Genomic DNA, 72,089 nt, shown 5'->3' with positions numbered 1-72,089 from the left:
TGCATGTGTCTAGTTCCTTGTTGACAAGGGTGTGAAGAATCAGACACTGCCACCATTACCTGGAGGGTGTGTACATGAGTACCATCTCTTTGCAGGGCAAATTGGAAAAAAGATATATGAAAATGCATTGGTGTTTACCATATCCAGTTCTGGGACTTACCTCATGGAAAGAACTGGGCAGGTGCACAAATACATATTATGAGACATTTATTACAAAATTGTTATAAAAGGAGAAAAGGTCAATAGGGGAATGGCTAAATAAATTAAGAAACATTCTGTAGCTATTAAACAGAAGACAAATTATATAGAGATAGAGAGGTAAAATAGATTTACAAAATTACTGTAATATATTTTGAGTAATAAAATCAACTTCCATAAAAACTTTTAGATTTATACGTCCTGAGAATTCCAGGCTAAGTAGTTTACACGGATCATCTCATGCAATCCTCAGAGCCCTGATTGTCTAGTACATCAAAACATTTATTACAAATGTGTCTCTTCACTAAGAGCCACCTTCAATGCACAATACAGCAATGGCCAAGGCTGCTGTGGAAAAATTTTCTGACTTTTATGGTTCAGTCTTTAATGAATTTTTATTATTTTTGTTTTATTTTACTTTTATGGAATTTTCAAACATATTAAAAGTGGGGAGAAAAATAAAATGAGTCCTCATGTGTTGCCAGAGTAGCCTCAGTGAGCGCCAGCACCTGCCCGTCTTGTTCCAGCTCTACCCCACCTGTCCTGGAGAGCTCTGACCGAAATCATGGACGCCGTCACTGCACCACGGACATTCCGGTGAGCAGCTCCTAAGCCAAGCCACAGCCTCCCTTATGTACCACTTTGTTGTCAACGTGATAGCTATATTTCTTTTTGTTTGTTTGTTTGTGTTTGTTTTTTTATTTTCGCTCTTGTCACCCAGACTGGAGTGCAGTGGCGTGATCTCGGCTCACCGCAACCTCTGCCTCGCTCAAGCGATTCTCCTACCTCAGCCTCTGGAGTAGCTGGGATTACAGGCATGCACCACCATGCCCGGCTAATTTTGTATTTTTAGTAGAGATGGGGTTTCTCCATGTTGGCCAGGCTGGTCTCGAACCCCCGACCTCAGGTCATCCGCCCGCCTCAGCCTCCCAAAGTGCTGGGATGACAGGCGTGAGCCACCGCGCCCGGTCTCATAAGAGTGCTATTTATTTTTCTGCGCTTTCAAACTTATTCTGTGCATTTAACTGCATGTTAGTATTTTATAGTATGGACATAGCACAGATTTTTAAAATCATTTCTCTATTAATATGCATTTTAGCTGTCAATTTTTCACTGTAACAAGCTGTGCTGTAATAATCTTTCTACAATGCTTTTTCTTTCTCTTGTGGGGGTGGGGGTGGGAGTAGGGTGGCGTATGTTGAATATTTCAGATAGATGCCCAGAAATGAATTGGTTGGATATTTAACAGATAGAAAAATAAAATAAAATAAAATTTTTTATTTTTATTTCTTGATAAGGGTCTTGCTGTCTTGCCCAAGCTGGAGCGCAGTGGCGCGATCTCAACTCTCTACAACCTCCGCCTCCTGGGTTAAAGTGACTCCCACCTCAGCCTCCTGAGTGGCTGGGATTACAGGCGAGGACCACCACACTCAGCTAATTTTTGCATTTTTTTGCAGAGAAGGGGTTTCGCCATGTTGTCCAAGCTGGTCTGGAACTCCTGGGCTCAAATGATCTGCCTGCCTCAGCCTCCCAAAGTGCTGGGATTATGGGTGTGAGCCACTGCACCCTGCCCCAAATTTTTGTATGATATTTCTATGCTGTAAATCTGCCAGGGACTTTTCATCTCATTCAGACTAAAAGAGTCTTATAATGGCCTACAAGGGCTCCAAGGGTGATCTGGACCCTCATGTCCCACCTCCACCCCGACTAGGGCATTATCTCCCATCTCCCCTCCTCAGACTGAACTCTCTGCTGCAGTAACTCCAACTCTCCTGTTCTTCAAACACACAACACGCACTGCCAGTCGAGGCCCTGACACATGCTAGCCACTAGGCCTGGAATACCCTCCCAGAAACAGCCCCACGGCTCCTACCCATGCTGCTTCCATCTAATGCTCAATAACAATTTTAACAGGAATTTTTTAAACTAGAAATCTGATTCTGAAGAAGGTATGGAAAAATAAGTGAATAAGAATAACAGGCAAAAGTATAAATCTGAGAAATACTTTATGCAAGTAATTAGCCCTACAAGATAATAAAACAATAATAATTAGGCTGGGTCCAGAGGCTCACGCTTGTAATCCCAGCACTTTGGGAGGTCAGGAGTTCGAGACAAGCCTGGCTAATATGGTGAAACCCCATCTCTACTAAAAATACAAAAATTAGCTGGGCGTGGTGGCAGTTACCTGTAATCCCAGCTACTTGGGAGGCTGAGGCAGGAGAATCACTTAAACCTGGGAGGCAGAGTTTGCAGTGAGCAGAGATTGGGCCACTGCACTCCAGCCTGGGAGATAGAGCAAGACTCTGTCTCAAAATAAATAAATAAATAAGTAAATAAATAATAAATAAAATAATAATAATAACTGAAAACACAGTATTACTAGAATATGAAGATATAGACTCATCAGTGAAACAGAATGAAGTCCAGTAAAAGACTCAAAAACATATGGAAATCTAGTATTGATAAAGGTGATATTTCAAATCAATTGAGAAAGATGGATTATTCGACAAATAGTGTTGCAACAAGAGGAGCTATTTGAAGAAAAAAATTAGTTGTATCTCTACCTCACACTTTAAACCAAAATAAATCCCAATGTTCACATATTTACACTCCAAAACTGATATAAAAGTGCTAAAAGAAAACACAGTTGAATACTTTTATAAAATTGGAATATATTAGCCTCCTCAGTGTATTAAACTCAAAAACAACAAAAATCACAGGTTAATTTGACTTTTAAAATAATTAAGGCCGGGCGCAGTGGCTCACGCCTGTAATCCCAGCACTTTGGGAGGCCGAGACGGGCAGATCACCTGAGGTCAGGAGTTAGACACCAGCCTGACCAACATGGAGAAACCCTGTCTCTACTAAAACTACAAAATTAGCTGGGCGTGGTGGTGCATGCCTGTAGTCCCAGCTACTCGGGAGGCTGAGGCAGGAGAATCGCTTGAACCTGGGAGGCAGAGGTTGAGGTGAGCTGAGATCGTTCCATTGCACTCCAGCCTGGGCAACAAGAGCAAAACTCTGTCTCAAAAAAAAAAATTATAATAATAATAATAATTAAAATTTTTCACATAACTAAAAATTTAAAATAATAAAAATGAAATAAATGTTAAATTAGAAAGCAAATATATGTCTCATATCATAGACAAAAAACTAACTTAATCTATGAGATGCTTTTTCAAATGAATGAGGAAACAAACAGGAAAATAGGCAAAGAATGTAAGAAGTAGTTTACAGAAGAATGTAAATTGTTCTTAAGCTTATAAAAGATGTTCTTAATAAGGAAAATGCAAACTAAATCTACCGGAGATAACGTTTCTTACCCTTGAATTTGTCAGTAATTCAAAATGTTGACAACCTACTTTGGGCAAAGCTGCGGAAACAGAGGCCCGCTGGGACCACAGTCCGTGGGACCGTGAAGCTCTCTGGCTCCACCACGGTCCGTGGCACCGTGAAGCTCTCTGGCTCCACCACAGGGGCCTCTGTGTGTGTTCTCCCAGGCACTTCCACTTAGAGCTTCCTTTGTTAACGCCTAGTTAATGCTGATGCATTCGTCCGAGCCCAGTTCAGCATCATCTCCTCAAGGAACCCTTCCCTGACCTGGCTTCCATCCCCAATCCTCTCCTGCCCTGCATGCTCATAATACTTATTCATAGCACCTCTCAAAAAGGGTTATTTATTCATCTGGCACTTGCTTTTCTCACTCAAAGTCAAAATTTACAAGGTCAAAATCTTTAGCGATCCTTTCCTCCAATATTTGGCTCCTACTGGGTGTAGTTGCATGGCAATTAAAGAATAAACTTTTAGTTATCTGTGCCATTTCATTACGTTCTCTCAGCCTCTGTTGTCTCAAGAAAATATAAGCGTCCTTGGGAGATTGTGACTGTTAAATGAGATATAAAGTCCATAACATAATGCTTGACGCAGAGTAAACCCTCAAGACAGGGAAGCTATACTAATATTTAATTATAATTATCATTACCAAGGCAATGTGTGCCTGGTTGGGACAGATTAACATGTGCCAAGCTTCAGTTGTTGGTTTTCTTTTTGTTTTTTTGAGACGGAGTCTGGCTCTGTTGCCCAGGCTGGAGTGCAGCGGCGCGATCTCGGCTCACTGCAAGCTCTGCCTCCCGGGTTCACGCCATTCTCCTGCCGCAGCCTCGGTTGTGCTCACCTCTGCTCCACTACTGTTGCAGTGGCTATGTTCTGTCGAAACTCTTATTTACTGAATATTTTACTTTCAGTGACTAACTTCTTTAAATTAAATGTCTACTTTAACCTCACACAAAATTAATCTCTGCAAAAGTATTAGTTTTTTTATGTATTTTCTGCAATAAATCGTTATCTAATAAAAAGCGTTCCTGGTGATCACCAACATTATCATGAGAAGATGCTACTTGACTCAGTCCTTGGGAAATGCTGAGATAAATAATCACTTGATGTTTATCATTCCCCTTCTTTGCATGTCTCTAAATTGTACCTATTAGAATTATTTATCTCTGGGATGTCTAAGGGCAAGGACTGTGACTGTAAATTCTATTGCCGGTGATTACTAAGATACTTTCCCAGAACAGAGGCTCAATAAATATTTGCTAAATGAATTAAACAGTTTTTGAATGCCTACATTGATTAAGAAATATGCTAGACATGTTGGCAGGACTCAAAGAATAATCAGACAGAGGTTCTCAATCAAGAAGATAGCAAGTTATAAAAGAAATATGTTACTGGGGTAGATAGAGCTCCCTCTCCCCTCTCCCCTCTCCCCTCTCCCCTCCGCCCTCCCCCCTCCCCCCTCTCCCCTCCCCCCTCCCCCCTCTCCCCTCTCCCCTCTCCCCTCTCCCCTCTTTCCACGGTCTCCCTCTGATGCCCAGCAGAAGCTGGACGGTACTGCTGCCATCTCAGCTCACTGCAACCTCCCTGCCCGATTCTCCTGCCTCAGCCTGCCGAGTGCCTGCGATTGCAGGCTTGCGCCGCCACGCCTGACTGGTTTTCGTATTTTTTTGGTGGAGACGGGGTTTCGATGTGTCGGCTGGGCTGGTCTCCAGCTCCTAACCGTGAGTGATCCGCCAGCCTCGGCCTCCCGAGGTGCCGGGATTGCAGACGGAGTCTCGTTAACTCAGTGCTCAATGGCGCCCAGGCTGGAGTGCAGTGGCGTGATCTCAGCTCGCTACAACCACCTCCCAGCCGCCTGCCTTGGCCTCCCTAAGTGCCGAGATTGCAGCCTCTGCCTGGCAGCCACCCCGTCTGGGAAGTGAGGAGCGTCTCCGCCTGACCGCCCATCATCTGGGATGTGAGGAGCCCCTCTGCCTGGCTGCCCAGTCTGGAAAGTGAGGAGCGTCTCTGCCCAGCCGCCATCCCATCTAGGAAGTGAGGAGCGCCTCTTCCCGGCCGCCATCACATCTGGGAAGTGAGGAGCGTCTCTGCCCGGCCGCCCATCGTCTGAGATGTGGGGAGCACCTCTGCCCTGCCGCCCCGTCTGGGATGTGAGGAGTGTCTCTGCCCGGCCGCCCTGTCTGAGAAGTGAGGAGACCCTCTGCCTGGCAACCGCCCCGTCTGAGAAGTGAGGAGCCCCTCCGCCCGGCAGCCGCCCCGTCTGAGAAGTGAGGAGCCCCTCTGCCCAGCCAGCCGCCCCCTCTGGGAGGGAGGTGGGGGGGTCAGCCCCCCACCGGGCCAGCCGCCCCGTCGGGGAAGTGAGGGGCACCTCTGCCCGGCCGCCCCTACTGGGAAGTGAGGAGCCCCTCTGCCCGGCCAGCCGCCCTGTCCGGGAGGGAGGTGGGGGGTCAGCCCCCCGCCCGGCCAGCCGCCCCGTCCGGGAGGGAGGTGGGGGGGGTCAGCCCCCTGCCCGGCCAGCCGCCCCGTCCGGGAGGTGAGGGGCGCTTCTGCCCGGCCGCCCCTACTGGGAAGTGAGGAGCTCCTCTGCCCGGCCACCACCCCATCTGGGAGGTGTACTCAACAGCTCATTGAGAACGGGCCATGAAGACAATGGCGGTTTTGTGGAATAGAAAGGGGGGAAAGGTGGGGAAAAGATTGAGAAATCGGATGGTTGCTGTGTCTGTGTAGAAAGAGGTAGACATGGGAGACTTTTCATTTTGTTCTGTACTAAGAAAAATTCTTCTGCCTTGGAAAAAAAAAAAAAAGAAATATGTTTATTTTTCTATAAAAATGTATATGTTATACAACTTATAGGTATGTTATACATATGTAGTTACTTTCCATGAATGTTAAGAGTAAAGATAAACAACTTTTTAGCTAAAAATTACATTCAAGCTATACCTTGACAAATAAGGATGTGAATTGACAATGTGTGTGTGTGTTTGCCTGTGTTTGCTTGTATAGAGGTTACATGTAAGCTTCCTACAAAATGCAAAAGTACAAAAGGTGTTGCAGTGAAAAGTAAGTTTCCCTGAAATCTCTGACCCCGTGTACCAGTTCTTCCACCCAGGATCCCTTGTTGCAAGTTTCTCCCCTCCACTACCACCTGGAGCTATTCTGTGCATGTGGAATTAAGATTCCAATTGAAGATGGAGGGAGAGGCTGGAGAGAGGCAATTCCAAAACAGAGAACTACACATGCAAAGCCGTCGAGGTGAAGAAGTGGAGAAACGTGAGGGAAAAAGTGAGGAAATAATGAGTGAAATTATGACCAATAGAGTAGGAAACAGTGAAGTAGGGTACTGTGGCTCAGGCCTGTAATCCCAGAACTTTGGGAGGCCAAGACAGAAGGACGGCTTGAGCCCAGGAGTTTCAGACCAGCCTGGGCAACATAGGGAGACCCCAGACCCATACATTTTAAAAAATAAATTAGCTGGGTGTGGTGGTTTGTGCCTGTGGTCCCAGCTATTCAGGAGGCTGAGGTGGGAGGATCACTTGAGCCCAGGAGGTGGAGGCTGCGGTGAGCCGAGATTGCACCACTGCACTGCGGCCTGGGCAACGAGTGAGATCCTGTCTAAGAAAAAATAAAAAAGGAAGAAAGAAAGGAAAGAAAAACAAGAAAGGAAGAAAGGAGGGAAGGAAGGAAGGAAAAAAGAAAGGAAAATGAAGGAAGAAAATAATGGCAAAAATAAGTTGGTAAAATGTAAACAGTCCCTGGCAATTACAAAAATGTAATCATTAATGCCTTTAAAATGTGAGGATAATTAATAAATTTTACTTTAAAGAAAAGAACATTAAAGTAATAGTGTGATACCACTTTTCAACTATAAATTATAATGATCTCAAAATGTGATAGCAATGTGTTGGCCAGTGTGAAGGAAAATGGTGCTTTTATACATTGCTGATGGAAGTATAAACTGATATAATCCATGGAAGAAAATTTGCCAATATTCATTAAATTTTAAATGCATTGACTCTTTGATATAGCAGTTTTACTTCTAGGATATTGCTGTGGTTTTAATGTGTCACCTCCAAAATTCAGGTGTTAAGGGAGGGCCAGGAAATCTCCTTCCCTTGTGAATGGAATTAAGGCATGTGTATATATATGTGTATGTAAATTGTATATATAAGGCCTTTGTGTGTGTGTATACACCTTTAAAGCCATATATATATATATATATATATATATATATATATATGCTTTACCCAGGTTTTGGCTTCCTTGTCCTGCCTTCTGCCATGTGAGGACACAGCACGTCTATCCCTCCAGAGGGTACAGCATCAAGGTGCCATCTTGGAAGCAGAAGGCAGCCCTCACCAGACAACTGGCACCTTGACCTTGGACTTCCCGGCCTCCAAAATTGTGAGAAAATAAATTTCTGTTCTTAATAAATTATCTGGTCTCAAGTGTTTTGTTATAGCCGCACAAGGAAAAATTATTTTCCAAACACTCATATGTATGAGCAATGCTATCCATACAAGAACACGTAGTACAGCATTGTTTAAAAACCATAAAATTCGGCCGGGCACAGTGGCTCACGCCTGTAATCCCAGCACTTTGGGAGGCTGAGGCGGGTGGATCACCTGAGGTCAGGAGTTCAAGACCAGCCTGACCAACATGGAGAAACCCCATCTCTACTAAAAACACAAAATTAGCCAGGCATGGTGGCGCATGCCTGTAATCGCAGCTACTCGGAAGGCTGATTCAGGAGAATCACTTGAACCTGGGAGGCGGAGGTTGCGGTGAGCCGAGATCGCGCCACTGCGCTCCAGCCTGGGCAGCAAGAACAAACCTGTCTAAAGAAAAAAAAAAAAAAATCACAAAATTCTAGAAACTGAAATACCACCAATAAAAGATTGGTCAAATAAATTGAGGACACAGTTATACAAGGAATGCTATGTCACTTTTATAAAGAAGAGAGAGTTTTCCCAAAATTGATATAAAATTACACCCAAAATACAGTTGAGGCAAAAGGTAGAATACAGGAAATATGTACAAGATGTTCCCATTTGAAGGTAGAAAAAAGGATATCTATGGTGTGTACATACACACATATATGTCTATCTGTCTTTATATAGATATACACATGCTTAGGTGGGCTTATAATATCTCTAGAGAAAGACAAAATAAATAAAGTTGCGATTGCCTCTGGGGGTAGAAACCAGGTATCTATAGGGATAAAAGGAAAAGTTACTTTTCACTTTTTACCATTTTGTAGCCAATGAATTGTATAGTCATTAAGTCAGCAAATACTTGTAAGTACCTACTAAATATCAGGTACTTTTGTAGGTGTTGGAGATAAAGTTCCTACTCTCCTGAAGTTTATATTGTACATGTGCATGTTATTTAAAAAATTAAAGTTCATAAGACAAATATGATCTATGTACTGTAGCTAAAACAAATATTATTTACTTTTTAATTCTTCTCACTACATAAATTAAAAGTAATTATTTTAACACTTTTTCTTTTTTAAATCTAAAATTATATTCGTCTTTTTTTTTTTGAGACAGAGTCTTGCTCTGTCACCCAGGCTGAAGTGCAGTGGTGTGATCTTGGCACACTGCAACGTCTGCCTCCCCAGGTTCAAGGGATTCTCGTGCCTCAGCTTCCCAAGTAGCTGGAATTACAAGTGCACACCACACCATGCCCAGCTAATTTTAGTATTTTTAGTTCAGATGGGGTTTCACCATGTTGGCCAGGCTGGCCTCGAACTCCTGACCTCAAGTGATTGACCCACCTCGGCCTCCCAAAGTTCTGGGATTATAGGCGTGAGCCACCGCGCCCAGCCAGTCTTTAAGATAAAATACAAGCATTAAAAATTAATTACTTTTTTCATATCAGTTTTAAGTACAAGTAAAACTATGTATTCGAAATTATTTTTTATTGTAAACTTTTAAAAATTAGGAAGTCAAATCTCAAAGTTAAAAAGTTAGGGATCAGATAAAGGGTACTAAAGTTAGGATAATAGATTTAAAAGTTTAAAAATGAAAGTGTCAACTTTGGTTGACTAATTTAAAGATGATTACACTGGTTCTTTCAGCGGGTTTTATGAAGCTGAATGAACAAGGTGGCAGTGCAGGGAAAGCAGGAGGAAAAAAGACAGCCCCAGTGCAGTGATCCCAACTTGGGTTCAGAGGTTTTAAGGGCCTGAAAGTTTACACAACCCTGAAGATTTGAGACTGGTTGACTGAGGTAGACTGTGCCCGCATGAAAGGGAGAGGTAGACTGTGCCCACTTGGAAGGGAGAGGTAGACTGTGCCCGCATGGAAGGGAGAGGTAGACTGTGCCCACTTGGAAGGGAGAGGTAGACTGTGCCCACTTGGAAGGGAGAGGTAGACTGTGCCGGCATGGAAGGGAGAATGAAACCTGGAGCTCATTGTACAATCTGTTCAGTTCCAGATGATGTCAGGCCTCACTATTAGAAAGAGATGAGAATGAGGCTGGGCGCGGTGGCTCACACCTGTAATCCCAGCACTTTGGGAGGCCGAGGTGGGTGGATCACGAGGTCAGGAGATCAAGGCCATCCTGGTCAATACTGTGAAACCTCATCTCTAACAAAAATACAAAAATTAGCTGGGCTTGGTGGTGCGTGCCTGTAATCCCAGCTACTCGGGAGGCTGAGGCAGGAGAATCGCTTGAACCAGGGAGTCGGCCGTTGCAGTGAGCCATGATCGCACCATTGCACTCCAGCCTGGGCGACAGAGACTCCATCTCAAAAAAAATAAAAATAAAAAGAGAGATGAGAATGTGACTCAAGGACTAGAGCGAAGCAGACAGGTCTGGGTTTGAAATTTAATTTTTCGTGTTTTACTCACACACAAGGTGAGTGTGGTCATGCAGAAAAGACCCACAGAAAGAAGGCTTACCATTTGTGGCGAAGCCTAGAAGAGGAGCCATGGAGATCGAAGGGGCAATGAATGTACTATGGGGGACACAAGGAATCCAGAGGCAAGGAAACCTATGGCCTTTCTGAAGAGATGAGTTTCTTTTGTTTTGTTTTGTTTTTGAGACAGAGTTTTGCTCTTGTTGCCCAGGCTGGAGTGCAATGGTACGATCTTGGCTCACTGCAACCTCTGCCTCCTGGGTTCAGGCAATTCTCTTGCCTCAGCCTCCTGAGTAGCTAGGATTACAGGCATGCATCACCACGCCCGGCTAATTTTGTATTTTTACTAGAGACGGGGTTTCTCGACGTTGGTCAGGCTGGTCTCAAACTCCCGACCTCGGGTATCTGCCCACCTTGGCCTCCCAAAGTGCTGGGATCACAGGCGTGAGCCACTGCGCCCGGCCTATAATGAGTTTTGTAAGAAGAATAATGTAGGTAAAGGGTTCAAGTTGTGCAGGTGAAGGGGCTAGATAAAAGGAAAATCAGGAGCTAGTTGTGACAGCACTTTGGAAGTGTTCTGAGGCTGGAAGGCATTTTGTTAGAAGTTTTTTTTGTTTTTGTTTTTGTTTTTGTTTTTGTTTTTGAGAGAGTCTCGCTTTCGCCTAGGCTGGAGTGTAGTGGCGCAATCTCGGCTCACTGCAACCTCCACTTCCCGGGTTCAGCAATTCTCCTGCCTCAGCCTCCTGAGTAGCTGGGACTACAGGCACATGCCGCCACACCTGGCTAATTTTTTTCTGTATTTTAGTAGAGATAGGGTTTCACTGTGTTGCCCAGGCTAGTCTTGAACTTCTGAGCTCAGGCAATCTTTCTGCCTCATCCTCCCAAAGTGCTAGGATTACAGGCGTGAGCCACCGCACCCGGCCTAGAAGTTTAAGTAGTGAGCTACAAGAAAAGGCAGCAGGAAAGAAAAGTAGAAATATGGGTTATTATGAGGTCATGTAGGAATGACTGAGGGATGTTTTTTTTTTGCAGATCAGTTAACTAAGGCCATGAAACTTGAGTGTGTTTTGTGGTGTATCAAGAGATTTGGAAATGCACAAATATTCCACACATGATACACTAGTACCATATTGAATGTGATTGTTCTCCTTATTCAATTGATTGAATTAAATGTCTTTTTGTTTCATTGAGCTGCCTAATTGCTCCATTATAATTTCTATGTATTCCCCAAAAGACCATTTTCCTTAGGATAAGATACAATGGAATAGCCCACAGAGATAAGCAAAGTATAGGCATCTTCTCCTCCTTTTCGTTGAAGTAGAAATTTATTTGTTTTTGTGTTAAAATTGGATTCAGTGGGGAGGCAAACTCTATTAAATTAAACCATAAAGAAGTTGCATGAATATGGATGGATGGGGTGTTTGTCGAGTGACTTTCCAACTGTCTACAGAAATCTGAGCCGCAGAGAGGCAAAGTCAAACTTCCTTGGGGCAGTGCCGAGAGAGGGCCCGGGGCATGACAGTGTTTTAAACATTAGAGTTTTAGGAAAGCTGTAGGTCACTGGATGTCTATGCAATTGAGCTAGTGTAACACTGAAAAAGGGTCCAATTTTGTCTATTGCTAACTGTAAGAATTATATCCATGAATAAAGAAGATAGCTATGTGGGTGTATTTGTCCATTCTCATGCTGCAATGAAGAAATACCTGAGACTGGGTAACTATAAAAAAAGAGTTTTAATTGACTCACAGTTCCACATGGCTGGGGAAGCCTCAGGAAACTTACAGTCATGGCAGAAGGCACCTCTTCACAGGGCGGCAGGAGAGAGAATGAATGCAAGCAGAGGAAATGACAGACGCTTATAAAACCATCAGATCTCATGAGAACTCACTCACTATCATGAGAACAGCATGGGGGAAACTGCCCATGATTCAAATACCTCCCACCAGGTCCCACCCTCACCATGTGGGGATTATGGGGAGTAAAATTCGAGCTGAGGTTTGGGTGGGGACACAGAGCCAAACCATATCAGTGGGTCATATCTGAAGATAGCCAGAGATAACTTAGTAGTTGAGTTTGTTTAGGCTATGTAATCCCACCAGAGATCTTTGAATGTAGGGACAAGTTTGGCCAAATATCTCAAGTACATCTGTGGAAAAGGAAAAGCTATCCCCTATGTTCCTGACTTGAATAAATGTTAACTTCCTGTTTGAGAGACAGAGCCTTAATTTGGGGAAGATGACCAAAATCAAAAAGAAACACACAAATCTCAGTTTCTTTAATTAAAAGTGAAGTGAATCCAATGTGAAAACCAAAAAGCACCAGGCGCAGTGGAAATGACTTTGTCAGCAGGACCAGAGGCCCTTTCGTGTTCTCTTTCCACTTTCAGGAGCGTATGGCTCATTAAGTGCTTCCCAAAGGGAAAGGCATGATGCACGGCTGGGAGATGTAAGGAGGCAGCAGCTCCTGCAGGCAGGCGGAGCGTGTCACTCACCAGCACACACACATGGGGGAGACTGTTCTGAAACTAAACAGCTGTCCACTTAGGACTCATCTTAAGCTAAGAAGTCTCCAAAATAGAATTAACCTGCAAAAAGTATATGCGAGAGATGCTCGCTCCAGGTGCTTTTTGAAAAATAAGAACCTTCAGACAGTGGTGTGCTACTAATTTATGATTGTTATTTTGTGAATGATGGTGGTTATTTAACATAAATCATTCCTCTAAGGAAGTGCGGTTCATTTTGTTGTAAGGTTTGGCTTTCTTCTATTTGTTTTGTTGTTATTGTTGTGATTACTGTTTCTGTGGTATCCAAGTTTTGTGATCTATGCAGTTTTCTGATTTCTGCACTTCGGTATTTCTGTAACAAGATTGGGTATCTTTTTTATTTTTTTTTAATGAGACTCAGTCTCACTCTATTGCCCTGGTTGGAGTGCAGTGGTGCAATCTTGGCTCACTGCAACCTCCACCTCCTGGGTTCAAGCAATTCTCCTGCCTCAGCCTCCCAAGTAGCTGGGACTACAGGCGCGTGACACCACGTCCAGCTAATCTTTGTATTTTTGGTAGAGATGGGTTTTCACCATGTTGGCCAGGCTAGTCTTGAACTTCTGACTTCAGGTGATCCGCCCACCTTGGCCTCCCAAAGTGCTGGGATTACAGGCATGAGCCACCATGCCAGGCCAAAATTAGGTATCTTTGGTAATTGTCTTTCTTTTCTTTTTTTTTTTTTTTTTTTTTTGTTGTCGTTTGTTTGTTTTGACTGAGTTTTGCTCTGTTGCTCAGGCTGGAGTGCAATGGCACAATCTTGGCTTACTGCAACCTTCGTCTCCTGGGTTCAAGTGATCCTCCTGCCTCAGCCTCCCAAGTAGCTGGGATTACAGGCACCCACCACCACATTCGGCTAATTTTTGTATTTTTCCGTAGAGACAGGGTTTCACCATCTTGGCCAGACTGGTCTCAAATTCCTGACCTCAAGTGATCCACCTGCCTTGGCCTCTCAAAGTGCTGGCATTACAGACGTGAGCCACCTCGCCCAGCCTTTGGTAAGTCTTTAATTTAGAAGTCATATTTGTGGTTAGATAGATTGGCCTTTTTGCAAAACCCTTTTTCTTGAAATATTGAAGAATGTCAGACATACAGACATCATGCAATATATCTTGAAAAGTAATCCACATGAATGTAAGGGGTCCAAAGGAGGCCTTAACCTGAATGAATCTTTATTCAAAATGGGTGTTTTTTACAAAGAAAATCTTATCTAACTTTACCCAAGTTATTCTCTAACATTTTCTAATTTTTGTGTATGTTTCCACATGTTCTTCATTCATTCCTCCGTTCAGTTGTGCTCTTTTCAAACATACATGGAATTGCACTAGATACAGGGTTCTGCAACCTGCCTTCTTCACTAAATAATTTCTGCATAGTATTCTGTCTCCTTATACAGAGATCCTCGTCTTTAGTGACTGCATGATAGTTACATAACCAATGTTCCACATTAGGTTTATTAAGCCCCTTCTTGAAGAAACTGTTTCTGCATTTTTGTGCCTACAAATATTGCTCGAACAGACTCCTATAGTAAAATCATGAACTTCACAAGTGTCCGTAGAGTATCTCCAGATGTGGAATTGGTGGTCAAAGGAAAAATGCCAAAGTTTTAGAATTTAATACCAAGAATGGGTTGGTACTTCATTTTTACTGCAATTTTCTGATATTTAAGGATGTGTTCTCAAAAAACGATTAGATATATTTACTGAAATCACTAAAGTCTCACTTACAATCATTAGGCAATAATATCTCATTTGAATTAAAAACATGAGTTTTGTGAATGTGGTAACATTTTATTACACACACTGGTGATGAAATTACAGCTCAACTTAATAGTAGGGTAAGTATTAAATTTTTGCTTTTCTTTTTTTAATGTTGCTTTGTGTATTTTGTTCAATAATGGTAGGGTAAGTATTAAATTTAAGAGTAGGACAACTAAATATTACATCCTAATGTGATGCAATCATAAAGTATAGCACAACTTATAAAATATCTGGCCAAAACTACTTACCTGGCAGCTAATGAAACCTTTAGCTCTCACTTTCACATTATAAAAAATACACGTGATAAGCAAAGCTAAATGACATCATGAGGAAACACTTGGACAAATCTAGAAGGTAGAACATTATAGAAACCGGACCAATCTCTTCAATATGTCAATAAGATTTTGAAACAAAAAGGGGCTGCTCTTTTAGATTCAAAATAAGAGATAGAACAAAATGAAAAACTTGCTATTCATTGTTTATCGGCTTAAGCAAGGATGTGCTGAAAACCCATAAGGACATGTCACAGGCTATGCAAACCAGCTTAAAAGCACACCTGCTTGTAAATCTGGGAATATCTGATCATCCAAATAATGACAAGAATGTATTAGTAGGTTGATGCAAAAGGAATTGCGGTTTTTGTCATTAAAAATAATTGCGGCTGGGTGAGGTGGCTCATGCCTGTAATCTCAGCACTTTGGGAGGCCCAGGTGGGCAGATCACAAGGTCAGGAGATTGAGACCATATTGGCCAATGTGGTGAAACCCCATCTCTACAGAAAATACAAAAATTAGCTGAGTGTGATGGTGCATGCCTGTAATCCCGGCTACTCGGGAGACTGAGGCAGGAGAATGGCTTGAACCAGGGAGAGGAAGGTTGCAGTGAGCTGAGATCGCACCAGTGCACTCCAGCCTGGGGACAGAGCGAGATTCCATCTCAAAAAAAAAAAAAAAAAATTGCAAAAACTGCAATTACTTTTGCACCAATAGAAAATCTTAATAAAGGCTGGGCAAGGTGGTTCATGCCCGTAATCTCAGCATTTTGGGGAGGCCGAGGTGGAAGGATGGCTTGAGGCCAGGAATTCAAGAGCAGCCTGGGCAGCATAGTGAGACCCTGTCTCTACAAAAAAAAAAAAATTAGCTGGGCACAGTGACACGTGCCTATACTCATAGCTACTCAGGAGACTGAGGTGGGAAGTTCACTTGATCTCAGGAGGCCAAGGGTGCGGTGAGCTGAGATCGCACCACTGCACTCCAGCCTGGGTGACAGAGCGAGACTCCATCTCAAAAAAAAAAAAAAGCAAACACACTTGGCAGCTAAATGCAGTGTGTGTGCCTTGATTAAACTTCGAGTTGGAGAAAAACAAACAAACAAACAAACCTAACTATATTAGGACAAATGGGAACATTTAAATATGACTGCATATTACTGTATAATGTAGTACTGTTTTTAGTTCCTGAATGTGAAACTTATAGTGTGGTTTTATAAGCAAATGTACTGGCTCTTGGGAGGTTTCCACTAAAGTATTTAGGAAAAAAAGTCATGTTGCCTGCAACTAACAGGCATGTAATGGTTCACCCGTTCCTTCACCCCTGCCAAAACTGTGGTAGACATGCGTATACATATGTACACACATATGTATGCATATGTATGATGTGTGTGATAGTTTGTATGTGTATACTTCACATGTTAGTGTGTGTGCATGCCTATGCATGTGTGTTTGTGGAGACAGAGAGAGGGATCACAAAAATGTGACACAATGTTAACAATTAGTGAACGTATAAGAAAGGTATAAGGTATATTAGTTCGCTCAGGCTCGCATAATAAAATACCACTTACTGGCTGGCTTAACCAGCATAAATCCATTTTCTCGGAGTCCTGAAGGCTGGAAGCCCAAGCTGAGGCTGTCGGCGGGGTCCTTCCTTTCCTCTGAGGCCCCTCTCCTTGGCTCTTGCAGCTGCTTCACAGGGCTGTCCCGGGGTGTGTCCCAATTTCCTCTTCTTACAAAGAAAGCAGTCAGATTGGATTAAGGCTCACCCTAATGGCCTTGTTTTAACTTCATCACGTCTTTTAAGATCCTCTCTCCAAACACAGCCGCATTCTGAGATACACAGTTTAGGACTGCAACATACGAATTTTGTAGGGACACAATTTAGCCCATCACAAAGGGTATTCACTGGACTATCTGCAGCTTTTCAGTGGGTTTGAACATTCTCAAAATAAAAAGTTGTGGGGAAAAAATTAAGAACCTGGCTGGTCCCATCTACTTCTCTAAAATCAAATTATTCTGAGAGTTAGAAATATTTTGGCATGTGTTAAACATTGACTAAACTACTCAGACGAGCAGTGTAAGATATTATGGGAAGACTTTTTTTTGAAAGAAAAAGAATCAACAGAAGCTGGACTGTGTTAGTCAATTTCTATCTCATACCAACACCCCCCTACACCACACACACACACACACACACACACACACACACACACACATCCTGCAAACTGAAGCACAGTTTTTGAAATTCAAAATTAAAAAACTGCCCTATTATTTTGGCAAAAGTCATAACTTCTTCATTAACTTATTACATTTAATGTCTTATTGATAAAGAATATTTGTAATGTGACACACATCAACATTATGACAATGCTCATTGTTATAATTACAGTCTTCAGATTTAAAAAATGTTTCTATTTCGAGATTTTTTCCATTATAATTCAGCTATAAATTGAATAAATATAATGGCATTCACCTTTCATTTCCAATTCCTCTTGATAGTTTTCATTCCTAAAGTTTTTTCACCTCAAGCTGTGATTTGTCAGGTTTCATAAGCTCTGAGTATTGTCAGCATTGCCGGTGTGTGGATGGGAAGACCCTAGAGAAAATCGAGGCTCTGTAGAAAAGGCTGGTGATTCAGGAAGTGATGCTCATTCCTCCGAGTGCGGGTTGAAGCAATGCCCCAGCACGAGAGCTGTGCTCTCTTTTAAAATGACATAAAACAGAGGTCTTAACTTTAGTATGAGACGCTTTCTTTGAAAACCTCCAGAAACCATCCCAGTTTCAGATTTCATGAGTTATCTTAGAAATTTTTTTCACATGTATTCAAAAGTTTTAATACTTCAAGAGATCAGAGGAACTTTACTAAGTTGCAAATATATCTTTATTCCCTGACTCCTTTTTCAAAAGTATTTTTCTGATTATAAAGTTAGAATATGTTTGGTAAAAAAAATCTCAGAAATAAAAGTATAAATGAAGTGAAAACTCATGCATAATACTCTACCTAGGGATCAGAGAATTGTTAGTATTTTATCAATGAATTATTCTAAAGTCTGGTAAATAAAAGAGTAAAGGATTTATTCTTTTCTTGTATGAACTATATCTCAGAACAGCTAAAGGGTGAATTCTGGGTCAAATCCTGACCTAATTTGTTGCCAATCTTTCTTATTTCTTCATTCATATATTTAAAGTTCTTTACTTCCCTCTAGATACTGCTTTGGCAGTGTTCTACCAATATCAACATGGGGTGCTGCTGTCATTTATTCTACATTCTTCAAAATGAACCTCATTTTGCTCAGAAGATTTTAATTTTTATTTATTTATTTATTTTATAGATGCTTGGCACCTTTAATTACACAAAATCAACTTGTTTCAAGATACGAAATTAATGTTGATATGTAATTAATGAAAAAAAATGTTAAAAAGAAGACTATACAAATACCCACACAGGCCAGGCACGGTGGCTCAAGCCTGTAATCCCAGCACTTTGGGAGGCAAAGGCGGGTGGATCACTTGAGGTCAGGAGTTTGAGCCCAGCCTGGCCAACATGGTGAAAACCTGTCTCTACTGAAAATACAAAAATTAGCTGTACATGGTGACACACGCCTGTAATCCCAGCTACTCAGGAGGGTGAGGCAGGAGAATCACTAGAACCTGGAAGGTGGAGGCTGCAGTGAGCCAAGATTGCACCACTGAACTCCAGCCTGGGCAACAGGGCAAGACTGTCTCAAAAGAAAAAAGAATACCCAGACATATGCTGTATTTCCACTGATACATGTGCGATCAATAAACATCCACACACTCACGTAGAAACTGATTTCATTTATGAATGAAAAAAGAATACCCAGACATATGCTGTATTTCCACTTATACATGTGCGACCAATAAACATCCACACACTCACATAGAAACTGATTTCATTTATGAATGAAGGCCATATTTTGTAGATATTTTAAGGATGCCAGGACGCCGCGGAAGCTGGAGAAAGGAATTGAGGAGCAGTACGTGCTGGCCACACAAAAACTATGTTTATTTAGCTGGTGAGTACCTAGAGTCGCAAATGACAGCAATCAGGCTCACAAACACCCAGAAATGGGAATTAAGGGTTTCAATGTAGTTATAAAGCTCATAAAAAGTCCGATTAGACTGAGGTACAGTTACTCAAAATTTTGAGATTCATTAAGTGGTGGCAAACAAAATAACTCCTCAGACAAATGCACATTGTTCAGTATACACAGTATTGCAGGGACGGAGGGAGAAGAATGTGCCTTAACTTGTGAAATCCACCAAGCTGCATATCAGGATTCTGTTACACCAGTTTGAAGACAGGGAAATGTTCTAATATAATTTCAGGTTTTGTTTCATTTGGCTAAAATAGAGCTTAAGGTTGCCTTCTCATGTTAAAAGTTTATTACAAAGATTTTTCACATAAACATGTAGACTTGAACTCCAGGACTAAATATGGCGTGATTATTTTGCTTTTAATCTGTCAAGTAGCTAAAAATTGACCATTCTAAAACTACAACAAAGAAAAAGTTGAAGTAGTGTGGCTTATATTGTTGAACCATTTCTAATGGTTAACTGTTAGCATTTAACAAGTTCAAAGAGTTAATGAATCCTTGCTTTCATTTGGTTCTGCATGCCTCAGCTAGGATGCACAATCACAAAAGGCAGCAGACACTGGCAAAAGCTTGCTCAGAAGTTTTTAATAGCATGTTGTAAATGTCCCGGGCATAACATTTTAAATCAATCATCTACTAATGGTTTCAAATTTACTGTATTATCAGCAGACCACAATCTTTATAATATTGATCTTCAGAATGGATTAAGGTTTTCCTCGTATCCTAGTACATGAACATGATTTTAAGATTTCATGTGTGCTTGAATAATTGTTGTATTTTTTCTGATTGATAGGCATGAAATATTTTCTCTTTCTTTCTGGAGATGGAGTCTTACTCTGTCTCCCAGGCTGGAGTGCAGTGGCGACATCTTGGCTCATTGCAACCTCCACCTCCCAGGTTCAAGGGATTCTCCTGCCTCAGCCTCCCGAGTAGCTGGGACTACAGGTGCACGCCACCACGCCCGGCTATTTTTTGTATTTTTAGTAGAGATAGGGTTTCACCATGTTGGCCAAGCTGGTCTTGACTTCCTCACCTCAGGTGATCTGCCCGCTTTGGCCTCCCAAAGTGCTGGGACTACAGGCGTGAGACACTATGCCCAGCCATGAAATATTTTCTATAGCTAATAATTCAAACATTATTTTTAGGGTTTACTTTTAAATTTTAGACTGATCTTGAAAATCATAACCTAGGAAGTGTTTTGGATTTCTATTTAAATAAAAGTAGATTTAGACAAGTTCAGAAAAAAAGTACTAGCCTTTTGCATATAGTTTATTGATATCGTCACAGCCAGGGCAGAGTGGACCCCATACGTGTTTTCTTACTCTTACTCTCCTTTACTTACTCTTACTCTCTGCCTCTCAGATTCCCACCCTCTCTGCCGTAGCTTATTAGCTTTCAGAGCTAGTTAGGTCTCCAACTTATCACTTTAATTTCTAAAGGCACATAATGAATTTTAACCAGTAACTAATCATTGTGAGAGCGTGGGGAGATCCTTTTGCTTTTTTTTATTTTTTCTGAGACGGAGTTTCACTCTTGTTGCCCAGGCTGCAGTGCAGTGGTGTGATCTTGGCTCACCACAACCTCTGCCTCCTGGGTTCAAGCGATACTCCTGCCTCAGCCTCCCAAGCAGCTGGGATTATAGGCATGCGCCACCATGCCCGGCTCATTTTTTTGTATTTTTGGTAGACGGGATTTCTCCACTTTGGTCAGGCAGGTCCCGAACTCCTGACCTCAGGTGATCCGCCCACCTCGGCCCCCAAAGTGCTGGGATTACAGGCGTGAGCCACCATGCCCGGTCATCCTTCACCTTTTTAGTTCAAATAAATCTCATTTAAGCTAGTAAGCTCATGTGAAGAAACCTGGAGATGGAGGCACAGCAGGATGGGAGTAATTGATGATCTAGATATCTGAAGCAGTGTGACGTTTAAAGTCCTATGAACCTGTTGATTCAGTTGGTCTTACTTACGACCTAACAGCTTAATAACATTCACTTGTGAGGAGTTGCTGGCTGTTTCGGAATTTGTGATGGTGAAAGGTGGGAGAGAATGTGCATAGGCAATTAGCATGAAGAGTGGAACTATTTTCTTTAAGGCTTGTTGAAGCAGCACTTATTAACATGCCATGGAACATGCTTGGAGTGACTGAGTACCAATGGAGAGAGGGGTTGCCAGGAAGACCAGAGTCCCTGGTATTTATATGCCAAGCTTACCAGAGTGGGAATAGCAATTATGTCTTTCTGTTTTGGGAAAAAAACAAAGCAAAATACCCACTTCTTTCCTCTGCCACTGATCTTTCTAGGGCTGACTTTTTCATTGTGGTGGGAGCACATCCCACCAGGAGGGCTGCCTGTAGCACAGAAAGATGTCTTTCGTGGAGCGCCCATGAAGGGCTCCAACACGTCCCATGCAATGGCAGCCACACAAGAACTAGCAGGAGTCACACACTGGGGAACGTTTGGGACCTCGTTTGATATATGGGTTTGCATCCCTTCTGCTCCTGGATTTATTATTATGCCATGCCATGCCGCAACTGCCAATTTTTAATGAGTTTTGCATCCTGAACACTCAGTTTAATTCCAGAGAATTCAGAACAGGGCCCTGTATTGTTGGTGCTATATCCCCAAAGGGAACCCAGTGGTGTTTACTGATTCACTGAATGATATATTGACCTTCCAGATCCATGTTATTCTCAGGGCTAGGAGTCATCTACTGCACCCTTTCCTTTTGCTGCAAAGACTTTCGGCTTTCAGGACAAGTCGGCCCTACTGTTGCAGAGAAAAATCACAGCATTTTCTTGTTCTAATCACAGTGACCAACCATGATACTTTCAAGGTGAGAATCACTTGATCTCCACATTGGGGTCAGTAGAAATATATTTCATCTTTAAAGGAAAACAACCAGATTTCATCACAGAAGAGGGTTTTTAGAGTGTGAAAGCACTTCCTACCCAGAATATGCACTTATATAATTGTTTAATAATAGAAAAAGAGGTTCCATGGAGGAATTGTCACTAGTCAGGGTTCTGCAGGAGACCAGTTGGCCAGGGAAGAGGCTTTTGCTGACCAGCTAGTGGCTATATGCAAAAACCATTCTCATTTATTTATTTAGTTAGTTAGTTAGTTAGTTTTTAGACAGAATCTCGCTCTGTTGCCCAGGCTGTAGTGCAGTGGCACGCTCTTGGCTCATTGCAAGCTCCGCCCCCAGATTCAAGTGATTCCCGTGCCTCAGCCTCTGGAGTAGCTGGGATTATGGGTGTGTGCCACCATGCCTGGCTAACTTTTTTTTTTTTTTTTTCTTGAGACGGAGTCTAGCTCTGTTGCCCAGGCTGGAGCGCTGTGGCACAATCTCGGCTCACTGCAACCTCCGCCTCCCGAGTTCAAGCGATCCTCCTGCCTCAGCCGTCCGAGTAGCTGGGATTGCAGGCGCATACCACCAAGCTCAGCTAATTTTTGTATTTTTAGTGGAGACGGGGTTTCACTGTGTTGGCCAGGCTGGTCTCCAACTCCTAACCTCGTGATCTGCCCGCCTCGGCCTCCCCAAGTGCTAGGATTACAGGCATGAGCCACCACTCCCCGCCAACTTTTGTATTTTTAGTAGAGAACGAGGTTTCACTATGTTGGCCAGGCAGGTCTTGAACTCCTAGCTTCTAGTGATCCACGTGCCTTGGCCTCCCAAAGTGCTGGGATTAAAGGCGTGAGCCACCATGCCCAGCCCCATTCTCATTTTAAACTTAGGTGAGCACAGCACTCTAACCTCTCAAAGAAAAACAAAAACACAGCATTACTTCTGAAACTTGCAACAGTTACTCTGTTCTCATCACCATTTGACTGGTATTGGTAATCTACTGCTGTGTCATGAACCATTCCAAACCTTAGTGTCCTAACACAACAATTGTCAACTCATGATTCTATAGATCATCATTGGAGCGAGGCAGGACACTTTGCTTGCTATTTTTGGTGAGGCTCACTCATGCATTTGTCTTCATTTGCAAATTCTGGTGATCAGTCAGTGGACTGGTGAGGGCTAGTATATCCAGATGGCCCCACTTAACCTCTGGGAGTGGCTTTCTTTTTTTTCTTTTCTTTTTTTTTTTTTTTTTTTTTTTTTTTTTTTTTTTTTTTGAGACGCAGTCTCATTCTGTTGCCCAGGCTGGGGAGCACATAATCTTGGCTGACTGCAAACTCCACCTCCTGGGTTCATGCACTTCTCCTGCCTCAGCCTCTGGAGTAGCTGAGATCACAGGCGCCCGCCACGCCCAGCTAATTTTTGTGTTTTTAGTAGACACGGGCTTTCATCATGTTGGCCAGGCTGGTCTCGAACTCCTGGCCTCAAGTGATCCACCAACCTTGGCCTCTCAAAGTGCTGGGATTACAGGCGTGAGCCACCGTGTCCAGCCCTGGGAGTGGCTTTCTATCGGCCAGGGTAGGTTGGTTCTCTTCCCCTGGTCTCATTCTCCGACAAGATAATCCGATGTGTTCACATGACAGCAGGGTCCCAGGAGCAGCAGGAAGCAAAACCCCAACGTCAGTTCTTCTTAAGCCTCTTTATCATGTTTGCTAATTTCCCATTAGCAAAAGCCGTGTTAGTCAGTCAAGCCCAGACTCAAAGGAGGAGAAAATGGACTTCACCTATTGATGGGAGAAGATAACCATCACATTGCAAAGGGACATGCATTAGGGGTGGCAAAAAGTCATGCACTAAGTCGCTACTGCTGACTTAGCTTGAATATTCACAAAACACTATGAAAATATGAAAAGTTAAGCTCAGGGAATTAAAGTTATTCATCTAAAACCAGACAGCACCTGGTAGTGGCGCTGGCCAAACCATTTACCATTTATATCAGTCTTCAAAGACTGTTTAAAAAAAAAAAAATCACCAAACCTCAAAGTTACAGTACCAGGAGGAGACTTACTCTCTTCCCATCTGAAATGCCCCCGCAGGGTGTGCAGTTGGGGTGTGGCTCTGGCTCGCTTCCGCTGCTCAAACCTCCAGGGGAGCTTTGTGCGGCTCCGACCCACCCCAAGGCGGTGTCTGCGGTGAATGTTTACGGCTCCTGAAGACCCAGGGGGCGTCTGTTACAAGGTGTCTATAGGCGGCTCAGGTTAACCAGCTCAATAGGCCCCCTTCCTTATCGCAAGGAGAGAGGGATTTCTGTATCCCGGGTTCTTGCCTTGGTGTACCTGAAGAATCGCAGCACACCTGGGCTGGGAGAATGAGTGTCAAGTGTTACGGAGTGGAAGTAACTCTCCCACGATGGGGAGCCAGAAGGAAGATGATCTTCCCCTGGCTCTCCTCCCACTGCCCGGGCCAAACTCCGCCTGGTCCTGCCGGTCAATGGCCTGTCCGTGTGCCGGTATTTTCTTCTGCGCGCGTGAGCCTCTCCACCTCCTCTCCACCACCAGCGGCTGTTGCGTTTTCTGCTGACTTGTCCTCTCAACGTCTGGCGGCCTCTGTCACTGCCTTGCTAGCATCTTGGGTTTTTATAGGCCCAGGATGCGGCCATGGCAGGCCAGGGTGGTTTTGGGAAATGCAACATTTGGGCAGGAAATGCAATATTTGGGCAGAGATGCCTGTCCTCACCTAGGTCCGTGGGGGCGGAGCCCTAGCCAGGGACCACGCCCTCCTTTACCCGGCACGTCCCTTCCCCACTTCCGAATTATTTAAAGGGACCATGCTCTTCTCTACCCAGCACTTCTGTATCACATGCACTACCATTAAAAATATATATATAAACAGTTGACATTTCTGCAATGTCATGTAAAGATCTACACAAGTACAGTCTAAAATTGCCTGCCTGGCATGCCCCATGCCTGTCCCTTTTTTTTCTGAGATGGAGCTTCGCTCTTGTCGCCCAGGCTGGAGTGCAGTGGCGCAATCTCAGCTCACCACAACCTCTGCCTCCCGGGTTCAAGCAATTGTCCTGCCTCAGCCTCCCCAGTAGCTGGGATTACAGGCGCCCGCCACCACGCCAGGCTAATTTTTTGTATTTTTGGTAGAGACAGAGTTTCATTGTGTCGGCCAGGCTGGTCTCTAACTCCTGACCTAGTGTTCCACCCGCCTCGGCCTCCCGAAGTGCTGGGATTACAAGGGTGAGCCACCGCGCCCAGCCGAATGCCCGTCCTTCTGAGATGTTTGCTGACCCTAAGCCCTCTGTGTGGAAGTCCTGTAGGCTCCTTTGCTTGTATACATATATTCCAGAGGTCACCAATCATACCGCATTGTGATTGTCTATTAGCCCGTAAGCCTCATCAACAGCACTGTGTTTATCAAGTGCCTGACAGGGTAGCATGTATAGAGGTGGGGTCTTGTTCTGTCACCCAGGCTGGAGTGCAGTAGCAGGATCGTTACTCACTGTAGATTTGAATTCCTGGGCTTAAGTGATCCCCCTGCCTCAGCCCCCTTGGTAGCTAGGACTACAGGTGCATGACACCACGCCTGGCTAATTTTTTTTTTTTAAACAAATTTCCTTCTTTTGTGTTTTTTTGTTTGTTTGTTTGTTTTGTTTTGTTTTGTTTTGAGAAGGAGTCTCGCTCTTGTCACCCAGGCTGGAGTGCAGTGGCACGATCTTGGCTCACTGAAACCTCTGCCTCCCGAGTTCAAGTGATTCTCCTGTCTCAGCCTCTCGAGTAGCTGGGATTACAGGAGCCCGCCACCACGCCCAGCTAATTTTTCTACTTTTTTTTTTTTTTTTAAATAGAGACGGGGTTTCGCCACGTTGGCCAGGCTGGTCTCAAATTCCTGACCTCAAGTGATCCGCCTGCCTCGACCTCCCAAAGTGCTGGGATTACAGGCGTAAACCACGGCGCCCAGCCTGCAAATTTCTCTGTAGAGACAGGGATCTTTCTATGTTGCCCAGACTGGTCTCAGACTCCTGAGCTCAAGCAGTCCTCCCCTCTAAGCCTCCCAAAGTGCTGGGGTTACAGACATAAACCATCTCGCCAAACCTAATGCATATTTGTTGAACAAATTATCAGTTAACAACTGTTAGCATTTACTTTCTTCATTTAGAGGTATAATGGAAATATCTCAGATAAAAATGTTTATATGTAGGCAGTAGGCAGGTTTTTTTTTTTTTTTTTTTTTTTTTGGTGATTGCTGTATAAAAAGAACCCTGTAATACGCAGAAAATCTAGCATATGAATAGTGAAGAAGAGACAAATCTCCCATAGGGAATTCCAAATAGTGTATGTAAATATTTCCCCCCTGGATGAGGTGGAGCTGAATTCCTCTCTCCCCTAAGTGTAGGTGATGCTAGCAGCTTGTTTCAAGACTATGGAAAGCAGGTGGAGGAGTGGTAATTTTTCAGGGGGAAGCCTGACAAGCAGTCCTCAGCCAGGCAGTCAAGGTGTTAATTGCATCAGGGAAGAGTCAGGTTGATGGCATGCACCCGGATATGATATGGTAAGAATGCTACTTCAGGCCAGGCGCGGTGGCTCATGCCTGTAATCCCAGCACTTTGGGAGGCCGAGGCAGGCGGATCACAAGGTCAGGAGTTCGAGACCAGCCTGGCCAACATAGTGATACCCCATCTCTACTAAAAATACAAAAACTAGCTGGGCGTGGTGGTCCACAGCTACTCCAGAGGCTGAGGCAGGAGAATCACTTGAACCCAGGAGGTGGAGGTTACAGTGAGCTGAGGTGGCGCCATTGCACTCCAGCCTGGCGACAGAGCGAGACTCCGTCTCAAAAAAAAAAAAAAAGAATGCTACTTCAGCGTTGTGATATTCTCCCCAATCACCCATAACCTCAGTCTATTCATAAAAACATCAAACCAAGATGGAAGAACTTTGTATAGGGGCCTGGCCAGTACTCCTGAAACTGCCAGGGTTATCAAAATGGGAAGTCTGAGAAATTGTCATGGACTAGAGGAATGTAAGGAGACACATATCTAAATGTAATGTGGAATCCTGATGGCCTCCTGGAACAGAAAAAGGACAGAAGGGAAGACTAGTAAAATGAAATAAAGTGTGGGGTTTAGTCAATAATAATACGTCAGTGTTGGTCTTGAGTTGTAACAAATATACCATCATAATGTACAACGTTAACAATACAGGAAATTGGGAGTGAGGGTGTGTTATCTTTTCATCTTTGCTGTAAATCTAAAACTTTTCTAAAATTAAAAGTTCATTTAAAATTTAGAAACTATTTTAGGAAAACAGAGAAGGCAATAAAAATAATAAAACAAATTAAGAAACGATCACAGCTTACAAACGAAGAATAAGAGTTCTGAGACAGTTTGCATCCTGTAGAAGTGAGAGGAAGTGAATAATAAAAGAATAAATGATGCCTTGAGCTTTACTTATACAGTGAGATAGAAGTCCATCTTAAATTAAGAAAAGTTGGCTGGATGCGGTGGCTCACGCCTGTAATCCCAGCACTTTGGGAGGCTGAGGTGGGCAAATCAGGAGGTCCAGCGATCAAGACCATCCTGGCCAACATGGTGAAACCCTGTCTCTACTAAAAATACAAAAAATTAGCCGGGCATGGTGGCACGTGCCTGTAATCCCAGTGACTCATGAGGCTGAGTCAGGAGAGTCGCTTGAACCCGGGAGGCGGAGGTTGCAGTGAACTGAGATCGTGTCACTGCACTCCAGCCTGGCAACAGAGCGAGACTCTGTCTCAAAAAAAAAAAAAGAAAGAAAAAAAGAAAAGTCATAGAAAGATTAGAGAATGTGATCTATTTAGAGAAACAGGTCAGAATTGAAAATGCAGCCACATTTTCCTGTTACGAGAACTTTCCAAGAGGTTATGAAACAATGAAGGAGTGTAAACTGATCTCAACTGACCAAAGTTAAGTGAGCAGGCCGGAGCCTGGGTAGCTGGGGGCTTGGTATGAGAGGGAGATTTGCTTTGCATTGTAAATCATTTTGTTTTTCTACTTTTGTACTGGGTGCATGCATGTATTACCTACTCTTAGAAATTAATTAACAGTTGGCTCTGTTTAGAAAAAACAAACATAGCTAAAACCCTACATGTGGGTGAAAATCTGCTTCTCTCAACTAGAAATGACAAGATTAAACCTGGTAAGCTATACAAGCAGTGGCCAGGTAAAGTAAGCTAGAGGGCGGATGCCTTTTCACGCCTGGCAGAATTTTAAAATTGAGGCTACTTCAACATCTGAATCATGCCAAATAATATAACCAGGGTTAAAAAGAAAAACCTGCTACAGTCTAAAATCTTTTTATCATGAGTATTAAATATTAGCAAAACAAAAAGGCAATTTGATGGTATTAATCCCAGCACTTTGGGAGGCCAACGCGGGCAGATCACCTGAGATCAGGAGTTTGAGACCAGCCTGGCCAACATGGCAAAAACCCATCTCTACTAAAAATACAAAAATTTAGCCGGGCGTGGTGGTGGGTGCCTGTAGTCCCAGCTACTCAGGAGGCTGAGGTAGGAGAATTGCTTGAACCTGGGAGGCGGAGGTTGCAGTGAGCCGAGATCGCGCCACTGCACTCCAGCCTGGCTACAGAGTGAGACACAGTCTCAAAAAAAAAAAATTCTTATCATAAACCTCTAACCTCTCATGACTATTAGCCCATGAGAAAAATCAGAAAATCTCGTAGAAATTTAATCAACCTAAAGGTTAAAAGTTTCTTTTCTTTTTTGTTAAGCTTATCTTTTCTTTTTACTTTTTTTCCTTTTTCTTTTTCTTTTTTTTTTTTTTTTTTTTTTTTTTTTTTGAGACAGGGTCTTGCTCTGTCACCCAGGCTGGAGGGCTTATTGCAGCCTCGACCTTCTGGGCTCAAGCAATCTTCCCACCTTCGCCTCCTGAGTAGCTGAGACTACAGGCATGTGCCACCACATCCACCTAGTATTTTATTTTTTTATATATATTTTTTACTTTTGTAAAAACAGTCTCTCACTATGTTGCCCAGGCTCATCTCAAACTTCTGGGCTCAAGTAATTGGCTCGCCTCAGCTTCCCAAAGTGCTGAGATTACAGGCATGAGTCATTGCGCTTGGCAAAGTTAAAAGTTGTGCCAGGAAACTTATTTTTGGAGTATTTTGAAGAAAATTTTTGACATTTCATATCATGAAGAACTATTTTATTTATCTAATAGATAAGGAAAATTCGGAAACATGATCACAATGCCATCATCACATCTAAAAAATATATAATAATTCACTTCAAACGATTTTTTCTATAAATATTTTTACCATTAATTTTTTTTCTTTGTAGCACACTCATGTATTCTTGGAGAGTATAAATTAGTGATTTTCCTGGAGAGATATGCCTACGAAGCAGGCAACTGGGGTGAGGAGTGGTTGAAGGCACTTCACTGCAAATGAAGCCGTCTTTGCTGCTCCAGCCCTCAGTGCTTTGAACTGTAACATCCTCAGTCTTCACAACACAATTTAGCTCTTCATTATGAATTACCTTTTATACTCAATTTATGTTCACTTTGCTCCCCAGCTATAGTAAACATGTTGGAGATAATGAATTTTTTTTTTTTTTTTTGAGACAGAATCTAGCTCTGTCGCCCAGGCTGGAGTGCAATGGCGCAATCTTGGCTCACTGCAACCTCTGCCTCCCGGGTTCAAGTGATTCTCTTGCCTCAGCCTCCCGAGTACCTGGGATTACAGGTGCCTGCCACCACACCCGGCTAATTTTTGTATTTTTATAGAGATGGGTTTTCGCCATGTTGGCCAGGCCGGCCTTGAACTCTTGACCTCAGATGATCTGCCAGCCGTGGCCTCCGAAAGTGCTGGGATTACAGGCATGAGCCACCACGCCCGGCCGATAACAACTACTTATGAAGCTTTATTTTACACAGAGCTAGAGTCAAGCTCTCGATCATTATTGCCTTCTTTGTAAAAATTCTTTGAAATCTCTCATCTCCATTATTCATAGTTGTTTCTGGTAGCATTTCAGAATACATATAAAATTAAAAGATGAAATTAAGGATCCATTTTTAATTGAGAGATTTCTGGGTTTTTTTGTTTTCGTTTTTTTCAGATGGAGTTTCACTCTTGTCACCCAGGCTGCAGAACAGTGGCACAATTTCGGTTCACTGCAACCTCCGCCTCCAGGGTTCAAGTGACCCTCCTACCTCAGCCTCCCCAGTAGCTGGCATTACAGGTGCGAGCCACCACACCTGGCTAATTTTTGTATTTTTAGTAGAGATGGGGTTTCACCATGTTGGCCAGGCTGGTCGCAAACTCCTGACCCCCGGTGATCCTTCCAGAGCCTTGGCCTCCCACAGTGTTGGGATTACAGGCATGAGCCACCGCACCTGGCCTCTGTTTATTTTTATAAGCAGGGGAAAATAAAGCTTTTTTTTTTTTGAGGAAATATTTAATGTTTGTTTTTTGGTCCGAGGGAAAATGTACATGTAAAAACAACAGCATCAAGACACCTACATCAAAATGTCAAGTCCCTACTGAAGGAAGCCAGAGTGAAGAATTACTGGAGACTGTTGTCTGCATGTCCCTCACTCTTGCCGAAATAAAGAAAAAAGGCAATAAGAAAACCTGGAAAGTGAGCCAAGATCGCACCACTGCACTCCAGCCTGGGCGACAGAGCGAGAATCCGTCTCAAAAAAAAAAATAAAAAAAAAAATCAACTGAGAGACCATTAGGTTGAGCTGGCCCCAATCCCTTGAGTTCCTCTGTCAGCAAACGGAAACAGTGCTCAGTGTGAATAGTAAATTAAGCTTAACCAACCTCTTTCTGCAAACATCTTATAAAAGTAGTCCCCTCGACTCCTCTCCTTGGTGGAGCCCAACTGCTTGCCGTCTGGAGCTGCCCAATTTATGAATAGCTTTTTGCTCAGATAAACTTTAAAATTTTAATATCCGTAAATGTCTTTTAAGAGAATCCACCTGTGTGCCTTTCAACAGGTCCCATTGTCTGTGCTGAATGGAATGGGAAACCACAAAAAAATACAAGAGTAGGCCCTTTGTGTAGGTGCCATGAGACTCTGTGCCCACAGTGGTAAGAAAGCTCCCATAATCGCAAAGACCTCTTCCATCTCTGAGCGCGGGAGGAACTCAGCTCTTCCGGGGCAGCCAAGTGATCTTTGTGAAGCATTCAGATTTAAACCTAATCTTTAAAAATCTGGATTTCGATAAGTGATTTCCAATTTTAAATATTAGTCAACAGGATGGTATAGCATACCATCGTAATATACTGTCACATAAGAGGAAGACCTTTTGTGTCAGTTAAAGAGAAAATGTAAAATTGTGCCAGACTCGGTGGCTCACACCGATAATCCAACCACTTTGGGAGGCCGAGGCGGGTGGATCATCTGAGGTCAGGAGTTTGAGACCAGCCTGGCCAACATGGTGAAACCCCATCTCTACTAAAAATACAAAAAGCTGGGCATGGTGGTGCGTGCCTGTAATCCCAGCTACTTGGGAGACTGAGGCAGGAGAATCGCTTGAACCAGGGAGATGCAGGCTGCAATGAGCCACGATCTTGCCACTGCACTCCAGCCTGGACGACAGAGTGAGACTCAGTCTAAAAAAAAAATAATAATAATAATCGTGCTGGGCGCAATGGCTCACTCCTGTAGTCCCAGCACTTAGGAAGGCTGAAGCGGGCAGATTACCTGAGGTCAGGAGTTTGAGACCAGCCTGGCCAACATGTTGAAAGCCCACCTCTATTAAAAATAAAAATAAATAAATAAATAAGTAAAAAATCAGCCGGGCATAGTGGCAGGTGCCTGTAGTCCCAGCTATTTGGGAGGCTGAGGCAGGAGAATCGCTTGAACTCCAGGAGTTGGAGTTTGTAGTGAGCCAAGATCGCCCCACTGCACTCCAGTCTGGGCTACAGAGTGAGATTCCGTCTCAAAAGAAAAAAAAAATGTAAAATTGTGAAACTACTTCTCTACATTTTTCATTACAGGAAGATTTTTCCAATTTTATGGCTCAGACTTTTTTTATAATTAAAAGCAAAAGTAATTGGGGTCACCTACTGTCCTTTGGTAATCCAATTAATTTCCTTTCTATCAAATATTTTCTACCTAAGAGGCTTGAGAGAGTAGGTATAGGTGTTTTTACTTCAAATATGCCATTTTGATTAAATCCAAAGAATTTTCAGTTGTTATATAAAGTACTAACAAACTATTTGAGCACATTTTTCCAGGTTTTGTGTTTGTGTGTGTGTGCATATATTAAAGAGTAGTCTCGCCGGGTGTGGTGGCTCACACCTGTAATCCCAGCACTTTGGGAGGCCGAGGCGGGCGGATCACCTGAGGTCAGGAGTTCGAGACCAGCTTCAACGTGGAGAAACCCCATCTCTACTAAAAATACAAAATTAGCCGGGCTTGGTGGTGCACGCCTGTAATACCAGCTACTCGGGAGGCTGAGGCAGGAGAATCGCTTGAACCCGGGAGGCGGAGGTTGCGGTGAGCTGAGATCGCACCACTGCACTCCAGCCTGGGCAACAAGAGCGAAACTCCGTCTCAAACAAAAAAAAAAAAAAAAAGAAAAAGAAAAAAAAGTAGTCTCATTGGTTTCAACAGCTGCTTAATCCCTTAAAACCGATAGTAATAAAAATAACAATATTAAACACATATAGCACTGTTCTAAAGACTTCTGCACATGTGGACACTAACTACTCACAGATAACCCACAAAGTTGGTGCTGTTCTTATCTTTATTTTACTGATGAGAAAACTGAAGAGCATAGAAACTCACCCACAATCACCAGCCAGTAAGTGGCCGAGCCAGGATTGAAAACCGTAGTGTCAGGGGCCGAGACCCTCTCAGGCTTACAGCTTCTCAGGGGAAATGGTAATTGAACTTCATTTTGAAAAGGCCAATGTTAAATATTCAGAAATGCCATATTGTTTACAGATTTTTAGAATGCTAAGGTAATTATTTTAAGCAACTAAATAGAACTTGATAGGAATACTCCTAGAATCTACAGGTTTTGTGTATAATTTTGTGTGTCGTATATCTTGATCTACTTCATTATCTGCTGGGACATCAGAGGCAATTTGTTTCTTCAACTTTGTTTCCTTAACCTAGATCTGGGCATAGAATCATGATGATATTAAAAATTAAAAATTGAATTATTTGATCCCATGAGTATTTGTAAAGAAATAAAATCCGTTGTTGTAAATAAGGTTTTATTGAAACAAGACTGCTTTAGAAAAAAACAAAAAACAGAAAACTTCACATCTGTGTGACAACTTTATTTCTCAGATCCACGCAGTGTCTAATTTTATCCTAAATCTAAGCAAATTAAAATCAGGCAAGTGCTATTATTATTATTATTTTTTGAGACTGAGTTTCACTCTGTTGCTCAGGCTGGAGTGCGGTGCCGCGATCTCGGCTCACTGCAACCTCCGCCTCCTGGGTTCAAGCGATTCTCCTGCCTCAGCCTCCCCAGTAGCTGGGATTACAGGCGCGCACCACCATGCCCGGCTAATTTTTGTATTTTTAGTAGAGACGGGGTTTCACCATGTTGGCCAGACTGGTCTCGAACTCCTGACCTCAGACGATCCACCCGCCTCGGCCTCCCAAACTGCTGGGATTACAGGCGTGAGCCACCGCACCCGGCCTATTATTAATGTTTTACCGATGAGAGGTTGAAGCGCAAAAACGAAGTGCATTTCCCTAGATGGCTGGGCGAGTTAGAGGGAAAGGAGGGTCAAGAGCGCGGCTCTCCCAGCGCCAGGCTTTCCATTCTCCTCGTCGGAGGAAACCACTGTCCTCGTTGAATGTCTCCCGTTGTTTCCTTTTGCGTCTTTTGAAGGCACATTTCCAGAAGGACTCTTGACAATAGCCTTGGTTTGTCTGTGTCTTGGAGATGTGGAACTCATTTAAAGTGCGTTTTTAGTAGTTTATACAATTATTTGTATATACTTGGGACTTTTCGTGGAGTGGAGCCGCGATAGAGCTGTGTGCTGCATTTGAATATCCGCATGGGCAATGAATAGTAATGAGGTGGTTGCCGAATTCGTTCAACTTGTGTGACTGTTGGGCAGGCCGACAAGGGCAGAGAGGTGTCCCCCGACTCTGACAGGAAACTAATGACAAAAACCTTAACCGAGAGAAAAATAGCTTCAGCCTCCGTAAAGAGGTCCTAGTTCAGAGTAATTATCATTAGTAAGTGATTAGAGAGGAGCTTTCTGAAGTGGGCTGGCTGATGGGCTATTTGCATCTGAATCACACGAGGCATTTGTTAATCCGGTGGGTTTCACCCTGGCTAGGCTGAATCAGGAGCTCTGGGCTGGGATCAAGAATGTATAACATCATCTACCTTCAAGAGGAACCAATAAAATAAAATTAGTTAATGAAAGAGAATTTGTAGTTGTTTTCGAATGTGTACGATCTTCAGTTTTAAAAACAGGGTGGATAGAGCCGGAGCGAAACTCCTGCTTGCCTAAGGAAGGGCTGCACAGACTGACTTTCCTCCCAGGAGCGCGGTGTGGAAAAAGGATCTTACGGTGGAGAAACCTGACAACACACCGCAGTCCGGGATCAAGGCCCACACCCACCGCGCTCAGCCACGGCCGTCCTTTCCGCAGGAAGCGAGGAGGATGGCACATCATCCTCAAAACTCATGTTCTACACCCGAGCCTTCAGATCCTGTGCCTCTACCTTCAAAACAGAGACTCTGAGCACTTTTCACCTGCTCAGCTCAGTCCTGCAGCAAGAAAGCCATAGGCATTATGCAAGTGAGTAAGCAAGGCCAGTGTTTCGGTAAAACTTTACGAAAAACAGGGAGGAGGCCACGTTTCACCTGCTGGATGTAGTTTGCCAATCCCCTGCTTTGGCCGAACTTATAAACAGAAAGGTTTTTTTCTTTCTGATTTCTTTTTTCTTTTTTTTTTTTTTTTGAGACAGAGTGTCGCTCTTGTCGCCCAGGCTGGAGTGCAGTGGGGCTCACTGCAACCCCCGCCTCTCAGGTTCAAGAGATTCTCCTGCCTCAGCCTCCTGAGTAGCTGGGATTACAGGTGTGCGCCACCACGCTCAGCTAATTTTTGTATTTTTAGTAGAGATGGGGTTTCACCATGTTGGCCAGGCTGGTCTCGCACTCCTGACCTCAAGTGATCCGCCCACCTTGGCCTCCCAAAATGTTGGTATTACAGGCGTGAGCCACCGCACCCAGCCTTTTCTTTCGTTTTTTTTTTCTAGATGTTTACTAGTTTTATTTTAACGTTTGTGTCTATGACTCATTGTGAGTTCCCTTTCACTATCACCCTGGTTCAAGCCTCCATCAAAGCTTGCCTGCTTATTGTGATTCAACGGCTTCCACACATGTAAGCATCATTTAACAATGTCACAATGTAGAACAGGTCCATCTTCCATCCCCCTCCAACTCTCCTCATGCCCTTCCTAGTTAATCCTCCTGTCACAACCAGCACTTTCATGGTCTCTGGCAGCCACTGATCTGCTTTCTCTAACTGTAGGCTTGCTTTTCTGGAATCCATTTTTATTTAAATGGAACCACATAGTATGTGCCCTTTTGTGTATGGCTTCATTCACTTAGCAAATGCATGTCAGATTTGTTTAGGTTGTTATATGTAGTAGTGAATTATTCCTTTTGAGGGCTCAGGAGTATTGCATTGTATGTACATAGGGTAATGTGTTTATCCATTCGCCAGTTGACGGACATTTGGGTTGTTTCCAGTTCTTGGCAATTTGGAATAAAGCTGCAATGAACATCTCAGGGTATGTCTTTGTGTGAACATGTTTTCATTTCAGTTGGTTGAGTACCTAGCAGCAGGCTTGCTGTGCCATACAGGAGGGGAGGGTAAACTTTTTAAGAAACTGCATACTTTTCATTTTGCATCCCCTCTGGCAATTTGTGAGAGTTCCAGTTGCCTCATACTCTTGACAAAGCTTGGCATTGTCAGCCGCTTAAAATTCAGCCATTGTAGTGGCTATGCAGTGGTATCTTGCTGTAATTTTAATTTGCATTTTCCCAATAACTAATGATGTTGAGTATGCTTTTATATGTACTTGTTTGCCATTTATATATATTCATTTGTGAATTGTCTATTCAAATATTTTGCCCAGTTTTTAATTAGGTTGATTGTTATTTTATTATTGAATTATAAAAGCGCTTTATGTATTTTGGATACAAGTCCTTTATTAGATTTATGTTTTGCATATATTTTCTTCCAGATTATGGTTTGCCATTTTGGAGTTGTGCCTTTTTAATTATGGTGAAGTGCAATTCATCATTTTTTTCTTTTATGGTTTGTACATTTGTTATCCTATCTAATAGATCCTTGTTAAGAACTAAACTCTTCTCAAATTGATCTATAGATTCAATATAATCCACATCAATATCCCAACAGTGTTTTTTTGTAGAAATTGGTAAGCTGCCCCTAAAACATATATGTAAATGAAAGGACACAGAATAGCCAAAACAATTTTAAATAAGAACAAAGTTAAAAGACTTAGATTACCTAATGTCAAGATTTACCATAGGCTGGGCAAGGTGGCTCATGCCTTTAATCCCAGTACTTTGGGAGGCCGAGGCAGGTGGATCACGCGGTCAGGAGTTTGAGACCAGCCTGGCCAACATGGTGAAATCCCATCTCCACTAAAAATACAAAAAATTAGCTGGGCATGGTGGTGGGCGCCTGTAATCCCAGCTACTTGGGTGGCTGAGGCAGGAGAATCGCTTGAACCTGGGAGACGGAGGTTGCGGTGAGCTGAGATCGTGCCATTGCACTCCAGCCCAGGCGACTCCGAAAAAAAAAAGACTTACCGTAAAGATACAGTAATCAAGACAGTGTTGTATTTGTGTAAGAATCAACATAGAAATCAATAGAGCAAAATAGTCCAAAATAGAGAGACAAATACACACACATGCACACACACACAGGCGTGCACACACACGTAAACACACACAAAGGTGCACACACACAGGCACACACATAGGCACGCACACACACGTACACACAGGCACACACACAGACACACACACAGGCACACACAGGCACACGCATGCACACACACAGGCGCACACACGTAAACACACACAGCGGCACACACAAAGATGTACACACACAGGCACATACACACACAGGTGCACACACAGACACACACACAGGCAGACATACACAGGCTCACACACATAGGTGCACACGCACACAGGCGGGTACACACAGGCACACACATACAGGTGCACACGTACACACAGGCGTGCACACACAGATGCACACACAGGCACACACGCGCACATGTACACACAAAGGAGCACACATACACAGGCAGACACACACACAGGTGCACACACACAGGCACACACACAGGTGCACACACAGGTGCACACAGGCACACACACACAGGTGCACACACACGCAGGTGCACACGTTTAGTTGACTTTTTTGTTTTTTGGGGACTCTGTCGCCCAGGCTGGAGTGCAACCTGAAACCTCAGTGGAACCTCTGCTTCCCAGATTCAAGCGATTCTCCTGCCTCAGCCTCCTGAGCAGCTAGGACTACAGGTGCGTGCCACCACGCCTGGCTAGTTTTTGTATTTTTAGTAGAGATGGGGTTTCACCATGTTGACCAGGCTGGTCTCGAACTCCTGACCTCAAGTGATCCGTCTGCCTTGGTCTCCCAAAGTGCTGGGATTACAGATGTGAGCCACTGTGCCCCACTCAATTGATTTTTGACTGAAGTGTCAAGGTAAAGGGAAAACATAATTATTCAACAAATAGTGCTGAACAATTAGATATCCATAGGCCAGAAATATGTTAAATATAAATAAGACATATTTTCTATATAAACTCAAGCATTAGCTAACACACACACAAATAACCTCAAAATGAACCACAGACCCAAATGAAAAAATAGGGGCCCATGTCCTTAGGATCTCCCGAGGGCTGTGACATGGGCAACTGGTCACTCATGTTTTGGCTCAGAATAAATCTCTTCATATATAAAAAAAGAATAAATAAGATTATAAAATGTCTAGAAGAAAACAGAGAGAAAAATTCCTTGTGTTTATAAGTTAGGCCAAAGCAGGGGTCGGTAAACTATGGCTGGCAGATAAAGCATGGCCCCGTGCCTGTTTTTGTAAATAAAGTTTTCCTGAAACAGAATCATGCTCATTCACTTACATAATTGCCTATGGCTTTCACACTATAGTAGCTGAGTTTTAGCTGCAACAGAGATCATATGAACCATAACGTTTAAAAATACTCATGATCGCCGAGCGCAGTGGCTCATGCCTGTAATCCCAGCACTTTGGGAGGCCGAGGCGGGTGGATCACCTGAGGTCCTGAGTTCGAGACCAGCCAGACCAACATGAATAAATCCTGTCTCTACTAAAAATACAAAATTAGCCAGGCATGGTGGCGCATGCCTGTAACCCCAGCTACTCCAGAGGCTGAGGCAGGAGAATGGCTTGAATCCGGGAGTTGGAGGTTGCAGCAAGCCGAGATCCTGCCATTGCACTCCAGCCTGGGCAACAAGAGCAAAACTCCGTCTCAAAAAAAAAAAAAATACTCATGATCCAGCCCTTTATAGAAAAAGTTTGCTGACCCCTGGGCCAGACGATTTCAAATGGAAGCACAGGTACATAACAAAGATACTGTCAGAAGTGCCGGTACTGTCTTATGTGGTTCTCTGGATCTCCACACTCCCAGGTCTCTGAACCCATCTACTCTACTAGCTCCCCCAATTCCCCCACCCAGCTCAGGGCTCTGGCCATGCTTTTGATGGTGATTCAACATAGCCGGCAATTCTTGCCTTAGGGCCTTTGCCCTGGACAGTCCTTGCCTGGAACACTTTCTACTGATACTCACTAGGTCCTCACTTCCTAGGTAACATAGTGAGGCCCTGTTGCTAAACAGGTAGAAAAATTAGCCAGGTGTGATGGCGTGCCTGTGGTCCCAGCTACTTGGGAGGCAGAGGCAGGAGGATTGTTTAAGCCTGGGAGGTTGAGGCTGTAGTGAGCGGAGGTCACGCCACTGCACTCCAGTCTGGGCAACAGAGTGAGACCCTGTCTCAAAAAAAAATTAGCCCTTAGTAACTGCACATAGTAACTGCTCAGTAAGTGTTGGCAAAGGGTATACGTGTTCTGTGGCAGGAAATGAGAATGATCAACAGGCTTTTCTTCAGTAAAATGTTAGAATACTTAGTTCTCTGTCAGAATTACAAAATAATTTCACTCTTCATAATATAGAGCTTTTGTTTCATTTATCTTAACTTATAATTTATGGAATATTAAGGTCACCTAAAAGAGTGACTCCAGGGTCAGTTTTTCTTTTAATGCAATTTCCTTGCTTCTTTTTGATTCACAAATAAACCACTCAATATGCCTCTTAAGTAGCCTGTTTCTCATTATCTCATCCCTGTCTGTATTAACATAATCTATTATTTATTCTCAGACCAAATTACCATAATATTTGATGTTTCAGCTAGGTTAGTGACTTCCGGCCAGGACTAGAATACACTGCTGAAAGTGGTTTCAGCTTTTTAATGATTCATACTATCCTGGATGCAGCAGAGACTCTGCCATCCTTTCCATCCTGAAGTGAACAAAGTAAAATCAATGTAAACTATGTCAAAACCTTCCTGAGGTTAGACACGCAATCTCTGAGCAATGTTAAACTGTGGTGGAAAAGGTGCAGCCCTCTCTGCCTCTGCTAGCCCGTCACTAGCCACCTGGCTGTCTCTCAAAGCTCCTTTTTGAATGAAAATGCTGGAACAGCCTGAGGCGCTTTTTCTTTTTCTTTTTTTTTTTTTTTTTTTTTTGAGATGGAGTCTTGCTCTGTCACCAGGCTGGAGTGCAGTGGCGTGATCTCGGCTCACTGCAAACTCTTCCTCCTGGGTTCAAGCGATTCTCCTGCCTCAGCCTCCCAAGTAACTGGGATTGCAGGCACCCACCACCACGTATTTTTAGTAGAGATGGGGGGTTTCACCATGTTGGCCAGGATGGTCTCGATCTCCTGACTTCCTGATCCGCCCACCTCACCCTCTCAAAGTGCCGGGATTACAGGCTTGAACCACCGTGCCCAACAGAAGCCTTTTTTATTTCTATTTTTATTTTTTTGAGACAACGTTCCCTCTGCCTGGAATATTTGGGTCCTCCCTCCACCACCATCTCCCCTCCTCACCCAGCGTCCTGTCGTCTTTCATTTCCCAGCCTAATTAGAAGCTCCATCAGCAAAGCCTCCCCTGAGTCCACACGTTTGGTTTGGATGCCTCTCTTAGCACACAGCGTAAACCTCGATTTTACTGTCGAGTAAAATCATGGGCCCAGCATGTTATAACTGGGCTTAGATTGTGAGAGGAACCAGATCTGTCTTCTTCCAGGTTGCATTCCCAGAGCTTAACAAAGCACCTGGGACGTGGCAGTCATGATTTGTTAAGTAAATGAACCTCTGAAAAGTTCTCTTGAGTGGAAGAATAGCATAATACCATTGCCCTATAGAGTTATGATAACAAAGTAAGGTGCTGTGTGTGAATATGCTTATGTATCAAATACTTAGCAGGCAACGGGCATTCAATAAATCTTACTGGAATATGAAATCTGCACTTTCTCGGAGTCACAATATCACAGCTTTGTAGTTTTGCTGTAGATTCAGTTCAAACGACTATTCTGTCCACAGATATTATACACGCTAACGCTCCTTTCACTCTACACGCCAGGTCTTTTGTTTGTTTGCTTGTTTGTTCAATGGATTGGAAAATATGCTGAAAATATAAACATGCTTTTAGTATGGTTGGGTGCCTGATTGCTCTTCTAATTTTCGAATGCCTTAAACTGTTGTTGGGCTCAGAAGACGATCCTGCCGTCCTCTGGCTTGCTGAGGACTTGGAGCAAAGGGCCTGGGAGGGCCGTGGAGGGCCTCGGAAGCAAAGTTTCTGACCTTCTCCTTGCCTTCCTTCTCCTGCTAACCTTTCTCCCCCAAGGCCGACCATAGAAACTAGGAAACTAGGGCCGGGTGCAGTGGCTCATGCCTGTAATCCCAACACTGTGGGAAGCCGAGGCAGGTGGATCATCTGAGGTCAGGAGTTCGAGACCAGCCTGTCCAACATGGCAAAACCTGGTCTCTAATAAAAATACAAAAATTAGCCGGCTGTGGTGGCGCACACCTGTAATCCCAGTTATTCGGGAGGTTGAGGCAGAAGATTCACTTAAGCCTGGGAGGCAGAGGTTGGAGTGAGCTGAGATTGTGCCACTGCACTCCAGCCTGGACAACAGAGTGAGACTCCGTCTCAAAACACAAACAAACAAACAAGGAAACTAAAATCCCTCTTCCCCAAGGCGAGTCCATAGAAACCAGAACCAATCTCCCTGAAAGCTAGCCTTAAAACCTAAAAAAAATTACTCCAATATTCCCCTGCCTTTCTGTGTAAGAGTTGGCCATAAAGAAACTATCTGGTCTATTTTGCCTGCACGGAGGTCATAAACCCGCATTCCAGAAGGGCCCTGCCCCATACCCAGGAGGAAGGGACGCTGCATGCTGCAGGGAGAGGCCGAGAAGAATCTGAACAGACAGGCCTTGCTGGGTGTCTGCACTCAGTCTGTTAGCATTAGAGCTTCCCCTTTTGTTCACTCACATTTCTACAGAGATGTCCCCTAATCACCCAGCCTAAGCATAAAAACAGACAGTTTTCTGGGGGCCTCCGGGGCTTCATTTCTGAAGGTTCCTTTGTCACGTAAAAAAAAAAACTTTGATCAAATAAATATGTTATGCTTTTCTCTTGTTAACCTGTCTTTTATTACAGGAGTGTCAGCCAGGAGCGTTATGATGGGGAAGTAAGGGGTCATACTCTTTTCACCCCACGGTTTTTTGCAAACACATTTTGTTCAATAAAACCCTAGAACTCATTTTGTAAAGGACACTTTCTATTATTTTCTAAGTAAACATATTTTACAGAAAATTAAAGCCATTCATTTCTGATTTATTTATACTCAGGAAACAATGAACAACCTGCTTTAAGAAGTCATAATAGTTCATTATTATTACATGTATACACAATACGTTCCTTCTATCAGTGATAATATTTTATTATTTTTTCATGTATACACAATATGTTCCTTTCATCAGTGGGTACTATTGGGTGAAAGTATGATAAAGAACAGGATATATGCGTAGTCTCCAACTATCTCCCCATAAGTTGCTTATCAATAACAAAGGAAAAACAGTAACTTGCCTGTCAAGAAATTAAGCAGACATCACCTTACCAAGTGCTCAAAGAGAACATCACCTTGGAAGGCATCACCATCATGTACCTTTGATTCGATGCATGGTGAAGGTGACAACATCACTATAGTTGTATTTCTGCCAAAAATGCACAACCTGAATCTAATCCCAAGGAAACATCGCACAAACCCAAACTGACACATTCTACAAAATAACTGGCCTGGACTCCTCAAAAATGTCAAGGTCAAGAAACACAAGAAAAGGCCAAGGAACTTTCTTTTCTCTTTTTTTGAGACAGAATTTCGCTTTTGTTGCCCAGGCTTGAGGTTGCTTGAACCCGCAACCTCCGCCTCCCGGGTTCAAGCAATTCTCTTGCCTCAGCCTCCTGAGTAGCTGGGATTATAGGCATGCACCACCAAGCCTGGCTAATTTTGTATTTTTAGTAGAGACGAGGTTTCTCCATGTTGGTCAGGCCTGTCTCGAACTTCCGACCTCAGGTGATCCACCTTCCTCGGCCTCCCAAAGTGCTGGGATTATAGGTGTGAGCCACCGTGCCCAGCCCCCAAGATTTTTAAGAGAAGGATTTAGGGGTAATTACTCAAGCTCCAAAGGTTAAGAATCACGGCATATGTAAGAACTGTGCAGTGGTGGTAAGGGCACCAGAGGAGCCAAATAGAAAGCAATGTGTAATTGTTTTTGTGCCAATAAATGAGAATAATAATGTAGAATTAATCAGTCACTCAACAAGCCTTATGTTGTTATCTACTTTACCATGGGCCTCTCATTTCAAAAAGTTTAGCAGAAAATTAGCTGGACATGGTGGTGCCCCCTTGTAGTCCCAGCTACTTGGGAGGCTGAGGCAGGAGAATCACTTGAACCCCAGAGGTGAAGGTTGCAGTGAGCTGAGAACAGCTGGGCGACAGAGTGAGACTCCGTCTCAATAACAACAACAACAACAACAACAACAAAAGTTTAACAGCTAAAGTAGGATCATGGAGCTTGTTTTGTGATATTTTTATTATTGATTCTACCATATCCATATTTCTATCATCTGCACATATCCACCTGCTTTATCCTACTTTCAGCTACACTCCAACTGCCGTACTGAGTCCTATCAGACAACAACTCTAAAGATTTGTAAATAATCACTCAGATTTGTAACAAATGACTGTATCATGTCACTTCTGTTATCAATAATTGGCTATGCCTTTAACATTTTTATATATTTATACTATTTTGAATATGAATAAAATTTTTTTCGGATTTAACTAATCAAAGTAAGAACTCTTACTTTAGAAGTACATTAGGCACATTTAAAATATAGATTTTGACCTTGGAGTTTCTGGAAAAATTATTCTATGTGTCCTCTTTTATGACAATGGAACTGTCACTTAGGATTTACAGAAGACAGCCGGATTCTCATATCTGCTTCTGTATTCAATCCGTTTTGATATGTTGATTGAGTGAAGTATATGAAGAAAAGCCAGCCTCATACAGTATTTTAATAGCTGTTTCAGATACCTGTGGATACTCTTTGAATCTACACCAAACCTTTACAGGTGTAGGTTTTTTTTTTTTTTTGAGATGGAGTCTCGCTCTGTTGCCAGGCTAGAGTGCAGTGGCGTGAACTCAGCTCACCACAACCTCCACCTCCTGGGTTCAAGCGATTCTCCTGCCTCAGCCTCCTGAGTAACTGGGACTACAGGCGCTCGCCACCACGCCTGACTAATTTTTTGTATTTTTAGTAGAGATGGGTTTTCACTGTGTTAGCCAGGATGGCCTTGATCTACTCACCTCGTGATCCAACCACCTCGGCCTCCTAAAGTGCTGGGATTACAGGTGTGAGCCACCACACCTGGCCTATCTCTTGCACTTTTAATGGATCTCTCCTCATGTATAATTTTGTAATATGATACATTGAAAATATTGGTTCACTGAGTTATGCAGATCTTCCAAATGTTGACATATTTCAGTAGATAATGTTGAAAAATTATATTCATAAAACAACATAATAATCTTATCAGAACATTTTGAAGTACGGGCAAGCTGCGAAGTTCACAGTGATAGATTCAAGTTTTTAAAATTTTTAAAATTTCTAGTTTTCTTGTGAAAACTCAAATTCTACCCCTGACCAAAAATAGTTTTTTCTTTGAGATCACAGGCCCATTTCACTTGTTTCTAAGAGTATGTCTGTATATTTTTGAGAGACACCCCAATCTGAATAACCATACCCAGCATCTTCGTCATTCTTTCAAGTAAAATTTGTGTTCCATGAAAAAAATCAGCTAAGTCAGCTCTCAAGTCCACCAATTTCATAGATTCTATTCTTTGAGACATCTGTTGTACTTGGGTACTTGGGCATGCAACAGATATGCTTTATGCATATGTCCATTTCACCAGAGAAAATATTAAAAAATACTTCATAATAATGTGAACTCAAGGGCTGTGATGTAGTAAAATTGATTCTTTTTAGTGCTTCATTAAAACACTTCAAGTTTTAAAATTTCTATTTATTTATTTTTAAACCGACATCATCAAGACATTTAAAAAATAAAACTGGCTCTTGTTTGCTTTGATACATGGCAGTGACTACTAGTATGTTATGACTACTAAGACAGTTTGGTGCCACTGGTTTGATTCGTTCTAAGGCACCAACTGGTTTATCCGTTATTGCTTTTGCACCATGAATGTCAATGTCCACACTGTGAAAAAGGCAAAGAACGCATTAGAAAGCTCCTATTCATCACTTAAGAAAATGCTTTAAAGGAATTTTCTCTCTTGCTTTGGAAAACTGTTCAAAAATATCCTTTAAAGCTGATCATATATACATCCAAAGAATGGGCAATTCTAGTTATATACAGAAGAGACTGGGCATGGTGACTCACACCTGTGATCCCAGCACTTTTTGAGGCTGAGGCAGGATGATCATTTGAGCTCAGGAATTCAGGATGTGCCTGGGCAACATGGCGAGAGAGACCCCATCTCTAAAAAAATTTTTCAAATTAGCTGGGTGTGGTGGTGTGTGCTTGTAGTACCAGCTACTTGGACGGCTAAAGTGGGAGGATCACTTAAGCCCAGGAGATCCAGGCTTCCGTGAGCCATAATCATGCCACTGCATCCAAGTCTGAGTGACAGTGAGACCCCTCCTCTAAAACAAAATAAAAACAAAAAAACAAAATATTCATCACAGCACTGTTAGTAATAGCTGAAAACTGGAGACTTCTCAGACGCCATCAACAGCAAATATGGCGTTAGAGGTTAGTAGAAAGATTATCTTTTGGGGTAGGGAAGGTAAAGTTTGGAAGCAGGTAAGGGGAATATAAGAGCATTTATGACTTATTTTTCTGTCTCTAATATTTCAGTAAAGAATTTATATTAAAACAAATTTGATGAATGAATGATGAGTTCTTGTACTGTTTTAAGAATATTTGTTACTTCTTGTCTATACACGTTTCAGAATTGATCTTTCCCACGTACATTCATTCCACATATGTAGTTAGTTTCTGTCTACTTACCACGTGCTAGACAACTTACACCAGGCATCGGGAAAACAGAGGTAAGCAAAAAGGTACAACTTCTCTCTCTTTATGTAGTTGGCAATGCAGTTTATTTACTTTGAGCAAAATAATATTAGTGTCACCACTTCTAAACAAACCTGGACAATAATTCATTGATGGAATGTTCTGTGACGCAGTTGGTTTTTTTTATTCCTTTCAACTATTTCCTTGATCAGGAAGTTCCTATATCCAGATAAAACTTTACATGTAAAAAATTCATCTTAATCTTTAGTGGTTAAAGATGTCAAATTTCCTGATTTCTTAGATATTTAGATTTGACCGTATTTAAACTCCAAGAAAGGAAGCATTTCATTGAGACCACATTTCTTCTGAGCTTGTTTGTTAATGAGAGAGTGATCTGCAAAAGTGCATGCTCTACATTTTCTTCCTTTAAGACTTACGTGAGGCATTATCAGTTCCCCATATTTCTTTGGGAAGGACACAAAGGGACACCATTATCTCCTCCCCATCTTTAAATGTGAGAAGCGTGTGTCCAATTAAATCTAGTACTTCCTCTTCATTGTTCTGTATGAATAATTAACCTTTCTAAGTGCTGACATCAGGAAGGTTTTGAATCTTCCCTTTTCTTCCAAGGGAAAAATAAAATGAGGAGCAGAACAGATTTTTTTTTATAGTTTTCTTTTTAATCTCTTCTAAGGATATAGTTAATCATACAATATGAGGGTTAAAATCTCAAATGTTGATCCTGAAAATGATTATTTTGTTTATTCTTTGGTTATAATGATTTTATTATTAATGTGGGCTTCTCTAAAGTAAGAACGTTCTCTAATGCAATCATTTAGAACAATATGGTCACCAGTCTACTTTCATTAGTCACATGGGAACACTATAAATCAACTTCTATGATCTTTGCAACCGAAACTTGCTGGATGCCAGCTGTGTTAATTTCTGTTAATTATCATCCTTTTAAATCTCATCCTTTCTGTAAGTGAGATATGCACTTTAGGACTTTTTTATAGTGTAAATTGTTCTGCTCATCCTCCTACAGGCCTCCGACAAGGTTTTTGCCCCTCTAAGTTGATTTATAAAGTAACCTTGAAACAAGGAGAAGCATTATTTGGCTGCTGTTTTAATGCGTGGCTTGTCAGCTATTTAATAACTATTGTTATACAATTATTGGCTAGAGAAATTTCTAGATAGAAGGCTTCTGAATCTCTAATTATTTTGAAAGTTTAGCTGACCATTCTTGATCATATCGATCCTCCGTGCTAATAAATACTTGACTGATGGAGAGAAAACAGCTTTGATCTGTCTGCCGGCTTTGATTTTGTCATAAACTAGTGACTTTGGGGAGCTGAAAATGTGATGAAATCATTTTGCATGTAACCTGTGAAAATACTGTTTTCCTCTCTGTTTATGTCTACCTATTTTGCAACACAGAGTTAAATTATCTTAAGGACTCAATAACATTTTGGAATGAGAGTTCTGTACAACTCTCAGTTTCCCTAGTCAAATTTGATCAGGCTCATTTCCATGGTGATTTATTTTTCCAACATGCACAATTGCCATTTCAGAATAATTCTTATCTTCAGCCGAATTGTCATGCAGTCTCCCCTTCTGGCTTCTCTTCCTGCATTCCCAGTTCCCATCTCCTTCAATCGCATCTCAATCCATTCACTCCAGCAAGCTGAATACCTCAGGATCCTCCTGCCTGTCTGCTCCTCCTCCTCCCTCCCTCACTCCGCGTACGGCCCCAGGCTGATCACTTAACCTAAACATGTCCTTCCTCCTCTCTCCTCCTTATCCCGACAACTGTGCTTTTTCCAGGCTTTCCATATTTCTTATTTCCAAACCAACAATTCTCCCAGTCTTTTCCTCTTTTCTGCTTCACATCTGCTTATATCCACGGGCCACACAATGGTGTCAGATACAGCATGCAAACCTGAACTTACTGCTCCTCTGATTAAACGCACTACTTTTTTGAAGAATGCATTCACCAGAATGGTTCCTTAGAGCTCGTGAATTTTTGGTGCTTATGCCTTTTATTTATGCTTTATAGGTTGAGGTATTTCTTGAAAATGAGCTCAGTTCTTATGAGCAATTTAAAAAATAATACAAAATATTAGAGCTCTACCTTCAATGGCTTTAGGTTCTAAATGTGAGAAACCGAAGCTCCTACGCACAGTATGAAAGCCCCCTTAGTGCAAGGCGCCTCCCAGCATCTGCACTCTTCCTTCCTTCCTTCCTTTCCTTTCTTTTCTTTCTTTTTCTTTTTTTTTTTTTTTTGAGACAGTCTCACTCTGTCGCCCAGGCTGGAGTGCAATGGCATGATCTCTGCTCACTGTAACCTCCACCTCCCGGGTTCAAGTGATTCTCCTGCCTCAGCCTCCTGAGTAGCTGGGATTACAGGTGCCCACCACCATGCCCAGCTAATTTTTGTATTTTTATTAGAGATGGGGTTTCACCATGTTGGTCAGGCTGGTCTCGAACTCTTGACCTCGTGATCCGCCCACCTCGGCCTCCAAAAGTGCTGGGATTACAGGCAATGAGGCACCGCGCCCCACCTGTTTATTTTTTAAGAGATAGGGCTCACTCTGTTGCCCAGGCAGGGATGGCAGTGGCACAATCAAAGCTCACCGTGGCCACAAATTCCTGGGCTAAAGAGATCCTTCTAGCAGCCTCCGAAGTAGCTGGGACTACAAGCGTGTGCCCCCATACCCGCCTACTTTTTTTTATTTTTGTAGAACCGGGGTGTTGTTATATTGCCCAGGCTGGTCTTGAACTCCTGGCTTCAAGCCATGCTCCTGCCTCCGCCTCCCAAAGTGTTGGGATTATAGGTTTGAGCCACTGTGCTTGGCCTCAACATACTTTTCAAACGTTAATATATGTGCTCACTAAGGAAACATAAACATGGCAATTTATGTCAACCACCTAGAATGTGCTATAAAACTGTAATACCTTCAGGGGGCTGGGTCATTGTCTTGGCACAGTAAAGAATAACAATACCCTGGATAATAATTCATGTCCGTACTTTAGCTTAGGACTTTTTTCTCTGTTGTCTCATGTCACCTTTATAACATGTCTGATAGGTATTATTTACATTTTAGAGATGATTAAAGGTTCAGAGAAGTTACGTCATTTGTCCAACGTCACACAGTTTCTACGGGATGGAACTGGGTTTCCACTCAGTCTGCTTGATTTCAAAGTCTGTGTTCTTAACACAGAGTGTGTAACCTCCTGGGTGTTTGAATTTTTGCGTTACTACTTCTGATGAAAGTGACTGTAAAATAGTTAAGAAGTCTATAAAAGTTTGCATAAATGGTTTTTTAAAATAACAGCTTTATTGAGATACAATTCCCATGTCATAAAATTGGCCCTTTCAAAGTATACGACTCAGTGGTTTTTACTGCATTCCCAGAGTTCTGCAATCACTGACACTACCTAATTTCAGCACATTCTTAACATGCCACAAAAAGTACCATGAGCGGTCACTCCCTATCGCCTCCACGCCCTCGCCCCGGCAACTGCTAACCTGTTTGGGGAACTCTTTGGGTTTGAGTTCCTTTGGGTCTGTCTGTTCTGAACATTTCACATAAATGCTACTTTACAATATGGGTACTTTTGTGTCTGGCTTCTCTCACTTAGCATGTCTTCAAGGCTTATCCAGGTTATCACACGTATTAGTGCTACCTTCTTATGGCTGAAATTTTCATTGTATGGACACACTACATTTTGTTTATTCATTAGTTGGCGAGCAGTTGGATTTTTTCTTCTTTCTGGCTATTATGTATTATGATCATTCATATATAAGTTTTTATGTGGACAGATTTTTTTCATTTCTCTTTGGTATACACCTGGGAGTGAAACTGCTGGTTTATGTAACGATGCTTAATATTCTAAGGAACTATTAAACTGTTTTACGTTCTCACCAGCAGCGAATGAAGGCTCAAATTTCTCCACATCTGGCTAATACTTCTTGTTTTGATTATAGGCAGCCTTGAGAGTGTGAAATGGTATCTGAGGGTGGTTTTGATTTGCATTTCCCTAGTGATGAATAATGTTGAGTATCTTTTCACGTGCTTATTGGCTGTTTTTCTATCTTCTTTGGCGAAATGTCTACTCAAGCCCTATGCCCATTTTAAATGGGTGTATTTATCTTCCGATTGTCGTGTGTCACTGACTTTAAGTTTAGTGCATCTGTCACTTTTCTATGTTTACTACTGCTTGGAAATCCTTTTAGTTTTGTCTAGTCAAGCATATATTCAAACATCTATAATCACTTACTGTGCTCTGTGCCTGTGCTGGAAACTAAGTCCAGAAAGACATGTCACCTCACCTCTAGATTATGGCAACAGCTTCATCTTTTCCTTCTCCCAATCCATCTTTAACTCTGCACCCTAAATGAATTTTCTAAAGAGTGAATTTGATCATGTCACTGACTTGCTTATTAATCCCTTCTATGCTTCCTTTATTGACCACAAGGCAAAGTTCTAACCCTTTACGATGGGTTACAAAGCCTGCAAAACTGCCCCTTGCCAGGGGCAAAGTTCTCTCTCTTGTTCGTTCTCTATTCCCATCTTGGGTAACTTTAGAGGGGTCTTCTGGTTAAATACTCTATCTAATACTTTAATCCCGCCAGCAGATTTACAGAAAAAGTTCATAAAGAATGTATTCATTTCTTATCTACGTTTTGGGGCTGTTGAGCCGTTTACATTGCTAGCGTGTTAAGTGAAATGTGAAGTCACACAATGTGTGGAGATAAACTTTCATGAAGAGGTCAGTGAGACATACCGGGTAAGGTAGAATACTGAGTAAGGTAGATCCCAGCCAGAAACCTAAACCAGGTCTCAGATAGAAATGAACCATTGGAGCCTCTTAACTCTAGATCTTGAAACAGGTGCACCTCTCTTAAGCCTGTGGCCTGAGAATCCAAGCGGTATTATTTTCTTGCCGTTAATAGAGGCCTTTACATGTTCCAACCTCATCTCAGTTTTACTAAGAAATAAAGAAAGAGCTAGGTGCTCAGGCTTGGGTCAGAGTGTGAAGCGCAGCGTGGCCCTTTAAGGACAGTGCTTGTGGTGACAGCAATTAATGATATTCCTCCAAGAAGGTGACCCACCCAGGTGGCAGGACCGGTTCTTGAGACAGGGTCCGGCTCTGTCATCCAGGCTGGCCTGCAGTGGTGTGATCATAGCTCAATGCCACCTTGAACTTCTGAGTTTGCACAGTCCTCCCGCCTTAGCTGCCTCAGTAGCTGGGACTATGCCTGGCTAATTTTTAATTTTTTTTGTAGAGACGGGGTCTTGCTGTTTTGTCCAGGTTGGTCTCAAACTCCTGGCCTCAAGCAATCCTCCCATCTTGGCCTCCCAAAGAGCTGGGATTACAGGTATGAGCCACCAGGCCCAGCCTCAGAACTGGTTCCGTGAAGAAAAACTGTTCCTCCCAAGTGGAGATTCTCCCTCCACCAATCTTTAGAGACTGAGTTTTAGTAAACTAAAGGCAGCTGCAGTTTCCTTAGATACCCCACCAAATAGAATCAGTCTTTAATGTTTAAGGAAGAGGGAACTCACTATTTCATTGTCATATGGCTGAAATAAATCTAGTATATAAACTTAGAAATATAAAGACTTCCTTTTGAACTTGGGCACGAACTAGATATACGACAAAATCTTATCTATTTCTATATGTATCTATGTATGTATGTATATAGTCATATGACAATCTATCTCTATACATATATATATGTATGCACGTATACACACACATATAAAGCAGGGACTATAAAATTCAAAAACAAGCCTGAAGTGGGGTGTATGTAATTCATTGCTGCGTAACAAACTAACCCGAAATTAAGCGGCTTAAGGCAATCTTTTTGTACTGTGCATCATTTTGTGGGTTAGAAACTTGGAAAGGGACCAACTCCTGTGGCGTCACCTGGGGTGATCCGGGCTAGATGGCTTTTCCAGTCGCCTTCTTCACTTGCAAGCCCAGCACCTCATTGCTCCTTAGCTTCTCTCTCCACATGATTTCTTATCCTACAGGGCCTCTGCCTGTGGCTGGCTTGGATTGTGCCCAGGAGGGTGGTCTTAGGGTAGTCATGCTTCTTAAATGGCAGTTGGTTTCCAAGGCAGCAGCAAACTAGCAGTAGGTTTCCAAGACAGCAAGGCCTCTTACAAACTAAGCCTGGAATTGGCATAACCATTGCAGCACCATTTACATTATACTGTACTCTACTGATCAAAGCAGTCACAGACCAGCCCAAACTCAAGGGGCAGGAAATAGACCCCTACTCTCACTGGGAGAAGTAGCAAAGAATTTGCAGGCATTTTTTTTTTTTTTTTTTTTTGAGACGGAGTCTCACTCTGTCGCCCAGGCTGGAGTGCAGTGGCGCGATCTCGGCTCACTGCAAGCTCCGCCTCCCGGGTTCCCGCCATTCTCCTGCCTCAGTCTCCTGAGTAGCTGGGACTACAGGCACCCACCACCACGCCCAGCTAATTTTTTGTATTTTTAGTAGAGACGGGGTTTCACTGTGTTAACCAGGATGGTCTCGATCTCCTGACCTCGTGATCCCCCTGCCTCGGCCTCCCAAAGTGCTAGGATTACAGGCCTGAGCCACCGCCCCCGGCCAGAATTTGCAGGCATCTTTAATCTGCCTAAGTGTAAGATCTATTGAGTACATACACATACTCCATAAAGCTTTCCCCTCTACAAAAATATCACTACCATGCGGAGTCCTCAACAGTCTGCAAACAGATAAGAATGGGATGCTATTACACATACTGCATACAACTTTAACTTTTTTATATTTAATGGTGAGAATAATTAAAATTCCCTCAAGTTTTATTACTTCTTTGACTTGTATATGTGTATTTTATGACAAACATTTTAAGTTGCATGGAGCACACAGTATGCTTTTAATGACATATAACTAAAATCTTAGGAGCATTAAGAATAGTTTATTAATGCCCAGGGGATCATTCTAGTCTAATACCTTTGATTTACTAAAGTCACAAAAGTTATGTTGGCTTGTTTTATGAATATAATTTTAGCCACATGGTAAAGTATAGCTTTGTACAGGTGTTCTCACATGTCTGGTCCACTGACATCTAAGAAATTCAACTCCGGGGTTATGGAGAGAAGAAGCAAAAGACCTAATAAAAACCACATGTTAACCGTTAATGTTCATTTACCAAATCTTGCTTAAACTCTTGTACTCTCAAAGCTAATTTCATCCAACTGCCTTTTAATTATAGTCTCTTGCTCAGAGTTGCAAATATAATGGCTTTTTAATATGACTTGCACTGTTCTGTGTCCAGTGTAGGAGGTAATCATGCAACTTATTCAGTCAGAGGCAGTGCATTAGGTAATTAAAACACAAGCACATACAGATTCCTGCACGTGCATATAGCCAGCAAAAAATGATCTGAGAAACAAGAGTATTTGTCAACAATATAACAACCTGACAAATTTGCTTTCAGATAGAATTCTGTAAATCCTGTGTCCACAAATGTATATTGTAGCTATGGTGAAATACAGGAGTCAGATATCACTGGGAGAGCTGTGCACATATCGCAGGGTATAAAACAACTGATTTGAACAAGTAGGAATGTAAGTGATATCACCATCGAATACAGTCTTGGTAATAATTCTTCATACTGGTGAGTTCTTCATTATTCAAGATGCTGGAAGATGAACAGACCCTCAGTCCACTGCCTCTTACAGAGAAGGAAGGCAGAAAGGAATGATAATGAGATTTAAGATTATTTTCACTATTAATGAAGATGATCAAACAAAATAATTTAAGAACTCTTAGTGGACATTACTTTTGGAAAATAGGAATAGATGTGTGCATGTGTTATATGTATATGCACACACAAACACATTTTTTTCTTTTAGTGAGAATATGTTAGTCTATTAAAGTTGTTTACCTTTATTTCAGAGTATTCATATTTTATATAAAAATAAGTAACATGGCTGGGCATGGTGGCTCACGCCTGTAATCCCAGCACTTTGGGAGGCGGAGGCGGGCAGATCACGAGATCAGGAGATCGAGACCATCCTGGCTAACACAGTAAAACCCCGTCTCTACTGAAAATACAAAAAGTTAGCCAGGCGTGGTGGCATGCGCCTATAGTTCCAGCTACTCAGGAAGCTGAGGCAGGAGAATCACTTGAACCTGGGAGGCGGAGGTTGCAGTGAGCCAAGATTGCACCACTGCACTCCAGCCTGGTGACAGAGCGAGACTCCGTCTCAAAAAAAAAAAAAAAAAAAAACAGTAACACTTTCCTTATTGGCCATTTTGAGTTATATTTTTAATTTAATTTTGATAATTTTATTAAGGTACTTTTTAAAGCATATTAAACTCCATTTTTACACATTTATTCATTCCATAATTTACTAAGTGCCTTCTATTGCCTGTATTAGTGATACCAAGAAAGCAGTGGACTCTGCCTTAAGATTTTCAGTTTTTTAATCAGTTGTCGTTCTTTACAGCAGTTACTGTCTATCAGAAAAAGAAACCAAGAAAACAGTCCTGTTTAGAATGAATCCAAAAGAATAAAATACTTAAGAATAAATGGAATAGAGGAAGTGAAAGATACAAATGCCAGAAAGTGTAAACATTGCTGAGAAAACTGAAGACACAAATACATGGAAAGATATCCTGTGTTCACGGGTTGGAAGAATATTGTTAAAATGTCTGTATCGCCTAAAGCAATCTACAGATTCCATGCAATTCCTATCAAAATACCAATGTCATTTTCCACAGAAATGGTGCAGTGGCGCGATCTCAGCTCACTGCAACCTCCGCCTCCCGAGTTCAAGCGATTCTCCTGCCTCAGCCTCCCAAGTAGCTGGGATTACAGGCGCTTGCCACCATGCCCGGCTAATGAAAAAAGAATCTTTTTATTTAATTTTTCTTTTTTTTTTCCTTAAGAGAAGGGGTCTCACCCTATTGCCCAGGCTGGAAAGCATCGGCAGGATCACAGCTCATTGTAACCTTGAAGTCCCGGGCTCAAGCAATCCTCCTGGCTCAGCCTCTCAAAGTATTGAGATTACAGGTGTTAGCCACCATGCCTGGACAGAAGATGCAATTCTATAATTTGCTTAGAACCACGGAAGACCCTGAATAGCCAAAAAACATTTTGAGAAAGAAAAATAAAGTTAGAAGCATTACATTCCCTTATTTCAAATTATATTACAAAGCTACAGTAATCAAAATATTACAATACTAGCATAAAAACAGACACACGGATGAAAGGAACAGAACAGAGAACCCAGAAATTAACCCAAAAGCATATATAAGAATTTTCATCAAGAAAAACAAAAAGACACAATGGGGAAAAGGCACTCTCTTCAATAAATGGTATTGGGAAAACTAGATATTCACAAGCAAAATGAAACTGGACCATTATCTTACACCATACACACAAAAACCAACTCCAAGCAAAAATTAGCAAGTGGGGCTACATCAAACTAGAAAGCTTCTGCATGGCAAAGAAAACATCCACAAAATGGAAAGGCAGCCTATGGGTTGGGAGAAAATATTTGCAAATCATTTATCTGATGGGGTTAATATTCAAAAAATACAAGGTGCCCACACAACTCACCCCCCAAAAAAACAACTTGATTAAAAAAATGGTGAAAGGGTCAGGCATGGTGGCTCACACCTGTAATCCCAGTACTCTGGGAGGCGGAGACAGGAGGATCGCTTGAGGTCAGGAGTTCAAGACTAGCCTGAACAACATAGCAAGACCTCGTCTCTCAAAAAAAAAAAAAAAAAAAAAGAAAGAAAGAAAAAAAAAGGCAAAGGACTTGAACAGACATAGTGCAAAAGACACACAAATATATGAACAGGTGTTCAACGGCACTCATTGTCAGAGAAATGCAAACCAAACCACAGTGAAACACTCCCTCACACCTGTCAGAATGGCCACTATCAAAGAGACAAGAAACAGCAAGTGTTGACAAAGATGTGGAGAAAAGTGAATTCTTGCACACTGTTGGTGGGAAAGTAAGTTAGTACAGCCATTGTGGAAAGCAGGATGGAAATTCCTCAAAACACTAAAAGTACGACTACCATATGGGCCAGCAATTCCCTTTCTGGGCATATAGCCAAAGGAAATGAAATCACCACCGCACGAAGCTATCTGCACGTCCATCTTCATTGCAGCATCATTCACCACGGCCAAGAAATGAAACAATCCACATGTCCATCAACAGATGAATAAGGAAATCGTGGTGCACATACGTACAACGGAATATTATTCAGACTTAAAAAAGGAGATAACTGCCTTTGCTACAACACAGACAAACTGGAAAAATAAACCAAACATGGAAAGAAAAACACTACATAATCTCACTGATATGTGGCAACTAAACAAACAAACAAAAAAGGCAAATACATAGAAACAGCACAGATATGGTAGTGACCAGGAATGCAGAGGTAGAGGAGGGAGAAATAGGGAGCAACAGACAAGGGTCTATGCTTGCAGTTAGATAGCATGGGTCTAGAAACCTAATGCACAGCATGAAGAAGCAGGTAATAATGTAGTATTCATTACTAAAAATTTGCTGAAAGTAGATTTTAGGTGCTTACTACACACACAAAAGGTAACTGAAAAAGGGGACAATGGGTTAATTTTCTTTTCTTTCTTTTTTTTTTTTTTTTGAGACGGAGTCTCGCTCTGTCGCCCAGGCTGGAGTGCAGTGGCGCCATCTCAGCTTGCTGCAAGCTCTGCCTCCCGGGTTTATGCCATTCTCCTGCCTCAGCCTCCCCAGTAGTTGGGACTACAGGCACCAGCCACCACGCCCGGCTAATTTTTTGTATTTTTAGTAGAGACGGGGTTTCACTGTGTTAGCCAGGATGGTCTCTATCTCCTGACCTCGTGATCTGCCCACCTCGGCTTCCCAAAGTGCTGGGATTACAGGCGTGAGCCACCGCGCCAGGCCATGGGTTAATTTTCTCAATGACAGTAATCATTTCACTATATGCATATCAAAACAGTACACCTTTTTTTTTTTTTTTGAGACAGAGTCTCACACTGTCCCCCAGGCTGGAGTGCAGTGGCACCATCTCTGCTCACTGCAACCTCACCCTCCCAGGTTCAAGAGATTCTCCTGCCTCAGCCTCCCATGTAGCTGGGATTACAGGTGCGCACCACCACACCAGGCTAATCTTTGTATTTTTAGTAGAGATAGAGTTTTGCCATGTTGGCCATGCTGGTCTTGCACTCCTGACCTCAGGTGATCCACCCACCTTGGCCTCCCAAAGTGCTGGCGTTACAGGCATGAGCCACTGCGCCTGGCCCAGCACATACATCTTAAACAAACATGATAAAAAATGTAAAAAACCCTACACATGTAAGATTCTGTTTGTTGTTTATGGGCCATGAAGCCAAATGCCAGCTTGAAAACCGAAAAGCATTTTATTCATTTATCAGGATTTGGGGTCTGTCAAATGCCAGTGCCTGGAAAGGTGAAAAGCTAGATGAACTGAGACTTTTTTTCAGTTTTCTCTGGGTATGTGTTCAGGTATCTTGTGTTCGTTCTTACTTAAAACACAAATGTGGAGAGTCTATGTACATTTCTTCCTGAACCATAAACAAAGGATTTCAGGTGACATATCCTCATATATCCTCATTAGCTAACCTCCTTTTCCTTTTTTTTTTTTTTTTGTTTCCATTGCATCCACATGCTTTCTTCCTCTTACATTCTTAGCAGTTTTAGGGTTCCTTTTTGGAAGAAAAATAAAAACAAGAACAGCTAGGAAGCTAGCTAAGTAGCACCCTATTCCTCAGTCAGGATTTAACTAAGCCTTGGGATCCAGATACACAAGCATTTTCTCAGATTGCTGTTTCTTACACATTTAAGCTTTAGAGTTGTTAACAGGGAGTTTCGGACCCTTCAGCTCTAGAAAAGAGCTGAACAGGAACAGCCATCTGAGAACAGCAAGAGGGATGGAGACTGGCTCCCGCTATGTAAAGGCTGATCTACCTTTTAGAAATGCTCATGGTTCAGGAAGAAGTATCTCCATCCATCCCTCTTGGTGCCCTGCATCTCGGCTCTCCAGCTTGCAGCCTAAACCCTGCCCCTGACTTCCTCTGGCCTTGAGGGCTGCTATTTAGTCCTGCCTTTTGCCTGGTCTTCAGAGGTGCTCTGTGCTAATTCATCTCTGAAGTAGAAACCCACAGAAGAGCAAATCAAACACAGTGCTACGAAAGCAAAACTAGCTGAGAATATGCTTTGTCATCTTGATCAAATACCAAATTCCCATCTCAAGTTCTATACTCAGGTGTTTGATTTGGAGGAAATTCCACTTACAAATGGATTATGTACCCAGTGTTCCTCACTCAGTACCCACATTCCTGTAAAAATGATACTAGAAATTCTAGACCAAATTAAGAAATAATTTCCATAGTCCATAGTAGCAATTAGCTCATACTGACGTCAAAATGTAAGCCTTTGATTTTTTTTACTTGTTTTAAAGACATATTTTAGACTTTGGTGTTTTAGAAATCAAGATTAATCTTAAGTTTGATATATTTACTTAGTGTGGTATTGTTATTTCCTGAAAAGCCATTAAATTAATGGTACACTTAGCACTACCTCCAGTGATGTCTTAAATCTTAAAATCAAATAAGCATTTCAAGTTTGATGGCAGCATATTTTTGGCCATTATGAGATGATTCCAATCAGGGATTCACTTAATAATGATAAAAATGAGTTAACCCCTACATTAGATTTTATTTTTACCAGCTACCTTCAGACAATTTCTCCCTTTATCCGTATGTAACTACTTTCTCTGAATTTCCTTCCACAGCAAGAAAATACACCAGATCCCGTCTCATCTGTTAGTAACAAGAAACTTCCTCTTTGTGGCTTGCCTCCAGCTGTGACCCTCTCCCTGAAGGAGACTTGCACATTTGCTGTTGAACAAAAGTGGCATGAATTATGCAGCCCATATCCCCTTAACGAACATTTACGTTATGGGTTTATCACTATTAAAAATACTATTCAGTTAACATTCTTGAACAGATCCCTTTGTACATTAGTACAAATAACCTCAGTACCTCAGAATGTGACTTTATTTGAAGGTAGGGTCTTCAGAGTTTGTCAAGTTAACATGAGGTCATCAGCACAGGTGATAATCCCACATGACTGGTGTCCTTGTTGGGACACAGGCAGAGGGAAGGGATGTGGGGATACAGGGTGAATGCCATGTGAACACGAGACAGTCACTTAAAGCCAAAAAGGGAGGCCTGGGCCAGTCCTTCCCTCCCAGCCTCAGAAGGAACCAACCCTGCCAACACCTGGATTTTGGACCTCTAGCCTCTGGAACCGAGACAATACATTTCTGCTAAGTCACCTAGCTTGGGAGTACTGCTACGGCAGCTCAAAAACGAATATAGCACAATTACAAAATTTATTTCCAAACTGGCTGTGACAGTTTATCCCTTATCCAACCACACGTAAGCCCAACTTCCCGCCATATCTCACCTATACCGAACATCAGTCTGTTGAATTTTGCTAAGTTTTAAGAACAAATAAATGGTATCTCTTTTCAATGTAGACTTTGATTTTTTAAAATACAGACTTGGCATATTTCTGAAGTTTCATATTCTTTAATTGTGAAATATCTAAAATGGATTCAAAGGGACTAACATTATCAAATAATCACATCTAACCATATGATTTCCATATAGTTTGATACAATGATAAAAAGAAAACAAAAATTACAATGAAATACAGTTGACTTTAAGGAATATTTAACTACTGATTCGTTTATTGACTATCTACTGCAAATTTTTCATTCTCTAGGGCTATGACATGAACCATGAAGTATATTTTTAATTTTTACTTTTTTTAAAAGATGGGCTCTTGCTGTTATCCAGTCTGGAGTACAGTGGTGCAATCACAGCTCACTGTAGCCTCAAACTCCTGGGCTCAAGCTATCCTCCTGCTTCAGCCTCCTGAGTAGCTGGGAACACAGGTGTATGCAACCAGGCCTAGCTAAGTTTAAACATTTTGTGGGGGGCCAGGCACAGTGGCTCACACCTGTAATCCCAGCACTTTGGGAGGCCGAGATGGGCAGATCACTGGAGGTGAGGAGTTTGAGACTAGGCTGGCCAACATGGTGAAACCCCATCTCTATTAAAAATACAAAAATTAGCCGGGCGTGGTGACACACGCCTGTAGTCCCAGCTACTTGGGAGGCTGAGGCCGGAGAATCACTTGAACCCGGGAGGTGGAGGTTGCAGTGAGCCAAGATCACGACACTACACTCCAGCCTGGGTGACAGAACGAGATGCCTACCAACAAAAATAAAAATAAAAATATATAAATACAAATAAAAACAAATTTTTTTTGTAGAGACAGGATCTCACTATGTCGCCCAGGCTGGTCTGGAACTCCTGGCCTCAAGCTATCCTGCTTTGGCCTCCCAACAAAGTGTTGGGATTACAGGTGTCAGTCACTATGCCTGGCTGAAGTATAAATTTACAAGACAAAAGCTAAGAAATGGAAACTACACAATTAAAAATCAAAGTTATTTTCATATTTATAGTACATGAAAATAAGTCTTATATCCAATAATCCAACAGATAATATATTGAAGGTTATGCTTTTGAAGTCAATTTATCACTGACCTTCCTGTTGGAAGCACACTTTAAGAATACACAAAGTTCTAAATAAAACAAATAAAAAAGTTCTAAATAAAACAAATAAAAGAAAAAAAAATGCACCATGTCCTTAAAACGGTATCACAAAGTGTAGGAGTATCTTAGTAACACCAAAGTATAACCGCTTTTGGGGTTGCAATATTGATTTAAAAATTCCTTCCTAGAAACAATAATCAATGAGGCATGTTTGTCACTGATCACTCTTCTGTTAATCTGCTTCATCCTGTTGGAGGACTACTTTCCCTCTTGTTCATTCTTGTTCGTATTTGCATGCGTTAGGATGTGGGCTTTCAGGTTATTTGACTGAATAAACCTCCTGTTGCAGCCTTGAAAGGGACACACAAAACGTTTCTCCCCCGTGTGGATGCGCACGTGCGTACGCAAATTAAAGTCCAGAGAGAAGCGCTTTCCGCACCCTTCAAAAGTGCACTGAAACGGCTTCTCTCCAGTATGAACCAGGAAATGTCTTTTCAGTTTTGAGCTCTCAACGAACGCTTTCCCACATTCCGCACAGACGTGGTCTCGGGGACCATGAATGAGGAGATGCTTTCTCAGGGCAGCTCTATTCCTCAACTTCCTAGTGCACCCACTCTGAGGACAAGCGATTGCGCTCAGACTGTCATATTCTTTATTTATGGGGGGCTTCTTTCTAGCAAATTCTGCGAGCTGTTTAGGATCTGATAGGTCAATGCCAGGTATTCCTCCAGGCGGAAGCTTCTTGCCTGTCATGTACTCAGAATACTCAAGCGAATTCTCTCCAACTATCTTTTGTGGAAGCTCTTTCTTTACCCCTTTTTTCATGTATTCCAAAGAACATTCAAGGGAGCTTCCTTCGAGAACCTTTTGAGAAAGCTGTTGTTCTGATCCTTTCTTTAGGTATTCCAAAGACTCAAAAAGTGAGTCCTCTTCCAGGATGGGTTGAGAAAACTCACCCCTTATGACGCATTCTATGTAACAGTCTGAGAAATCATCCCCTCCGAGAGCCTGAGGGCCAGGCTCATAGCACACATAGCCATCACATAAGGCCCACACCGCGCTGACAGGTTCTATTTCCGCCTGCAGGTCTTGGCTTGTCTTGCCTTGCCTGGGCTTAGCCCCACTGGGGGTTCTTCCACCCAGGCCTTTCTGGTGTCTCGTCTTTGCCCGTTTCTTCAGTTGCTGGTTCATGTTTTCCTGCCTGTGCCCTTCTTGAAGGTTTACACCAGGATATATCAACCACCTCCAGGCAGTAGTGATCTGAGTAAGCTGTCTTCAGCAAACACCTGCTTTATGATAATAACCTTTAGTTAAAATAGATTCCAGTATTAGAGCCACTGTCAAAAAATGACCTAGGACACATTTTCCAATAATACATTTCTGTCTTCTCTGATAAACTAACCAAGAGACCAAGAATGAGCTCTGTGTAAGACACGAGTCATAAACAGATCTTATCTGGGTGTCCCCACAAGTTGTCGGAACCGTCTATATCTAACTGCTCACCTGACACGTGTTGGGTGGGACTATGTGCTAGCTCTATTTTAGGCTACACAGTTTGTGATCCATCAGTAAACAGGCATACAAACATCTATGCCTCCATGGAGTAGACATACTCATGAGCATAGAAAATAAGCACTGTATGCCACGTGTTAGAAGGTGACTAACTGTGAAAGAGTAAGCAAAGGGGCTGGTAGGAAACAGAAGCCTGCAATATTAAATAGGGCACTCGGGCAAACCTTCACTAGGGTGGTAAGTGGCAGTTGGTTAAAAGCCTGAAGGCGGTGAGGGAGCAAAATACTGTCTTTTCTTTTTCTTCTTTTTTTTAGAGACGGAGTCTCACTCTGTCGCCCAGGCTGGAGTGCAGTGATGCGATCTCAGCTCATTGCAACCTCCACCTCCCGGGTTCAAGCAATTCTCCTGCCTCACCCTCCCAAGTAGCTGGGATTACAGGATTACAGGCACATGCCACCACGCCTGGCTACTTTTTCTAGTTTTAGTAGAAACGGGGTTTCACCATGTTGGTCAGGCTGGTCTCGAACTCCCGACTTCGTGATCCGCCTGCCTCGGCCTCCTAAAGTGCTGGGATTACAGGCGTGAGCCACCGTGCCTGGCCCTATTGTTTTCTTATGTAATACTGTTATGAAATTCAAATTAAATAATGCATGCAAAGTGCTTAGCACGGATTGTGGTGCACAGCAAATGCTGGCCGCTATGTGAGCTCGTGTTATTTTATTACCTTTTTATTCATTCTACAAGTATACGTTGCATCCTGCTACACGCCAGGTTCTTTCTAGACCAGGGTGGTAAACTATTTCTGCAAAGGGCCAGATTTTAGCTTTGTGGGTCCTGTGGTGTCTGTTGAAACTATTCAACTTTGCCGTTGTAGCACAGCACAGAAGCAGTCAGATAACACATAAAGGAATGAGGGTGGCTGTGTTCCAATAAAACAGGGAGACTGGCCCATGGGCCATCGTGTGCCCACTCATTGTTCTAAAATATGGGGATCCAGAGAATAAGACACATGAAATTAATGGTGCTCCCACCTTTTAGGAATCCATGCCAAAATAAAGGCACAGGGTAGCTTGGCCCTGAAGACTTTCCTATCATTTCCTTAAACATCTAACAGCAATGACGTTATAAAAGTTATAGCATGAATATATTATTGCTTTTACTATAAAAGTCTCTTACTTAATATTACAATTGTGTGCCTGAGAAAAGATCTCCCTATTTATTGTCCTGATGTCTTTCTGTAGGAAGAAAAATTATATGCTTTTAAAAAAGAGGCAAAAGTAAAAGTTGTTGGATGAAAATTAATAGCTTGAAAATACTTTAAAATAATCACATTAAAAAAAAAAACACCTCAACAGAAGCATGTCATTTACTTTTGGTAAAAAACAAATACATATAATAAAAACAAAATGTGTTCCAACTGTAGGGGACAAGTTTAAGATTTCTTAAAATGTATTTAAAAATATGTAATACATATATGTTATATGTTACTAATGTTATTATTTTTTGTGTCATTTTATTTTATTTTATTTTGAGATGGAGTTTCGCTCTTGTTGCCCAGGCTGGAGTACAATGGCACAATCTCAGCTCACTGCAACCTCCGCCTCCGGGGTTCAAGTGATTCTCCTGCCTCAGGCCCCAAGTAGCTGGGATTACAGGCAGGCACCCCCCCCCCCACCCCCCGCCACCACACCCAGCTAATTTGTATTATTTTTTAGTAGATACGGGATTTCATCATGTTGGCCAGGCTGGTCTCGAACTCCTGACCTCAGGTGATCTGCTCTCCTCGGCTTCTCAAAGTACTGGGATTACAGGCGTGAGCCACTGCGCCAGGCCTGTGTCCTTTAAAAAGGTGAAATTAGGGCTGGGTGCAGTGGCTCGTGCCTGTAATGCCAGCCCTTTGTGAGCACAAGGCTGGCGGATCACCTGAGATCAGGAGTTTAAGACCAGCCTGGCCAATATGGCAGAACCCTGTCTACTAAAAATACAAGAAATTAACTGGATGTGGTGGCCTACACCTGCAATCCCAGCTACTGGCAGGAGATCACTTGAGCCTGGGAGGCGGAGGCAGTGAGCCAAGATTGCACCACTGCACTCCAGCCTGGACAACAGAGCGACTTTCTCGGGAAAAAAAGAAAAAAAAAGAAAACAAAAATATAGAGGTGAAATTAACCAGGGAGATCTCAAAATATTTATGAAGCACAATATTAGCACCTTTGGAGGGTAATTACTAGGAATAAACACAGAGCTGCTCTCCCCAATTAGTCCATTTAAAAAACAGCTTGTGCATCCCAAATCTGAAAATCCAAGACCTGAAATGCTTAAAGTATGAAACCTTTTTGAGTGCCATCATGACACTTAAAGGAAATTCTCATTGGACCATTTTGGATTTTGAATTTTCGGACTTGGGATGCTCATATTGGGTATTTTGCAAATACTCAAACATTCAAAAAAATCTGATGTCCATAATACTTCTGGTCCCAAACACTTTGGATAAAAAATACTCAACCTGTAACTGCAATTTAATTGACTGCTGCTTTTCCCTCCAAGCTCACCTCCTGCCATCTATAGCTCTTGTATTTCACTATTCAGCCATAATAAACTTTCTCCAGTAAAGCGTCAGATCAGTCCATTACAAATGTTCTTTTTTCTCACTAAAATACCGCCTATCCTCCAACACACACACACAGGCTTGCTTCCCATCCATACTTCAAATGCGCAAACATCACCTCCTCAGGCAGGCTTCCCTGGATTCTTCGGCTCAGTTGAGTCCCAAAGCTAAACGTTCTCCTAGCTCCCTATTTCACACTGATCAGAGCTCTGGTGTCCCTTGCTTCAAGTCTGTCTTACCTGCTGGACTGTGAGCACTACTAGAGTGAAGGCCTCTTCTGTTCTGTTCACACAGGCTCCAGCCTCAGTACATTTGTCTAGTGAGATGAAATCATGAGTATGCATTAGTCATTGTGCTGTTGATCTCTGATTTAACAACCCTATATAATTACTTTACTAGGAATTTATTTGAGAGTTTAGACAACTTAATGTAGAAGTTTCAAAAAAGCTGGCTATTAATGATGCAGGGTGTTACATAGAAAGGAATTTCCTAAGGCCAGGCATGGGTGGCTCATGCCTGCAATCCCAGCACTTTGGGAGGCTGAGGTGGGTGGATCCCTTGAGCCCAGGAGTTGGTGACCAGCCTCAGCAAAACGGTGAAACCCCATCTCTACAAAAAAGAAAAAATGAGTCTAATCAGACTACACCTACACTTCAGCTCAGCGATGGTTAGGTCTGAATTCCCAAGGGAGGCGGTGAGTGGGGTGGGTTTGCCAAGTGTGCTGGTGGTCAGCTATTCAGGAGGCTGAGGTGGGAGGATCGCAGGAGCCTGGGAGGCAGGGGTTGCAGTGAGCTGAGATCACACCATTGCGCTCCAACCTGGGTGACAGAAAAAAAAGAAAGGCATCTCCTAAGAGAGGTATTTTCTTTATGAATTTACCAAGGTTCAAGTATGTTCCTTACCTTTCTAAGCTAAATTCTTATTTGTCAGATCTCCGAGCATTATGCTATTTCTCATAGCAGTATACAAGCTTGTGAGGATGACATATAACATTGAAATGGTAATTTATTAATTTACTAAAAGAAAACTATTTATATGGCAAGCCAATTTCTGTTAGCAGAAATAAGTAGTCATGCATCACTCAAAGACAGGAATATGTTCTGAGAAATGTATCTTTAGGTTGCTGTGTCATCCTGTGAACATCACAGAGTGTAGCTACGCAGACCTGAATGACACAGCCTGCAACTCACCCAGGTTACACGGTAGGGCCCATTGCTCCTAGGCTATAAATCTCCACAGCATGTTACAGTTCTGAGTACTGTAGGCAACTGTAACACAACAGTAAGTATTTGCATATAAACATATCCAAACAGAAGAAATACTGTACAAAAGATAAAAAATGGTACACCTGTGTAGGCACATTCCCATAATGGAGCTCACAGTACTGGTAGTGGCTCTGGATGGGTGAGTGAGTGAGTGTTGAGTGAATGAAGGCCTGGGACACCACTGTACACAACTGTAGGCTTTATAAGCACTGTACACTTAGGCAAATTTTAAAACTGATTTAAAAATTTGTCTTTCCTGAATAATAAATTAACCTTAGCTTACTGTAACTTTTTAAATTCATTTATTTATTTACTTTTTTTTTTTGAGACAGAGTTTCCCTCTTGTTGCCCAGGCTGGAGTGCAACAGCGTGATCTCCGCTCACAGCAACCTCCACCTCCCAGGTTCAGCCGATTCTCCTGCCTCAGCCTCCTGAGTAGCTGGGATTACAGGCATGTGCCACCACGCCCAGCTAATTTCGTATTTTTAGTAGAAATGAGGTTTCTCCACGTTGGTCAGGCTGGTCTCCAACTCCCGACCTCAGGCGATCCGCTTGCCTCAGCCTCTCAAAATGCTGGGATTACAGGCGTGAGCCACCGCGCCCATACTCTTTTTAACTTTATAAACTTTAAAATGTGCAAACTTCCTGACTCTCTTGTAGTAACACTTAGCTTAAAACACAAACATTTTTTCAGCTGTACAAAAATATTTTTTCTTTATATTCTTATTCTGTAAAATTGTGTCTGTTTAAAAACTTTTACGTTAAAAACCAAGAGACAAACCCACACACGAGCCTAGGCCTACACAAATTCAGGATCATGAAGATGTCACTAGGCCATGGGGATTTTTCAGCTCTTTTATAATCTTATGGGACCACCATAGTACGTGGGGTTGCTCACTGACTGAAACGGCCTTATATGGAACTTGACTGTACATGGAAAACATACTGACTGGTAAAAGCGGATGTGGACGAAATCTTCATATACATTTAGTATTCGTTCTAGGTGCTGAACTTAGGGAAAAAGATGCAAAGTTCCTCGTTAACACAAAGTTTGGTGTGGGACAGACAGTAAAGGGCAAATAAACAAAAAATGTCAGATTGAGAAACATGCTATTAAAAAAAGGTCGGGGCGGGGTGGGACCGGGAGCGGTGGCTCACGCTTGTAATCCCACCACTAAGGGAGGCCGAGGCGGGCGGATCACGAGGTCAGGAGATCGAGACCATCCTGGCCAACATGGTGAAACGCTATTAAAAAAAATTAGTCGGGCTTGGTGGCGGGCGCCTGTAGTCCCAGCTACTCGGGAGGCCGAGGCAGGAGAATCGCTTGAACCTAGGAGGCGGAGGTTGCAGTGAGCCGAGATCGCGCCACTGCACTCCAGCCCAAGCGACAAGAGCAAAACTGTCTCAGAAAAAAAAAAAAAAGAATATGAGAGGGGAAGTAACCGAGGACGCCACCTTCATCATGAATGTCTGGAAAAGGCCCCCAAAGAGGGGGCCATCGGAGCCAGATGTGGGCAGGAGGAAAAGTGCCCGGTGGTGGGAAGAGACGAGCGAAGCCTGCTGGTTCCAGGCTGCCGGCGGCTCCCGGGGGCTGCAGGCCATGCTCCATGCTCCCTACAGATATGGCGGGCAGGAAGGTGGGGGCTGGGGCGAGGCCCAGGCGCGGGGCTGACGGTGAGCCCCGGGACCATTTGCATTTCATTCCAGGTCCCAAGGAAACCACTACAGGGCTTCCAACAAGCAAACAGCAAGCTTTTTTAGGTTAGAAGATGGGCCGGACAGCTGCATGGAGAATGGATTTGGGGAGAACAGAAAAATCTATTAGATTTGGGAATCCCGCGAAGGGCTGCTAGGGGTTTGGAGCAGATGGCGGCAGAGGAGATGAAATGCAGGGAGAGCGGGAAAACAGGAGAAAGAACCACCCCCTCGCCCTGCAGCTCGCTGGTGGATTGGATGAAGAGCGGAAGGGAAACAGGAATCAAGAATGAGTCTCGCCCGGCGCGGTGGCTCACGCCTGTAATCTCAGCACTTTGGGAGGCTGAGGCGGGCGGATCATCTGAGGTCACGAGTTCGAGACCAGCCTGACCAACATAGTGAAACCCCGTCTCTACTAAAATACAAAAATTAGCCGGGCGCAGTGAAGGGCGCCTGTAATCTCAGCTACTTGGGAGGCTGAGGCAGGAGAATCCCTTGAACCTGGGAGACGGAGGTTGCAGTGAGCCGAGATCGCGCCATTGCACTCCAGCCTGGCAACAGAGCGAGACTGTCTCCAAAAAAAAAAAGAAAGAAAAGAAAAAAGAAAAGTCTCCTAGGTTTTTTGCTAGAGTAATTTGAGTGGAGGGTATTGCCATCTCCAGAGATAAGAGGAGAGGAAAAGAAAGGGAAGAGACTGGTGTCTTGATCACAATGTAAGCATGTTAACATAAAAAAGACTTAGCCAGGAAACATATTTACATGAAGTTTTGAAATAAAATAAAAAATACAATTTAGGAAATCACCGCCAGACACTTGCTTTCTTGAGAGTGTATTACTTGCCCATCTGCCCGTTTTCAACATTTGAGGCCTGTGGCCAGCCACGGGTCACCGCAGGGCGAAGGCTACAAGTCTCCCGGCGAGGCCGGCTCCGGCCTGGTCCCAGGATGAGAACACGCTTCCCCTCCCTGACTATCTAACCCCTTTGACCGACACATTCCAAGTAGTGAGCAACACAACCCCCTTCTCCCCATTTGAAAAAAGTTCCATGAAACAAGACTCACCCCTGCTACCGCGAAGCACTCTGCTATTTCCAATGCCACCTCCTCCCAAACGTAAAACAAAGAAGAAACTGCAGTGGAAACGTGGACTGCCCTGCGCCCCCTCCCAAGACCCACCCTCCGGACTGACGCGGTCTAATCAGGCTACACCCACCCTTCAGCTCCGCCAGGGTTAGGGAGGGCGTGGCCCGCCCCGCCCTGGGGCGCCGCCCTGGAGCCACCTGGCCCGCGCGTTCACTTTCTGCCCGGAGCCGCCTGGCACCTGGGCGGCGCGCTCACCCTCAGCCCGGGGCCCCCAGGCACCCGGCCTGCACGCAAACCCTCAGCCCGGGGCCCCCTGACCCCCGCGTTCACCCCTCAGCCCGGCCGCCGGGCACTGCGCATCCGCCACGTGGCAGCGCCTCCAGAGCCCAGACGACCGGCGTTAGCACGTGGTGAACACTCAATAAATGTCTGTTGAACAAATACGCGTCGGTGTAATCACATTTACCCTTTTAGGCCGGACGCGGTGGCTCACGCCTGTCGTCCCAGCACTTTGGGAGGCCGAGACGGGGGGATCACCTGAGGTCAGCGTTCGAGACCAGCCTGGCCAACATGGCGAAACCCCGTCTCCACCGAAAAATACAAAAATTAACCAGGCATGGTGGTGCTCGCCTGTAATCCCAGCTACTCAGGAGGCTGAGGCAGGAGAATCGCTTGAACCCGGGAGGCGGAGGTTGCAGTGAGCCGAGATCGCGCCACTAAGCTCCAGCCTGGGTGATACAGCGAGACTCCGTCTCAGTAAAGAACAAAACAAAACATTTACGCTTTTGCAGATCGAGGAAAAAAATCAAGCGGAGGAGGCAGTTTTTACCCCCCGAAATAGAGGTTGACTCGAACGCAAACCCCCACACCTTTCCCACCCCGCCCTACCCCCAGTTGTTTCAAACACCCCCAGTGTTTGTTTTCTTTTTTCTTTTTCTGGCCATTAATGTGACTGTATTGCTAAAGGCAACACAACTCACTTCGAAAGCAGTGGTCAGTCAACGCTCACTATTGGCTACAGTCTAGTGAAATGTAACAGTTCGTGTAAGTACACCCATACCATTAGAACGAAACCCAGATCGATATTTAAAAACCTCCTAAATGTTGACTTGAAGCTTTTCTGCATATATATCTGGGAGCAGTTCTCCACTTTTTTTTTTTAATCTGTCTCTGAATAAGCTTCAATTTTGAGGTTGGCCAATAAAATGTAATTTTCCTTCCTTCGTCTTTCCTTCCTTCCTTCCTTTTCTTTCTCTTTTTTTTTTTTTTTTTTTTTTTTCTTTTTTGAGACGGAGTCTTTCTCTGTCCCCCAGGCTGGAGTGCAATGGCACCGTCTCACCTCACTGCAACCTCCGCCTATTTGGTTCAAGTGATTCTCCTGCCTCAGCCTCCCCAGTAGCTGGGATTACAGGCATGCACCACCACGCACGGCTAATTTAGTATTTTTAGTAGAGACAGGGTTTCTCCATGTTGGCAGGCTGGTCCGACCTCAGGTGATCCGCCTGTCTCGGCCTCCCAAAGTGTTGGGATTACAGGCGTGAGCCACTGCGCCTGGCCAATAGAATATAATTTTCAATGAAGGAAATATTTATTATTCCCTGATCTCCTCCAGTAGGCATAGCAGGACCGCTCCATTTGAAATCCGATTTCAATAAAGCTTCCTTAGTTCCTTACCTTAGAATGTATTATTTGCAGACGAGGGTCAGAAAGCCGACTTACCAGTCAGAACGACTTCCCTCAACTTCCCTCCTTCTGTCTCTATGGCGCCTTGCTGTGGCCTCTTTAGAAACTACAGGGGAATTCCACCAGCCTTTTTTTTTTTTTTTCCCTTGGAGATAAAAATGTTAACATTTGGGTTTCGATAAGAAATACTTCAATGAACCGAAGAATGTTGAACAGAACCTTCTTTGTAAGCCTTTAACTGGCAATGTCATTGAAAGCCCCTTTCCTCACTAGATGGAAACACACACACTTAGTTCAAGCCAAGGATCCTTTCTTTGGGTTGTCTGAAACCACCCTTTATCACTCCCTTAACCATTCACACAGTGCATCCCATAAACTAGATTGATTTATAATCGCCTCCCCTACCACTGATTCCATTTGATCGCTTGGGTGTGGCTCTGTTTGGGCATTAGAGACAGCATGTTTAGAAAATCTAATTTTACATTTCACACTCCACCTCTTCCATAGATTATTTTTGCTCCCATTATCATTTAGCTTTCCTTTCCATGGGCCTGAAGAAGAAACCAAAACGAATGAACTCATCTGTTGTGACATGAACTCAGCTCAAAGGAAATTTAATTTCTCCTAAATGAGCTCGAGAACCAATTAAACCGTGAAACAGAAGTGGGCTGTCTTTTGAAATTGACCACAAAGAGGGTGTGCATAGAAAAAATGTTGTCCATTGCTAGAATTTTAGTCATAGTGATTCTTCTGCCAATAACATCATAGTCACTTAAAAAACTTGTATTTCGACCATTTTATCTGTGTTACACATCAATATTTTCCTTAAAATCCTTAAAATGCAAAAACTATAAATATGCATTAATTCACTCTATACAGATTTGAGTTTCTCCCCTAGACAGGCGGAGGTTCTAGGCCCTGGTGGATAAGTATTCCTGGCCTCCTGGGGTTTGAATGCGGAATGGCCAGGTCAGAACAGGAGGGTAAGAACTAGATTGAGGTGAGTAACTCACTTGTCTGCAGCAAATTTGAGGGGTGCCAAAAAAACAAAAAACAAAAAACACCCTCAGTAATCAGTATTAGTAATATTTTAACCTGGCATGTAAAAGAATCAAAATTAATGCAAAAATTTATAGAGAACAAAATATCCACATTGTAAATAAAGACAGAGTCAGAGGATACCAGCCAAATAATCATGATTGTAAGTGTCACAATGCAGCTATTATTAGCACAATGAAGGAGAGGTGTGTGGTGCTGTGGGAGCCACATAGGAGAACCGGGAAGTTAGGGGAGGTTTCCCTGATCTGCAGGAATCAGCGTGGACGGCAGAGCCTCCCTGACAGGAGAGGGAATAGTTATGGAAGGACCTGAGAGATGAGTGGAGGCGAGTGTGGAGAGGCTATGCAGGCCCAGACTCTGGGACCCCGTAGGCCATGGGAAGAACTTCGATCTTCAGTCCAGGAGCCCTGGGAATGGAATATTGTAAGAAAACATGCCTTATCTATAAATGCTTATTAACCTTAAACTTGTAAAACATTATTTCATTATTAGAGCTTCAGCTTATTTCTATTTGATTTAGCTAATATAAATTGAATACACGCACAGTCTCATTTTATCTGAAATCAAATTTCTAAAATAGTTATTATTACTGTTATTATAATTTCATTTGCGTTTTAAAATAACCCCGAGGCACAAAGAAACTTTATACAGGAATAAGTTTCTAAACTCAGATTAGAACCCAAGTGTTGGCTGGGCGTGGTGGCTCATGCCTGTAATCCTAGCACTTTTGGAGGCCGAGGCCAGCACATTGCCCAAGCTCAGGAGTTGGAGACCAGCCTGGGCAACATGGTGAAACCCCCTGTCTCTAAAAAAAAAAAAAAAAAAAAAAAAGTCAGGCATGGTGGCGGGCGTCTGTAGTCC

General features: G+C 42.8%; 1 protein-coding gene and 1 long non-coding RNA gene across 8 annotated transcripts; one reads left to right on the top strand and one right to left on the bottom strand.

Annotated features, from left to right (window-relative positions):
- The first annotated feature begins 6,411 nt into the window (after positions 1 to 6,411).
- On the top strand, positions 6,412 to 7,965 carry LOC129143806 (uncharacterized). The gene is made up of 2 exons (XR_008547700.1): positions 6,412 to 6,813; positions 7,780 to 7,965. It is a non-coding gene; the product is annotated as an uncharacterized LOC129143806 (long non-coding RNA).
- A 51,111-nt stretch (positions 7,966 to 59,076) lies between these two features.
- Positions 59,077 to 68,594, bottom strand: ZFP42 (ZFP42 zinc finger protein). 7 transcript variants are annotated; one of them, XM_054683589.2, is made up of 5 exons: positions 68,466 to 68,568; positions 65,635 to 65,712; positions 65,095 to 65,262; positions 64,684 to 64,760; positions 59,077 to 61,628 (listed from the first exon to the last, which is right to left on the bottom strand). In XM_054683589.2, exon 5 carries the CDS (start codon positions 61,513 to 61,515, stop codon positions 60,583 to 60,585), a length of 933 nt encoding a protein of 310 aa, XP_054539564.1. In that variant the 5' UTR covers positions 61,516 to 61,628; positions 64,684 to 64,760; positions 65,095 to 65,262; positions 65,635 to 65,712; positions 68,466 to 68,568; the 3' UTR covers positions 59,077 to 60,582. The 7 variants fall into 7 exon arrangements, with proteins under 7 accessions (XP_054539564.1, XP_024212177.1, XP_054539563.1 ...); XM_024356409.3 differs by having other exon boundaries at positions 59,077 to 61,613; XM_054683588.2 differs by having other exon boundaries at positions 59,077 to 61,610.
- Positions 68,595 to 72,089: the final 3,495 nt, after the last annotated feature.

The sequence above is a fragment of the Pan troglodytes genome, chromosome 3 (assembly GCF_028858775.2).
Source record: "Pan troglodytes isolate AG18354 chromosome 3, NHGRI_mPanTro3-v2.0_pri, whole genome shotgun sequence".
NCBI classification, from domain to species: Eukaryota; Metazoa; Chordata; class Mammalia; order Primates; family Hominidae; genus Pan; species Pan troglodytes.
This window is presented reverse-complemented; position numbering and strand designations above follow the sequence as displayed.

What these genes read in the sequence shown, in the direction of transcription:
- ZFP42 (XM_024356412.3), bottom strand. Translation starts at nt 61,515, where the DNA reads ATGAACCAGCAACTGAAGAAACGGGCAAAGACGAGACACCAGAAAGGC.